Source organism: Cibotium barometz, chromosome 66 (assembly GCF_041138505.1).
Source record: "Cibotium barometz isolate CiBa-2024 chromosome 66, ASM4113850v1, whole genome shotgun sequence".
In the NCBI taxonomy this organism is placed as follows: Eukaryota; Viridiplantae; Streptophyta; class Polypodiopsida; order Cyatheales; family Cibotiaceae; genus Cibotium; species Cibotium barometz.
This window is the reverse complement of record NC_141111.1, coordinates 1995577-2067665: the sequence shown is the minus strand read 5'-3', so window position 1 is coordinate 2067665 and position 72089 is coordinate 1995577. Positions and strand designations below refer to the sequence as shown.

Sequence of the window (72089 nt, the reverse complement as noted above, 5' to 3'; positions counted from 1 at the left end):
CCTGCAGAAGTGTTCAAGGTGACTGTTTGCATGGATTCATCAATTGAATACAACGAGTCACGTATCCAAGTTCCACCAAGGATGATATCACAATCAAGGGAATCTGGGGTAACATGGAATCTAAATTCCACATCTCCACCGATTGTTTGAGTAGCATAGCTAAAGTAATGTGGAACTTCAATGTTTTGTCCATTGGCATCTCTTGCAAGACCATTGTCTTGAGGGAGGATTTTAGGTTGTCCCAATGACAACCAAGTATCTATTTTCATGATTTTTATAACTAGCTCGACGGCTAATCAACGCGCATTTGTGCTTAACATCATTGCCTGCTGTAGGGAAATCCAACCGTACTATGATAGAATCTTCAAGAGGAACCATGGATGCTTCAATTTTTGTTTCAGCTTCAGATCTCATTTCGGTCTCATATTCCCATTCACTTTCATCCTCTTTTTGGCTTTCATCTTTTTCAATAGTACCTAATGTGAACAATGGCACACTTGGTCCTCTCACAATTCTAACTAAGGTCCGTTTGGAAACTTGTGAATCCTCACAATCCTGTTCTATGGAGCTCTTGATGTCTTGGTATAACTTATGTTTAGCCTTTAAAGATGCAAGTGTCGATGCTATGATGGCTTTACCATGAGAGAAGCGCACTCCTCCAAATGAGGATTTGAGAAACTGCTTTAATTTCGTAAGGGATTCATTAAATTCCTTACATGCTTTTTCAACCGCATAATTTGTGCAATCTTTCTCTAATGACTCTTTCTGTAGAGAGTACGTCTTCCTCTTGAAAGGGAAAGCGATTCTCCTCTGGTTCTTGTATTTTGGTTATTTTTTCTAGGATTGGCATTATGAGGTTCAATCACAACTGGTGATCCTGTATGACACTCAACAATGCTAAGCATGCTCTCTTGAGCTTGCTTTTTGTGTTCCACATCTGCCATGTGATCATGATTTTCAGTTTGGGGTGGTTAGGTGGGTTCTAGTTTTTTGATTGGTCTATTTGGTGCACTTAGTGACGAATCAGAACTTGTTTCATCCTCACTAAGTGATGTACTAGAACTTGTATCATTTTTTGACTTTCGTTGGATCGTCACGTTTCATTATGTTTGCCTATGCGACGAGAACAAACTTTCTTTTTTGATTTTTTGTTCTCTATCTTACCCATGGGTTTTGTGGTTTGAGTGGTAGCATGTGAGGTGGATGCTTCCGCATCATGTGTAGCTTTTGGCTTATTTGGATTTTAGTCCTCAAGAGGCTCCTTTTCCCTGTTCTTTAATTCAACCTTGGTATCAACAGTTTGATGCCCCTTGTTTTTCTTGGGTTTAGAAGGTTTTACTTTCTCTTTTGGTTTGTGCTTTAAAGCATGTTAATCTACCCATTTCTTGGGTTTAGAAGGTTTTACTTTCTCTTTTGGTTTGTGCTTTAAAGCATGTTAATCTACCCATTTCGAAGTGTTTTCTTGTGCATTCTTTTTTATTGTTTCTCATGCCTTGGCTTGCAAGCGTGTAAGCACATTCCAGGGTACCGTGGACAATTGCCCCCCCATTTTGCACTCTTAAGATATTAAGAGTTGTATCTTGTGAGAGAGGTTGCAATGAAGCAACTCGCCTTGGGCAATCTTAGAATATTTGATCGATGCCACATCGTTCACATAGGGGTTACAAGGTATCAGTGATTGTGGGCATGGAAGCATTCTAAACTATGCAATCTGCCACCTTGTGCGGTCCACAACAATAGAAACACTGAAGTGTTTGCTTAACTGCTTCCTGAGCAGTTTCTACTCTTTGGACTGTTTCTGTTTGGTGCATGGGAGATGGAGGTTTTGAATTAATTGTAGATGAATTGGAACATTGGGATGTGTCGTGACCAAAGGTTTTGCAATATATGCAGTATATATAAAAATAGGTGCTTTGTACACACAATGGAGATTGGGATTATCGTAGTAGTGATTGCACTAGACACAAGGCATTCACTCATCACTTAGAGAGGCATTAAGGATATTTGGTTTTGGAGGAGCTCATCCTCTCCTAGAGATGTCGGTTATGACTTTTTAAGCAAGGTTGCATAGAATTCAGAAAATGACAATTTCGAGATCAATTTTTCTTTAGCCATTACTTCATTTAGTTTAGATGAGGAACATCTTGTATCGTGATCATCTTCCATCATGTTATCATCTAAACATATTGCTTCTTTACAACATTAATCAAATGTTTCCGGATTGGATACAATGATCAAGTTATGTAAGCTATTATTCTTTAAGTCCATCCATGAAACCTCTCTTTAATTGAGCATCATTTAGTTTCTCCCATGGCTCACATCGTGAGTCCAAGACTTTATCCGGAAAGGATAAAATCTCTAATGATTTCATTTTGTTTTTGCTCAATTGAATAGAGTTCTTTCACCGCACTCCACCGATCACCTTGTCTTGAAAAATCATGGATAAAGGCTATTTTCAAAGTCCTGAAGTTCATCTTGATCATTGGCATCAATGTGATGAACCATCAACTAGCCTTTCCCACTAAGCATAGGTTCAATGCATGTACCCTAGTGGGGCAGTTTGGATTTTCAAAGGCTTCGCATGTCTATTCAAACATTTTTATGAATTGAACAGGATCAATTGTTCCATCATATTTTCCCATGATTTTGAAGATCTATACGGCCGTGTTTTTGTATGGGTCACTAAGGCCGTTTGAGTGAGTGCTCTTGTGGTGGATAGGGACTCACTTAGTCCTTGGGCAACCCCCCTGCCTAGATTAGTCACTATGTCCAAGGTATGAGTATTTAGGGGGTTGAAGAGGGTTGGTATCTATAGGATTTGCGGGAACGTTAGGTAAAGGAGCAAAGTCCGGTGGGATTAAAGTGATAGGGAATGTAAAACCCGATGACATGCTTGTTGTTAACATGGCAAATGGTATTGGGAGTTGCAGTTAGGGCATGGATCTCAATGGCTCGAAGATGTCATCCATTGGGTTCAATGAGGGTGTCGTCCCACGTAGTCCCTCTATGGTCGCCATGTCTTGACGCTACCAAGGGTCCTTTAATGAGCAAGCACCTTTTTTTGTGCTTTTTTAGATTTTATAACAGCCCGTTTACAGCCTCAGGAGTTTTGGCGTTCTCTTCGTAAGGTCAAACGAGTGTCTGTTTATCCTAATTAACTTAGGCGCTACACATGTGAACGACCTCATAGAGATATTTTTTCAGAAAAAGTGTATGTTAGTAGCGTCCCAGATGGAAGAGGAGGTCTCAAAATCTATTTTCCATCATTGTTTGAAGATGAAATTTTTTTCCAAAAAGATTTTCCTTGTTTTGCAGCCCATTTTTGGTGTTCCTTTTTGAAGGTGTTCAAAAAGGAATTTGAAAAAACACGATATGAGAGAGTTGTAGTATTTTTGGAGTACTACAACTTTGTCTCTTTGAGTTTTTCGTGATTTTGTCGTTTAGACCCTCAAAAAGTAGCCCACATATGATTCATAATCGTTTTCGCACTGTTTTGGGTGATTTTTAGTGCTTTAAGCATCGTTTTTGCCTCGATTTTCGGATCAAATTTTGAGACTCTTGGGTCGGAGGCCAAAACTATGGATTTTGCCTTCGGACCCTCAAGATCAATTTCAAAAAGCTCGATGCCGATTTTCTAATGAGCACTAGAGCCCGTTCATCTCATAGGTTCATGGCTGGAAACTAATTTCACGAAAAAACTTAAATTTGATTTTTTTTTCTTTTTGCGTAAGACTTTAAGGCGTGAAACATGTGGCTCATGGATTTTATTTTTTATTTTTTTGTGTGAGACTTTAAGGCATGAAACCCTCAAGGGATGAAAGTTCAGGGCATGAAACATGTGGCTCACATATTTTTTTAAAATTATTTTTTGGGATTGGTGTGAAGTTCAATGCACTTTTTTTTTTGTGCATGAGACTTTAAGGCGTGAAACCTTTAAGGTGTGAAAGTTTAGGGCGTGAAACATGTGGCTCATGGGATTTATTTATTTTTGACTGTTTTATGATGTGAAAGTTCAAGGATTGTTTACATGTAAGCCCATGGCATATAAAATTTTATTTTTATTTTTTTCACAGTGTGAAAGTTCACGGATGATTCACGCATGTGAAACAGGTGGCTCACGTGATTATTATTTTTTTGGAGCCTAGAGGGAAATTCGAATTTCCTTGTTTGGGGGGATTTTTTTAAATTTTAAATCAAGGAGATATTGGCATTTTCCCAAAAAGACAAGTAAGAATCAAAAGAAGTCAACCCTTTTATGATACCTCCTTACACCCTTCATAAATGACCCCCAAAATAGACAATTTGACAACTCATTGACATCTTTTCATTCAATGCTCATTAGCCTTAATGAGTTATGCATAAAAAATTCTTAAGAATTAATTAAGGATTAATTCTTTCACTAATCCTTTCTCTTTTAGATTAATTAAGAGCTATAATTAACCACTAATCACTAATTAATTCACAACATTGAGCACATCATTGGATAGAGCATGGAATTGCTAAGCTATGTGCATTAACTAATATGTAAATTAATCTATAATTAGAGATTAATTAAACTCTTAATTCTAATATCTTCTCTTAATTAATCTATAATTAGAGATTAATTAAACTCTTAATTCTAATATCTTCTCTTTATGCAAAATTAAGCAAAAGAGAGCCAAATTTCTTCAATTGATAAAAAAATTTATGCAATTGGATGTTTTTATGTATCTAGATGCTCCCGAAACACCCAAAAACACTAATTTCGACCTCTTACATGATCAATTTCGACCCCAAAATACACATTTTCTAAAATTTTTACCTCTTGAACTAGATTAATTACCCTTAATGATAAAAACCAATCAATTAAGAAAGATTAGTTGATTTCAAGGGTTTGTTGATGTTTTCGAGAAATTTTTTATAGGATTAAGCTACTCCTAAAGCTTGCTAGCACTCTAATGCACACAAATCAAACAAAAAACATACAAATAAACTAAAAATTAATGATTCTAGTTCTATGTTTAACTTCCATAGCATTGTTTGATGCAATGGATGCAAACAAGGCTTAATACACTCTATGTGTGCAAGCCCTAGGGACATGAAAAACCACATTAACAACAACAAAAGCAATAATTTAAGCTAATGGTTAAGCAAAAAAGCATTCTTTACAAAACAAAAAAGAGAGCTATTTCTCACCAAATCACACACAAATCTCCATCAAATCCACATCTTTTTCATGGGAAACCATTAATCAAGACAATGGGTAATGGGTAATATGTAGATTAGAGAAAAATAATGAAAAAATCCAAGGAATGACTCCGCAGCAATAGCGCCAAAAATGTTACGGCTCACCTAACCCTCCTTGAAACACATCTAACAAGAGATTACCTGGTGAACAAAAACTATCATGAGGATCTTTCCAATGGCCGAGCTCATAACCCTTGAGGTCTCTAAGCTCTATAACCCTTGAGGTCTCTAAGCTCTATAACTCCTTGAGAAGCAATTCCACCGCATCTCCCACGAGCGTTGTCACACCGCCGCGTTACACTATGTACTCGTCCCTCCTCTCACCTCACATGACTCACACACACTCACTAGCATGCATTAGAGAGAGAGATTAGCAAGAGCAAGACTCTATTACACAATGGGAGAGTTCTTGTATTATGAGAGATATTCACTTATATACATGGCCATAAGTGTTCACACCTAATGCTCATAAGAGGCCTAATGCTATTACAATGACTACTCTCGTAATATACACATGAAGTACATCACATGGGACTTTATCTTAACTTACTACCACATGCTCTTGAAGTAGAAATCAGCATAAGTATTCTATATGACCATTATGGGCGTCCGTCCAAGTTGTAGATTTGGACACCATTGCTTCATATCTTGTATGTATGACCTTTTGGTGTATCTACCTTGACTCCTTGATATAAGATAATGGTAGTAGCTCTTGTTAACCCTAAGAATGGGTTAACATTAGTATGTACAAAGGTATGATACCTTAGCCTTACAAAAAATATTGATGCCTAAATATGAAACCATAAAAGGTATTCACATTTTCCAAAATATCCCATAGTGGTCTAACACATGTTCCACCTACGATTAACACATAATTTGCTACTCATTCATCGCCTACATCCAAAATAATATTAGTCAGTGCATATGACTGATTAAACACATTAATCTTGACCATAGCATATCAGCGCACACGGCTGATTAAACATATCAGTGCACACGGCTGATTAAACATATCAGTGCACACGGTTGATTAAACATATCAGCGCACACAGCTGATTAAACACATTAATCCTGACCGTATCATACCAGCGCACACAATTGATTAAACACATTAATCCTGGTAAATGATATAAATAAAAGGTGCATCCAAATAAATTATCTCAAAATAAAATAATGGGCATCCCCATAGAAGTTATGACTAACATTTCATGTTGCTCGGGTTGCAATTGATCTTAATTGCATGGATGGTAAGAGTAGATGAGATTTTGGTAAGAATGGAAAAACTTTTCTAGCATCCATTTGGTATCTTTAATAGAATGGTTCTTGAAAGTCACAAGATACTTAACATAAGTGTTGCTTGTGTGTGTAGTGGTGGTCTCATAGTCACAATAATAGACTGACGTACAAGATGTTCTTCTTCATCTACCAATTCAGAAGGTTGTTCTAATGTAGGATGAGATGGTAGAGGTCCTCTAAAAGGTCTCAAAAGACTAATATGAAAAGAGTTATGAATATGCCAATTAGAAGGTAGCTCCAACTTATATGCATTATCATTGATCTTTGTTTTCTTTACTATTATCTTGAAAGGTCCATAAAGTCTAGGAGCTAACTTAACTACAAGGTTGGTCTCCACAGATTTAAGTTTCCTTTTCTTAATACAAAGAAGCATAATTTCCTTCATCAAAGATGACATGTTTACATTTACGATTTTGTATTTCTCTTAAGCTTTTTGAATATTCAATTTTAATAACTGATGGAATTGGTCAAATTCTCTAACAAAAGAATCTATAACCTCTATAGAATGTGAAAGTCTAGTCGTAGGTGTAGGCAAAGCCTTACCATAAACTATCTTAAATGGTGCTTTCTTAGTGGTAGTATGAGAACAATTATCATATGCAAATACTTATCCCACTACTTAGGCTGAGATAAGACATATGGTCTAAGCAAATCAAGTATTGTGCTATTTATTACTTCGGTTTATCCATTAGCTTCAAGATGAAAAGCAGTAGAGAAATCAAGTTTTATACCAAGATTATCAAACAAAGTCGTCTAGAAATCACTATAAAACTTTATATCCCTATTAGCAACAATAATCTTTGGTAAACCATGATGTACTTGTAAACACTTGTTTAATGAAAATATGTGCAGCTTAATAAGTAGTCAATGTCTTTTTGCAAGCAATAAAGTAAGCTTATTTGCTAAATCTATCTACTATAGTCCAAATTATATCATTCTTGTTAGAAATCAAAGGAAAATTAGTGATAAAATCCACACTTATTTGTTCCCATGGTTCATTTTAGGAATAAGTAAAGGCATAAGCAAACCAAACTTCTTTCCTTTAACAACTCTTAATCTTTCGGCAAATAACATATTCATAAATAAATTTAGCAACATCTTTATGCATAGTAGGCCAAAAGAAATCTCTAGAAAGTAGATGATGCTCCTCTATTGACTAACAAAAGGTGATTGATGAGATTCTTTAATAAAAGCTTGTCTAAATGATTTAACAATGCATAAACTCTTTTGGTAGAAAAGAAAACCATCATCATTATAAGAATAATAAAAAAGAGATAACCAATCATTATCTTTGATCTTGTTATATGCATCAAATCATTTTTATATGTTCTCTTCATGTTATCAAAAGAAATACCTTCAATACTAGATATATTATTAATGGGGTAAGTCTCTTACTCAAAGCATCAACAATAATATTTTCACGTCCAAGTATATATTGAATAGCTGGCTGAAAACTTTGAATAAAAGATCCCACTTAATATGTCTATCAGATACTAAAGGTTATGAAAGAAAATGTTTAATACTTTGTTAATCAATTTTCATGATCAACTTAGAACTCATAAGATAATGTTTTTAAATTTTCAATGCGTGAACAACAACAATCAATTATTTATCATAAGATAGTTTCAATTCTCTACTTTTAAAAGCAATTGGATAATTATCTTGCATAAGCACATCACCAATACCATGTCCACTAGCATCAATTTTACTACCATAAAGAATGGTCTAAGGAAATCAGATAGTGTTAATACAAGTGCATGGGTAACTGCGTACTTAAGTGCATTAAAAAAATTTTCATGTATGTCAGTCCCCAAAGAAAAACTTTAGTCGTTTTCAATAATTCAATCAAATGATGTGCTTTGTAAGAAAACAGTTCCACAAATCCTCTATAATAAGAACATAAATCAAGAAAAGATATCCACTCATTCATGAATATCCTTTATTCTAGGTCATGATCTAATGGTCTCTATCTTTTTAGGATCGATATGAATTCCTTTTTACAGACATAATATGTCCAAGTTATTCGATATGTTTTTGAAAGAATTCACTCTATCTGGGTTGGTATAGAGTTGATTTTCTTTTTAAAGATTGAATACTATATGTATATGTTTCTTGTGCTCATCTTCGTCTTTGCTAAAAACCAAGATGTCATCAAAGAAAACAACTACAAAATTTTCATGGTTCATAAATATATGGTTCATCATGTGACTAAATGTAGCTGGTGCATTAGTAAGTCTAAAAGGCATTACTAAATACTCATATAAATGACCCGTTTGCGTGCCAAAAGCTACCTTATGGACATCTTCTTCAGCCATTCTAACTTGATAATAGCCTAATCTTGAAAAATACTTTAGCTCCTCTCAACTTATCTAAGAGATCATCCACACGTGGAATAGGATATCTATTCTTGATATTATTCTTATTTAAACCTCAGTAGTCAATACAGATGCAAAACGTTCCATTCTTCTTTTTGACGAGGAGAACAGGTACTCCGTATGTTGAACTACTAGGCCTAATAAGTTTCCTATCAAGTAGGTCCTCAATCTAAGACTAGATTTCTGTTTGCTTTAGAAAATTTACTCTATAAGGAGCCCTACAAGGTGGAATACTACTAGGGATAATATCTATCCTATGGTCTTCCAATCTAGAATTAGGCAATCTAGGAGAGGTAACTCATTCATAAAACAATCAAAAAATTGTGAAATGAATGGTTGGTGTGAGATGTCCTTGGAAATTGGTTGAGATAGAAATCTCATTAACCATGACTAGACAATTCTTTTCCACAAACTTCATATTTAATGCAGAAGTTGGTATTACAGCTCACGTAGGTCATATAAAAGGGCTACTATTGTGGTGGCAAGTCTCTTCCTTGTGGTCAGCTCATTTGGTGGAGAATAACACGGCTATATATTGGATGAGGGTACTCCAAGCTACACCTGTGGTTCAGAGTAAGGGAAAGCTACATGGCTCATTTGGTGGAGAATGACACGGCTACATATTGGAAGAGGGTACTCCCAGCTATAGCAGTGGTTCGGGGAGCAATTAGGGGAAAGCTAGTACATCACATGGCAGCCATGTGGCCATTTGTAAAGTAATTTTGGTAATATATCTTCTATTACGAAAAAAAAAGAATGCGGTTGGAACATATTGATCTCTGCTCGAAGAGTAGGTTTTAATCCAACAATGAATTTTACATTTTATATCCTTTGTTCTCGCTCATTTAAAGGCTTAGAGTTGAATGAGAACTTGCCAAAATTTGTCCACATATAGTTGTACAGTCTCTTTATTAAGTTAAAGAAGCATATCCCATTGTTGACATACTCTTTCTTTATATTCAGGTGGTAAGAAATTCTTGTTGATAAGCTTTTGAAATTCTTTCCAAGTCCTTGGTCTTTCACGCCCTTTCTTTATTGCATTCCACCATAATGATTTGTAGCACACTTGATTTTATCTTTCTCGAAAAATTCTTTCCCTTAAAAATAATCATCAAGTTGACTAATCCATGACAACAGCGTTTTTGCATTCTTTTTACCATCAAAATTTTTGAATGTAAAAACTTTACGATTGATTTTCTTTTCTTTTTGTTTCTCTTGTTCACGAAAAGTCTCTTTGATGGTACGTCTAATGTCAAAGTTATATTCAATGCTTCTTGATCATTTCTTGTTAGATAGTAATTCTTCCAATTCTATTCTCTTAGCTCGTTCTTCATTTAATTGAGCTTGAAGAGATAGAAGTTGCTTGGAAATAGAAGAGGTTGTGGGTTTGACATGATAAGGAATTGAGAAAGAAAAATAAATTAAATAAATTTGATAGTAAGCGTCGAATTCGTTGAAGTCATATGTTGTCCCAATTTGTGGAGCAAGAATCCTAACTTCAAATGTCACAAAGCCCATAAGTGGTATTTGAAGACTTTGAGATTAAATTGTTAAAGTAGCCCAGAATTGCCTTGAAATAATGTGTGTGACCAAACTGCTTGAATCCTTTGTTCCTTCTTTCTATCTTGCCTTTGTAGCTCCCCGAACTCTTTAGAATCTTGTGTGGATAAGATTATTTTTAAATTTAAAGCTTTTGAATAGGAAGCCTTTAAGCTTTCCTTTTTTTTCTTTTTTCTTTTTTCTTTTTCACAAACCTTTTAAAGCTTTTTTTTTTGGTAACCAAATGTGTGAGGGAATGTAAAAGCTTGAGGCTTTTAAAAGCTTTGATATATAAGCTTATAAGGTAAGTTATAAAGCTTATGTTATAAGATTTATAACATAAAGCTTTAGCACAAATCTTTATAGCTTAAAGCCTTAACACAAAAGCTTTAAAGCTTTTGTTTTGAAGTAAAGCTTAACGGCCAGCGCTCAGCACATAACAAAAAAGAAGAAACTCCAACGATCGATTTGGTGCAAGAAGATAAGAGAGAAAGTAATAAGGCGACCAAAGGATGTGGCGCTAACAGTGGCAAAGAGAGAGAGAGAGAGAGAGAGAGAGAGAGAGAGAGAGAGAGAGAATACGAATTAGCCATAGCGTGAGGCAACCCATTAGGCTTTAGAAGAAAAAAGTGATGGAGGGAAAAAATTAAGAGCCCTTGAATATGCAAACCCTCAAGCTTATAGGCTTACAATGAAGCTCTTGACTTGCTAATTACATCCATAGCAATAATATAAAGTATTGGGCTACCAAAACTATTTGGTATATACAAAGGTATGAGACAGCCTTACAAAAAATATTGATGCCTAAATATGAAACCATAAAAGGTGTTCACATATCTTCCAAAATATCCATAGTGGTTCATGTTCCACGTGCAATTAACACATAATCTACCACTCATTATCGCCTACATCCAAAATAATATTAGTCAGTGCACATAGCTGATTAAACACATTAATCCTGACCATATCATACCAGCGTACACAACCGATTAAACACATCAATCTTGGTAAATGATATAAATAAAAGGTGCATCTAAATAAAATATCTTGAAATAAAATAATAGGTGTCCCCATAGAGGTTATATGACTAATAACTTAGGAGCTAGTTAACCAACCACCAAATTGAAAGGTAATTGGTACCAAATGGGTTTGGAAAGCTAAGTATAATGCTGATGATTCACTTGAAAAATACAAAGCTAGGTTGGTTACACAGGGATTTGGAGGGTTTCAACTTTGTTGAAACCTTTGCTCCCATAGCTTGCATGACAAGTTTCAGGGCGGTACTTGCATTGGCTGCTCATAAATAGTGGCTAGTTTTTCACATGGATGTCAAATGAACATTTCTAACGGACATCTCAAGGAGGAGATATATGTAGCTCAACCACCAAGTTTTGAGATCCTCGGGTTAGAAAAAGTTTACAAGCTGAAGAAGGCATTATATGGGCTGAAATAGGCCCCAAGGGCATGGTATCATAGGATATACCAATTTTTCAAAAAGATAGGGTTTACTAGAAGTGCTTTTGATGATAATTTGTATGTTCTAAAAAGACTTGACAAGATTGCTTTGGTTGTTCTATATGTAGATAGCTTAAACATCACAGGAGACAATGAAGAAATGATCCAATAGACAATGGATATGCTAAGTCATGAGTTTGAGATGACAGACTTGGGTCTTATGCATTTATATTTGGGGATTAAGATCTGGCAAGATCTTCATATTACAATAGAAGTATGCGTGGGGGATTCTTATAGCATTTGGGATGACCAACTACAACCTATGTCCACCTATGGAGGTGAACATGAAGCTTTCTACAAAAGATTCTTCATCATTAGTAAACATCAAGAAGTACATGAAGCTGGTGGGGAGTCTAATTTCTCTCACTAACACTAGACTAAATACGAGCTTCACAGTTGGTGTTTTGAGCAAGTTTTCTAACAAGCAATGGGAGAGTCATTGGAAGCAAAGGAATACGAGTGCTAAGCAATGGGAGAGTCATTTTGGAAGCCAAGGAATACGAGTGCTTAGGTACATCAAAGGTACGTTTGAGTACGGTATCACTTACATTGTAGGTGACACTCTTATAGATTTACACTGGGCAAGAGATTGTGATCCTAGGAAATCAAGTTATGGAGATTGTTTTTCACTTATATCTAGTGCTTTCTCTTTTGGACCAGCAAGCAGCCTATAGTGGCGCTTTCTTATATAGAAGATAAGTACAAGGCAACTTGTTTTGTTGCTCATGAAGTAATATGGCTGAGGAGAATTTTAGTCGAAATGGGAGTTCATATTAGTGGGGCTATAGCCTTGCAATGCGACAATTAAAGTTGCATGGTTATTGCTAAGAACCCTGTTTTCATGCTCAAACAAAGTACATTAAGATTCGATATCATTATGTGCAAGAGCTAGTTGAGGATGAGATAGTGGAGCTAGACTACTATTCTACAGACGAGAACTAGACCAACATCTTTACCAAGGCTCTTGGGAAGGATCAACTCACTTGACATCTTCATCGACTTGGCGTTGGGCCAAGAACATGATTTATCTTTTAGGTAGGAATTAAGGGGAGGTGTTAGTATACACTCAATGCTGCCTCTCAGCAACATTTATGTTTGGTGCACATTCATAAAGGCCCCCATTATGAGGAGAAGCCATTGGTGGCACGTGTCTTTGGTGAGACCCCATCGGCTTAGGCACCAATGGGGTCATTAATTGTGATCGTTGATGGTTGGAGATGGTAAGAAGTTCAAGCATTAGTAGCTGGGGCTCGAGGTATAGGTTCATTATATTAGTGGGCAGTGGTCGGTTGGCTGCATTTTGAGGGTGATGATTGTATCTATGCTACATAACCACCCATGTTGTATATGTGCGCTACTACCATAATACATACAACACTATATATAGACATAGTTATCACAAGCTAAGGCATCCAATGCTTTTGAGTATCCATACCTTTACACTTAGTACTTCCTCCATCCCCAGAGTCTCTAGATTGCCATCTAAGCTTCTCTACTTGAGTGCATATGAGTGGACGTTTTGCTATCTATCTTTTCACTATGCTATACTCTTATAATTCTTAGTGAAAATTGTGTGCCACTAGCACCATCATCCAGGATTGTTGTGGCTTCCCAACCTTTGCAAACTATTGGAAGTGTTTCATTGGTATCATTATTCTTGTAATAGTCTCCCAATTCGTTCATTAGAATACTTGCTAATTTTTTGCTTGTCAAAATCTTTGATGGAGTCATCACACTAATTGTTCTCTACTAGACCATCATGTACTGCTTAGACATGTAACCATCCAGTTAAGATAGTAATCTTTGATCGATTTAAGGCAGTAACCTTCGATTGAGTTAGGGAAGTAATTGTTCTTAATAAGACTATCTTGTATTGCTCAGAGAGATTATCATCATGTTCACACTAAGCTAACTATGACGTAAAAATAGTCCAAGTCACTTTATTTCAACCTAAGCAAAATATACATGAAGTCATAAATTTCCTATATTTAGCATTAAGCACAAAGCAATGGCTGGCCACTTTACATAATCCAACAATGTTTTATAAAAGATGACTTCTGTTACAAAAAAGTAAGATGGAAAAGTGCCTTACAAAAGTAGACAAGTGAGGCCATGTTAAATTGGAGTGGTTAACATTAAGGCCATCCACTATACATTAGGTAGCCTTGGCAAAGTTGTGACTATGCCTAGGAGTGGTGCCAAAAGAGGGATGTGTATAAGCAATCCCACATGATTCAAAAGGTTATTTTAAAGCGAGCTTGTCCACCTACTCATCAATAGGTGGCTTGCCAAGCATGAGAGCAAGCTTATGGAGCAGGTGGCTAACATGGAGAGCCGGTTCAAGGAAGTTGTTGCCCTGCAATGCCTTTTTCTCTTCTATTTGTAGGAGAGGATACGACCTATTGGTAGTGGCAGTGGTGATGACAATGGCAAAGATGCTCATGCTTTGAAGCGATGTAACCCTATTGGAAGAAAGATTTGCTAGTGCAAGAATATAGGGCAAGGATTAAGCTGTTAACATTCTTTAATCTCTAGTGGTCATCATGTTGTTTAGCGTTGTGAATTTCCAAAGTGCTTAAAACAAAGTTTCAAAAACAGATATCATATGCTCATTATATGAAAGTGCTAAAATCGAATTTCTATTTTTAAAAGTATAATATCAAAGTTCAAAAACAAATTTTATATGCTCAATACCAAAGTGCTCAATCAAAATTTCATTTCTAAAAATCATACATTCTGGGTGCATTCCTTGGCTTTTGTAATTTTTGGATAGAAGCGTACTAACTCTTCACCCATATTAAATTGTGGTTTTAATACTATATATAAATAAACACACAACTATTATAATTCACGTGTTTTCAAGCAAATACATTTCTAATATCATATATCAAAGTTTCAGAAACACATTTCATATTCTCAGTAACACAGTGTTCAAATCGAAGTTCCAAAACAGATCTCATACTTAGTACCAAAGTACTCGAATCAAATTTTCATTTTTAAAATTGTATATTACCTTTCATTGAACACAAATTGTACTTTTGTTGCCCATCATTGGAATCCACACTTTACAAAGCTCTAAAATTAATTTGCTGAAACAAAACTGAGATTGTAAATTTGACATTACACACCACTGTGCTCTATTTGCTGAATTACGTTCTTATTACAAATGTAAATGATTTTGTCATATTGTATAAATATCATAAAATAAAAAATAAAAGATATATAAAATGATATAGCACTCCCACAATATTATATATATTATATTATCAGGATATATATATAGTCTAATTATTGTTATTATTATTATTTTGGTCTACAATGACAGCATTGTAGACCTTTAGGAAGAGTGCTTTCATCGAACAAAGAAGCGAATTCCTGTTTCCTGCCCTACTATCGATCAATGGCTCTTCGCCGTGTTCTGTTGCGGCTCGCCTCCGCTTCCGCTTCCGCTTCCGCGCCACTGCATCCTCTTTCAGCGGGTGCCATCTCTCATGCATCCCGCTTGATGCTGCCCCAGGTATGTAAAAAAACAATGGTAGAATTCGGTGGCATCCTTTAGTTGCCAGGAAAGCTAAGGGTTCAGGGGCCTACGATACGCCCGCAGGCGAATTTCTCCGCCAGTTTTCCCGTTCGTAGAAAAATGGTAGAAAAAAAACACAATGCATGCTGTAAGCCTAGTCCACATGTCTTGGAGACAACAAATGATAAACCTCAAAAGTCCCCGCGCACTCCACCATGCACCAGAGCTCAAGTGTGAATCGTTCACCAGGCATCTAGACTCGTAGGCTCTCCATCCAGCTTCTTAGTAGCCTGTAGATCCGTGCTTTGGGCTGCTGTTTCTCTTCTCCCAAGAGAGCATTATGCCTTGCAAACGTCAGTATTTCGATTTTATTATCTGTAACAGCTTAGATTGATTAACCATTTATGCTTCTCACATGCATCCACCAGCCTGTTGCAGAATGTGGCATGGCTCTATTTAAACTTTCTTTAGTGTTTTTATTGGAGGTTATACATTTTCTCAGGATCCAAGCCAACATGGAGGAAACAAAGGAGGCATTGGTTGAGCATGCATGACAAAACCTGTTTGGTTTTCTTGTTTTAGTGGTCAAAAACCTAAGATCCTACCTTGTTTGGATGAATAGTGGCTCTTTATTTTATCTCTCAAGTGGTTCAGACGTTGTTGCTTTGTGACTGAATCCAATGTGGCTCGTGACTGAATCCAATATCTCTGGCTCTGGATTATTTGGGGAACGAGTGGACTAGGTCCATGGTTCTTTGAAAGTAAACTGACCTGTCGATGCTTATCTTTGGCTTGAATCTGCTTCTGCTGAGTTGGAACACTCACTGCCTTGGCCTCTTTCAACCTCTTATCTTTATCACTTCAGTGGCCACATACTGTGGAAAAGTACACAAGTTTCAATGAGTGCATGTTGTTTCTTTGTGTATGTGCTCAGTCGCTTGATGAATGATTATATTGATCTTCTAATTTATTTTGAAAAATAAAAGATTCGTTTCCATGTCCTCTTTTTCTTGCACTTTCTGTTAGGCAAAAACAGAGTTTCTATCCCTTGTTCTTTTCTTTGACTAAACTTGGTAGGGTTGGATATATTCCAATCTAATGAAGCTGTGCATATTATTTGGGCTGTGTATGTCCTGACTCCTAAACGAAGGTTCTTAAATAGACAAACTCTTGCCTCTCTGGTCATGAGCACACATGGACTCATTTAAGTGTCTAAACATGTGATAAGCTTTTAAGCCACACTCAAGTATGTGTTCTTTAACAGGTTCGAGATTTCAGTGCTGGGCAAACATCCAAGGCAAAAGAAATGCCAGTCAAGGTTAGTAGTTCCGTACATTGTTATTTGGAATTGATGAAAAACAGGAACAATCTTGATTTACTTTTTTGCATTTCTACTGGTGTGCTTTCAATCCTTTGAAAGATAGAATAAGGCTTCCTTTTTGGCCTTTTTTTTTTCTTCTTAAACAACCAAATCATTGAACCAATTACTATTATTATTTTTTGCATCTGATCTTTTTCATAGGGTTTTACTTATGTTCATTAGTTGTTGCGTAAAGTAAGAAATGGACAAAACTCAAGACAAACAACTAACAGCCACGGGCTTGTGGAGGCATCTGGCTTTTGACAGTTTTGATACTTCTTTTGCTAAGTAAATTGATTATGTTAGTGCATCAATATAACCTTTCTTGTGGCTGCAAATCTTTTATACAAGTGTGTGTTTGTTGTACATAAGCAAATGAGCTGCTACTTGTTAAGTTGTGTATTGTGTATGCATGAAAGTGCCCTATTGTGCTTTGCCCTATCAGGAAGGGTCGAATTCTTTCCTTCAGTTGTGCATATATTAAACAAAACATTTTGTCTGAATATCAAATGATGCATGGATATATAGAGTTGATGGTGTCAAGCTTTGTGAGCAAATGCCAATGAGGCGTTGTACACTCAAAATTGTGGATGATAGTGCCAATATACGTGCTATGCTCTTGACCTTGATGGACTGTATCTTCTGTGACGCACCTGCATACCAAGGCGCACTCCAGTAGCCCATTGACTCAGGGAAAAGGTTGCACAGCAGTTTGGGGTCCAGCATGGGCAGTCAGGCTGACCAAGAGGATGCGCACAGGCCGTATAGGTGGGTCAGGGAGTGTATGGGCAGGTTGGTAGGCTGGGTCGGCAGGCAACAGCCTAGGGTCTTGTAAACCCAGCCCTTCACTCGATCATCAATCAATTAGATGCTTTCCCACCACAGTCAAGCAACCAAGAGAAGGTTCTAGTGGGCATTGAAAGCAGGATTGAGCAGCAGATAGCTAGCGATTAGGGAAATTAAGGCTTTCTCTTCAGCTTGGGTTACTTTTGCAATGATCACCTTCTGAGGGAGTAATTTACATCTATTTTACATACAACTTTTGCAAATATTCTTTCCATTTATACAAGATTAGAGTTGTTCCTAATGTATGAATTTGTTTGTGGAAGTCTTCTGCTGTTTATCTATCTATGTTAACACATTTATAGCCGTAGTAGTACTACAATTGGTATCAGAGACTAGGGTATCTGCAAATTTTCATTTCTAGCACTCAAATGTTGTATGCCATTGGTAGGGGTTTAGAAGAGTTCGATTTGGACATCTTTGCTTATTCTTTCTATCTTTAGCGGTGCATTTGCCCTATCAACTACTTATTTGCTATACTAATTCTTTCTATTTGCTACTTCCCTTAGTGCTAAGCTTCATTTTGGCCGAGTCTGCCTTGCGTCTCCAGAGGTTTGACAAAAACTCAGTACGAAGGGGTTTGTGTGAATATATGTGTGTGTGTGTGTGTGTGTGCGGAGTGTGTGTGTGAGAGCATTTCTTGATATAGAGTTCTACACTCACTATTGGGCACTGATGACGTTAGTGGGGATGTCGTAGTATCTAGTCCATACTATGTGTAATGGAGTTGATAGTTATATAGTCTTGTGGGTTGACTACCATGAGTATGTAACATGCACGTTCCTAAAAGGTGAATTTGGGCATGTTCTTGGATTCATCTAGGCATATATCTTACTGACCCCAAGTTTTCAGTTATCTACCATGGCTTTTGAAGACCAGATGATGATGGCTCTCCTTGAGAAAGAGGTGAATAAGTTGTCTCCCTCTGGAGTCTGAGTGGTGCGGTGAGTAGTAATTGGAGCACCATTCTCAATCTCGGGAGTGCTTTGAACATTTTTGAGAGCCGGCAAGGGAGCCGCCATATGAGCATTGTTGGTCGAAGGGTTCCGCCCATAGCATGGCTTATTGCATTCATGGTTCAACATGTTGAAGTTATAGGAATTTGTGAGAAAAAAAAACATATTCCACAATTTTTGAAAATGTAGGTCGCTGTGTACTTGTGATTGGATTTTCTATGCCGTGGATCAGCTCTGGGCTTTGTGTACCTTGCTCTTGAGGTTGGCAACTTCAAATTTTTTTGCTTTTGCCCGATTTTGAAGCAAATTTTAGATTTTAAAGTTTGGGGATATTTCAATAGGCTGCTCTAAATCTCCTTGTATCTGCAAAATACCTCGCTTTAGAGAGAAAATATAGCGGTTCAGATATAGAGAAACAGAAATGCAAATACTGTGAGAAATGGATCATGATTCAAAGCTTTTGTATTTCTTAGTGTTAGCTACACTATCGGGAAGTCTCTGGTGTGAACAGGATCCATCCACGGGCACTTCTTACCCTGACTGGATATTGGTTTTTTCCTGTGGGAACATACTCCAGTGTGTTTGCCTTTTAGGCTTAGGTCTTTTATATCCCTTGTACTTCACACATTTTATCGTTATTGAAGTATTATCACTTTCCAGCATTGTGATATCTCACTCACGTTTTTTCTCTGTTCGAGCTGTGTGTGCGTGTCTGTGTGTTTGCAGAGCTTCCCCCATCCAACATTGGTATCAGAGCTGCACGTGGCACACTTGATGTTATAGTCCTTGTACCTGCCATATGCAGTTTGTGCCTTTCGCATAGGCATCGTCCTCATGCCATTTGTTGCCTACACCTTTGTGCAAACTGTCAGGCCGTCACTACAAATACCTGCCACGTCTTAGCCCATCTAGTCTTCACTGGGTATAGCTGATTTCAAGGTGGCATCCCGGCTGTTTTTTAAAATAAATTTCTCGCTGTCTTTTCGTAGCCAACCACCCGTCACCTATCAGCATCACCATCTCGCCACCTCCAGCGCTCTCTCAGTGCCATCTTCTGGTTTGCCCGCCTCAGCCCATCTCTGTCCGGGTGGCTTTGCTCCTCAGGCCCGCCAGCCCTGGCTAGGCTCCCCCCTTGCATGCCCTTCTCAGGGCACTACTCCCGTTGTGGTGTGAGGGCATGCTGTTGGTCATCTTGCCCTTCTTTCCCCGCTGAAGATTGCAAGCGATCAAGGGCTCAGAATGCCATGTGCGTCCATCCTTCTTGCGCAACGCCGACCAGCTCCACTACATCAGGCGGGGCAACGGGAGAATCCAGGTGGCCAGCAGCGACATGCAGACTGTGTTCGGTGAGGAGGTTCTTTGTGGCTCCACATGCATCGGGATCTTTTGCACTTTCAAACATTGTGCGATCAGCGCACTTTTGAGTGTGTCCATCTGTCTGGTGCTCTCCTCATCAGTCCATTTGCTAGAGAAGACAATAAATCTTTTGCAAAGTCTAGGTACCAAAATATTTGGGGTTTCTAAAATTTCCATTAATTTGCAGAAATTAAAGTCTTCCTGTTTTCAAAAATTAGGGCGTTCTTGAAATTTCAGCAATTAGCATCAGATTGAACCCCCTCTGCACCTCTGCATTTCAAACTTCGGGATTTTTTTGATTTTGCCAAAAATCAGAGCTTCTTTCTTGGAAAATTAGGGGTTTTTGCATGCAAAGCAATAGCAAGGTGGCTTTGGCATTAAATCCAAGCATCTGAGAGCCTAGTGCTCATCTTGGCACACGTGGTGTGCATTCAAAACACCAGTTCAGCATTTAGGGTTAGCCTTTTCGTGGCATTTCAGCATGAGTGTGCAATATTCAGCAGTCCTGCTTCTTCTATCCAGTTCACTTGCAATCTTGACCACTTGCTGCAATCTCCCTCCAGAGGCAACGGGGTGAATCCGGTCCTGTCCTGATGCTTCAGTTCTTGTTTATGGTTGCAACGATTAGCCTCTACCAGATTGTGGCTCTTGTTTTGTGCCACTCCTGTACATTGGTCTCGTACACCAACTGAAGATCACGCATAATTCATTTACTTTTGGGTGGTATTACAAAGTACTCCGTTCAAATCTTGGTATCATCTTGGCATCTCAGTATCTTTTTCAGTCTTGGGCCTACACCCACTATTGGGCTCTGATGACGCTAGTGGGGATGTCGTAGTATCCAGTCCATACTATGCATGCATGCATAGTATCCAATCCATACTATGCATGATGGAGTTGATGGTTCATTGTCTTGTGGATGACTACCATGAGGTTATAAATTGCACATTCTTATAAGGTGACTTTGGGCATGTTCTTGGATTCATCTAGATATATGTACTACTTCTAGTCTCACTGGAGATTTTTTTCATCTCATGCATCTTGATCTTTATGCATCTCACAGAAGAGGAGTATATTATGTTTTTGTGTGTCAAATAAAGACTGCCATTAGCTTGTGTCAATATCAAATCAGTGGTTGGAGTCAAAGACAATTATCTTGTTCGTCACATTCTTAGCATGGCAACCCATGGCGCATTGGGAGAAGGATTCTGACCATACCATCACCTTTCAGTTTCAGATTGAGGGAAGGACTCCGGATGTGGTTCAAGTGGTAACTTATGTCCTCACTTTTGCTCGGCAAGTTCTCGTTTTGGAGGATACAGTTCAAGCTATAGGACAAGCTTCTGTTTCGAGCCTTCTTGTTCACTTCCTTTCTGCCCCTTTCCCTTTGAGGGAGGGATTTGTAAGAGAAATAGCAAAGAGAAAGTGTGTAAGTGTGGGTGCGTGTGAACACCTCTTGTATAAAGGGTGGATACTTGTAAGAGTGCTCAAATAATGGTTGTGGAACCAGTCAGTTATGGGGTCACCTCAGTGGACACATGGCAGCCTAGCATGTGACACTTGCCGTGCGCATGCATATCTATGTTATAGTGTAAAGGCTATTTAAAAGCCTCTTGTATATTAATCAAGAACAACTTAAGCAAAGATGTAGCCCTCAAAGCTTCTCGTGTTCTTAGTCTACAAGTGTGCGAATCTCATATTGATTGTCTTAATTGTTAGACATCATCTCCTTGTTGTTGGCTTTTTGTTTGGTGTCCTATTTTAGCCTCTAGGACTGACCATGTTAGCCAGAGTGGCTGGTCACCCATCACATATTTTTCCCCTATTTTATCACCATTTTTATGGTGTCTTGGATATTTATCCTAGTCTTGGACATTTATCCCCGTCGTGTGGATGCTAGTCAGCTGCCTACTTTTGGGCATATATATAGCTGGCTTGCCTCCCTCATTCTTCACTGCTTGCTTAGCATTGTTTGCTGCAGTCCCTCACATACGAGGTTTTCTCCCTGCTTGCTCGGGACATGTATTCCTTTTGATGATGATATTGAGAGCAGGTTCTCACCTGTGTTTCCTCTCTCTCTCTCTCTCTCTCTCTCTCTCTCTCGTGTTTTCACTGTCCCTCCTCTTGCTGCACATTCTATCATAGTATCAGAGTGTCGGTGATCTACAGTGTTGGATGCTCCCTCCTCTTCCTCCTAGCTGCGTTTTTTTTGCAAATGGACAGATTTGCTTTTTTTTTTTTTCTCTGAGTTGCTGCTGGTCACCTGCCTCTTCCAGGCGTCTTCTCCATTGTAGCTATTGGCCATCCTTGACAGGTTTTGATCCTTGAGATTCACTTGTTTTTTGCTCTGTTTTCAGGGCAGCAGCACCTAGACTGCTGCGTTTTTCTACAGGTGGTTTTCTATAGCAGTTTTGCTGTAGTTTTCAGATTCATCTATCCCTATAGTGCAGGCTGCCTGTTCTGTACAGGACAGCAGTCACACATGTGCTGCGTTTTCTTCTCCTACAGGTTTTCTGATGCTGTTTGGTGATCTGAGGCTTGGTGGTACCATATCTCTTCTGCTTTTTCAGATTTAGCCCGTTCTACAGTCCCTTTTACCTCTGCGTTTTTAGATTTGCAGCCATGGTTGCTGCGTTTTTCTGAACTGATCTTGCTGGTAGCTCTACCTTCACTTGGGCTTCATCCTTTGGATCCGAAGGTACCTTCTCTTCAATGTTTTTCCTCATAGGAGGTGTGGACACTGGTTGGCCTGAATTTTCAGGTTTGTAGCCTCTTGTTTGGTTGCGTTTTCTTCTCCAGATCGCTTGCAGAGGGGGTTTCTTGTTTGGATTGTGGCATTGGTGGCAGTTTGGTACTTGAGGAGGATATTGAATTTCTGATTTTAGTCAGCGTTTTCCTGATTTTGGAGCATCTATACATGTGTTTTGTTCTTGGCGTACATAGTTACCCGGTTTCTTCATGTTCCTTGAATTTTGTTGGCGGTGGAGTGCTGTTTTTTGCTGGACAGCAGTGTTTTGGTTGCATTTTGCTTCCCAAAGGAGTTTTCTACACTCAGAGGGGGCATATCTCGAGCTACTTCACTTGAGGAAGAGTATTGGGAGCTGTTTTGTATCTTTGGAGACTTTCTTCTGTGACAGGAGTTTACAGATTTTGGAGGAGAAGTGATCTTTTCAGAGATCCTAAGGAGAGTTTATTTTGTTCGAGCCTGTATTCTTTGCAGTGTTTGCAGAACAAGGAGGGTGTTTTTGCCTGTGAGGTGTGATCCTCTTGAGGACTTTGTTACTACTGTAGTTTATGTTTTTCCTTCCCTTCCTCATTGTGAGGAGTCTACCTCTGCCTCTCTTTGTGATGCTTCTGAGGATGTCCCTCCCCCTACCAGTTCCGAGGTTTGTTGTTTTGGAGGATGGATTTTTGGACCAAGTGGGATGCTTTGGATGTGTGGTTGCTAACCGTGCTTGGGGCACAGTGGTACTTCTAGAGTTTTTTGGATTTGGATCAGAATCAGGTTGGGCTTGTACCAGTTCGACGACACCTTTTTTTAGAGGGGGATGTGGAGTCCTTTCGTCTGGCGATGTCCACCTTAGTGGCGTGTACTTATGTACAGCATTGGGCAACTCATGGTACGGAGTTTGAGCAGATGGACCCCATCTTTTCTATAGAGTCTTTACATCTTGTGATGCGGACCTTTTCAGAGGATGCTTTTGTACAGCATTTGGCTACTCTTGGTATAGAGTTGGAGCAGATTGACTCTTTCTTTGGAGGGTTCTAGTGAGAAGCAGCTTGCATCTCCCAGGATTGATTATCTACAGGATTTGATCTTGGTTGGTTTTGAGGTTTTTCATATCTTCTCCAGGTTGGATACACGAAATATGACTTGGGGAGTGTACTTACACTTGGGTTTGGAACCATTATTTGGAGCAGCACGTCGCAGCCTACATGGTTGTTTTCTTCTAGAGGAGCGGTGTACGTGGCAGATTGTTTTGTTGTTTTTGTGGTTGAGTTGCTGAGGAGATTGCTTGTGGAGCTTTCTTGCTACCTGTTTCTGCAGCCTTTCATCTTTGATCGTGGACGACGTCTCTGGCTTCTTGGAGTTCACTCAGCATCCGGTGCTGAGAGGGGGTGTTAGACATCATCTCCTTGTTGCTGGCTTTCTGTTTGGTGTCCTATTTTAGCCTCTAGGACTGACCATATTAGCTAGAGGGGCTGGTCATCTCTCACATATTTTTCCCCCTGTTTTATCCCCATTTTTATGGTGTCTTGGATATTTATCCCAGTCGTGTGGATGCTAGTCGGCTGCCTAATTTTTGGGCATATATATAGTTGGCTTGCCTCCCTCATTCTTCATTGCTTGCTTGGCATTGTTTGCTGCAGTCTCTCACATATGAGGTTTTCTCCCCCCTTGGTGTGGACATGTATTCCTTTTGATGATAATATTGAGAGCAGGTTCTCACCTGTGTTTCCTCTCCATTTCTCTCTCTCCTATGTTTCCACTTTACCTTCTTCCGTTGCACATTCTATCATTAATCACTGCCTTGTATTCAGCTTCACGGCTAGAAGTGGCCATTGTAGGCTGCTTCTTGCTGAGCCATGAAAATGCATGAACCACCAAGAAGAAAACAGTTTCCACTGGTATGTCATAGCATCCTGCCTAGTCATGGTTTGTAAAAGCAATCAAGCACAGTGTAGACGAGCTGCCATAAAACAACGCAAAGTCAATGGTGCTTTTAAGGTAGCGAAAGACACATGCTTGCTAATGTTGAGGCATACGTACATAAGAATATGATTATGTCTCTAAGCAACAGCGTTTTGCTAAGGAGTATAAGGTGTAGTACATTGATGAGATAAGATATGCCATGAGACTGTAGAAAAGTTGTGAACTCATTTGATAAATATCCCCCCCCCTCCCCCCCCCCCCCCCCCCCCTCTCTTGCGATCTGCACACAAAGCAATAAGCTTATGGCCACAAGCATTTTCAGCAAAGGGTAAAAAAGCACGGAAGGATGCAAACACATCTGATTTGGCTTTCAAGCCATACACCCAAGTGAACCGAGTGTAGTTGTCATCATTTGGTGCCTTCACTAGTCTTGATCAATGTTTCACACACAGAATAGAACCAAGGTGAGAATGGGGATTTTCCACAGAAGAAAGCTGAAGCATTCATTGGCAAAGTTTGGCGTGAAAGATGGCTACAGAGCATGAAGCACGTGAATTGCAAAAAGTTTATGAACTTACAAAGATTTGCTAGATTTACTCAAAGATGAATTGCTTTCTAAGCTCAAAGATCAGAGTGGTTTGCATTAATTGCTGATGTTTGGTCTCAAAATGCCACTCTTCAAGAGTGGACTTCTCTCACATGGTTGTTCCAAAATTGTGGGAGACGTTTTATTTATAGACCTCAAAAAAGTGGGCTAATTGTGTTGATATGCGTTCACACTTGTCACTTCCTCCCCCCTTCAAAGAGCCTCGCCTCAGGCTCATATCCTCTTTTGTCTCTTTATTTATTAGGGCTCACAACATGGGCTGATTCTTCTATGAAGCCCTAATCACGTGTGACATGGGCTGATTCTTCTATTAAGCCCTAATCACGTGTGACATACCCTAACTCATAGTTGGTTCGAAACAGCTCAGCATTGAATAACTTTAAGATGGTAGGGGTTGCTACATTTTCCAAGCACTAGCTCAAATGCTGATGTTGTCTGTTTGTCTGTCACCAGTTGGAATGTCTGCATGGTTATTTTTAGGTTTGGTATGCTTGTGTGTGTATCTTTCACGTTCTGAAAGGAGGACTCTGATGAAACCTTCTCTTTTTTATGATTCTGATGGGTCAATGCTTCAAATCAGGTACCCATCACTGTGCATGGTGTAGCAGGGAAGTATGCAGCAGCTCTGTATGTAGTAGCTGTACAAGCTAAAGCGTTGGAACCAATATATGAGGAATTTAATGAAATTTTGAAGGCAGCTGAGAAGAGTCCAACCTTTGCAGAATTTCTGAAGGACATGTCAATGTCAAATAAAGATAAGGTCAAAGCAGTGCGAGGCCTATTTGAGGAGTTAGGATTCTCAGAAATTTCGGTTAACTTTATGGGTATTGCCCTTTGCTTATCAAAAAGATTATATTTCACCTTTCTTTCTGTTTGGCTTCTGTCGGAAAATGCTTAGTTTCAACAGCAATACTATTTTTGCCTTTTTTTTGGGTGCTCATTCTTTCTTAAGTGGTAAGCAGTTCTGAAGAAACTGTCTGTGTGTGGAAGTGTGATGTTATGCATTATGATATGCCTTAGCTCAGAATGGCCTTGAGCTTGGTTGATAAATATTCATGAGCACAGATGTTTAAGGTCATCAGCTCAAACTGGTGAGTATTTATGCCCAGATACTTCTCCAAATCTAAAACACTTCTGCATATCTTATTAGGAATTTCTAACGGATGTAGCAATATGTCTTTTCTCAATTATTTATTTTTACTGACATGGCTTTGTTTGGCCAAAAAGTAACATTTGAATAAAAGCATAGGTTCTTTGCGTGGAACACTAAGTCATTTGTAAAGAATCTTCTTTGGAACTTTGCCATACCTTGGAACACAAACCTTTCTATTATAGAACAACAATCTGTTATGTATTGAATACATATTATTATCTCCCCCCCTTTTGTATCAGCTCTATTCACAACAGCATGATCTCTCTAAAGCCTTTCAAATGGTTCTAAGTAGCGATTCTTTCAAAGTCCTGTAAGAGATATAAATACTTGTATTGATATTGGCAAAAATCAAAGCATTCACCTCCCATATCGAGTAAGAGTATCAGCCTAAGTGTCTATGGATTCTCATATGTATAGACATGCTTTCTCTAAGTTTCTGAAACAGGACACTCCCATTTTTCTAAGAGAAAGTTACCAAAGTAAAAGAGAAGTCTAGAAGTAGACTGTTGTAGAAAGGGCAACGCTTCCTAAACCTCTAATCGTGGATTTTCTAATAGGCTCATGATTTTTATCAGTGAATCCGCGCAGCTGAGTGGAGATTATGTTTGGCTCCCAGCGTGGTGTGTTTTCACTATCTAATACCCTCATTTTCTCAGACTATACAGGGTACCATGGTTTTTATTCAAAGACAACATGTAAGTAGGATTCTTAAACATGACTGGAATAAGTCCAAGTAAGGAAATTGTATCCTATTTTATAACGAGCTGGAGCTCCCCCCCTGCGTGCACCTGCCCTCCTGAGCCTTCGCTTCTCCCCCTGCCTCCTCACCAGTTGCGTTATCCTCCCTCACCGTCTCTGTGCCCTAGCCTCCTGCTGCTGCCCCCAGCCCTCACGCCGCTGCCCTCTGCCTCTGCACTTGTCGCCTTCTCTGTCTGCTGCCCCCTCACCTCCTGCTGCTGTCCCCAGCCCTTGCACTACTGCCCTCTGCCTTTGTGCTGCCCCCCTGCCTCCATCCTCCTATGCACACCCCACCCACCTTCTCTATCCTCCTTGTGCCCCTGCATTTTGGTAACTAATGGAAGGATCTTTTGTTGGAAAAAAAAAAGACTAAGTAAGAATGATTCCTCTTCTTTAATGCAGAATGTTTTATTGATAAAGTATCATTTCTCAATGGCTGAAAATAGGATGTGTAAGACCTATTCTTTTGTAAACAACTTGATTTGAGGACACAAGCTTGAATTAATAGTTGCAATCTGGTCCTTGTACAGAAAAGGTTTTCCATGTCTTCTATTTTAAACAAGTTATTTTCCCCTTTGTTAGGTGTTCCAGTTTTAAAGTTCAGGCTGGAGTCGCATTGTCAATGCCCTAAATTTTTGTGAGTAGAGTTACTGTCAGAACGTGAGTTTTTCCTTGTGTGTGGGTAATAATATTAGAAATCAGACCTATGACCTTGAAAGAATGATTGGCACACTTTGCAGGAGAGATTGCTGATGACTGAGCATTATATAACATGCCATGTGACCACATGTTGTGATGGTAAAATGTGTGACGGCAAAGCTGAAGTTGTGGGACCACATGGAGAGTGTGCTGCTTTGCTAGTCATAAGTCTCTTGCAGCCAGCTCTGATACCCTATGTGGGTAAATAAGATCGATTGAATTTAAGAAAGACACTTGCTTAGAGATCTCGTGACTTCCAATATAGCTTGTAGACGTCTAGCAGTTCAAACCAGTAAGGCAGCTATGCTGGCACAGCTCTCAAGCTATGTTTTGGCATTATAAGGTGCTTTTATTGTGATAGAAGAACAGAGGCAAAAGTGATTGATTCTTGCCTCTAGTTTGGTAGCCATCGCCTACGCATGCTCTTCATAAAACATTTGAGTTCTTAAGCATGCATCAGCAAAGGTCTTATTTCATGCGTCTCTCGCATGTTTTCTGATTTGTAAGCTTGGATATGTTTGATTGTTTTGGAGGTTTGGATGTATTCCAATGTCCTGTTTCTCAGAATTTTCTAAACAAACTGGAAGGCTTCATGGGGTATTGGAAACATTAGATAAAGTGTACTTGATGCTTATGTTTGTATAATCAAGGCAAGGTCTCAAACTTTTCCTCACAAGTATCTTCGTTTTATTTTCAGCTCTTTTAGCTGAAAATGGCAGACTTCATGGGCTTCAAGAAATTATGAACTCTTTCTCAGAGCTGGTGTTGGCTTACAAAAAACAAGTGAAAGCAATGGTCACGACTGTTGTTGTAAGTACCTGTTACCTTGCGATGCGCTTTGCAATTTGAGCATCCAGCTTAAAATTTGTCATCTTGAGTACCTTCCCTGCTTTATGTTACTGTGGCATCTGGGCATTAGCACCTGCTGTAGCGTGCCCCTTATCCTTTATGCCTTGCATGTTAAAGCGTTAGATGCTATTACTGTCGTATGTCATTCTGAAATCCCTAAAATGAGCCTCTGACAGACGTGACCTTTTCACTTTAGGAGTAAGATGGTTGGCCTTACATCCCATACAACAAAAGGCCAGGCCATCAAGGGACATGCCCAGCAGATATAGACTATCCTAATCAAGCCGGAGCATGATGCAATTTTTCTGCTCAGTTCCTTACCTATTGGGTGTTGTAGATGTTATCCAGTATATCTACCTTGAATAAAGCCATGTTGACTCTTGGCTATAGTTTCTTGTAGGAGAGGAGAGATTCTGATGGCCACCACCTTGGCAAGGATTTTGTATAAGACATACAACATTGTTATAGGTCTCCAGTGAGAAATTCTATGACAAGCCACTTGTTTGAGGACTAATTTGATCAAGCCTTCTTTGATCCTTGCTCAAGTTCCGCTGATTTAAATGCTTTATTGATGATGAAAGTTACATGCTTTTTAAGAAGATGCCAATATTCTAGGAAGAACTCTACAGACAGTCCATCCCATCCTGGGGTCTTGTCTTTCCCCATATGCAGCATTCATCTTGGACGGATCACTCAATCCATTAAACCTGCCCAGGAGAAACGGTTTTAGGGACAAGCTCTAGCAACCAACTCTCTACCCCTTTTGCATTGAAGAGCTCTAAAGAAGTCTTCATCCAGGAAGATCCTTTTCAAAACTTCACAAGCAAATGTGATAACTAGGGCATCATAATTTCTGTTTTGTTGTCTCAAATTTATTACCAGCGAAAAGGCCAACCATGTTACCTTCCTTAGATCGATGTCCCTGAGTAAAGGACACTTTTCTGCTCCTTGTTGCTTGAATTTCAGTGTTTAAAGAAAGCACTGCCCATCAGCTTGAATTCAAAGCAGGAAAATACTATGATTTCTCTTCTGTTATTGCAATTGAACAATTTTTCTTCTCTCTTTTTCAAAAGTTGCTCAATGCATACTTTTTCCCCTCTGTTGACCTTTTTTTAGCAGGAGTATGCGAGCATCTTGCTAACATAAATACCTGTAGTTTTCAGATATGTACAATCCCTTGTGAAGGCAATATTTTCATTTGTTATGGGATTAATGATGCCTTTCTGTGCTTGTGTTTGTCTTTCTTGACATTTATATACATATCAGTGATTCTGATCTGTAAACCGCGTTTATAAGCATCTTTTGGTTTGCTAGGAACTGAAGCCAAAAGAGATGGAAGATTTGAAAAAGTCCCTCAAGAGATTTGTCCAACCTGATCATACTATCTTGCTGGATCAGAAGGTCAGATCTTTTGTCATTTCAAGATTTTGCCAAGTAATCTTTGTTACAGGCCTTGCATTTAGGAAGGTCATATTCACATTAAAATCTCTTCTGAGCCCTGTGAAGAATCATTGCGTTCTCATTGTCCACGTGTAGCAATTGTTCAGAATACAGTTGTGACTGAACCATCTCTTTAGTTGGGTTAATCATTTATTTTGTCTGTAAGTTTTGTTTTTCCCCAGTTGAATGCGTGTACTTTCTTTCAGTAATAAGCAAGCTGTAAATGTGCGCCTAAACTGCATTTGCACAATGCATATCAACTACCGTCCCTCCAAAATCCTTTTACACCTGCAGAAAAAAGCTGCACCTATTACCAATAAGTATTCGTCTTCAAGGGTACATGACGAACTTGTTGCTTCCTGCATTTTGGACCGAGCAGCCTTTGAAGTTTTCTCATACAGAGATACAATGACAATCCATGGAAGGATCCTGGCTAGAGTTGGATGCATAATTGGAATGTTTTATAGTTCCAAAAATGAACTAGCTTATTTTGGGAAATCAAGAGCCAGACCAAGAAGACTCTGCAACCAAGGCAGTAGCTAAGGTGTTTTTTTCTGACGTTGGTTCACTGCTACTTTGAGTGAAAGTTTGTTATTCTTCTCCAAGAAAATGCTTTTACCGTTCTCGTCGTTAAAAAGAAAAGCTCTTCAGGTCTTACTTCTTATTGTCTTTAAGGCGATTCACCAGGTGAATCTTATCGTGCGAGAGAGAATAAATGACTGCATATGCCAGTGTATTCAAGGGAATGAGGGTGAAGGTGGGCATCTACAATATGCATTGCTCATGCCTTTATTGAGTTGGAGTAGTAGAAGTTCAAACCTGATCAGTTTTGTTGGCCTGTGATCTGGTTACTCGGATGGCTAAGTGCTCACATTAAAGATTTGTCATTTTTCAAGCAATCAGTTACTACTCATAGCTAAATTAGGAGTCGATTTCTTGAGTTAGGACCTCCAGAATTGTGCTTCTAGGACCACAATATATTTCAGCTTAGGAACGCTGCTGTACACTGTGTCTTACACTAATGAAGTGTCAAAGTGTCTCGTTGAGAACTCCATTCACCCTTTCAGCCTCTACATCAGTTACAGATGACAGGCTTGGTTGAGCACAGGGGTTGTTAGGCGTCGGAGGCGTTTGGTAACGAGGCGGGTATGGTACGTGCCTCGAAAGACTCGTATTTCTTAGAGACGTTAGAGGTGTGTTAGAGGCGTCTGTTTTATATATATATAGTGATAGATAGATAGATTATTAGAGAGAGAGAGAGAGAGAGAGAGAGAGAGAGAGAGAGAGAGAGAGAGAGAGGGTGTCACCTGGGTGTGTATGAGAGAGAGAGAGAGAGTGTGTGTGAGAGGGGTTGCCTTGAGCAAGGTTTAAGCCTTAAGGAAGGGAGAAATGAAATGAAATGAAATGATATATTAACGTCTTCAAAAGGCCAAAATGACCTATGAGACCAAAAAGGTTACAACAATTGGTGGATCTGATACAATGTCTGTGTAAGGAAAGCTAAAAACAACTAAACAACTAACTGAAACTGAAACAACTATGAGGAAAAGTACGGTACTAGGAGCTCCTAATGGATAACATCTGGGAGGAAAACTCCAGCAACAAAGGTAAGCATCATACACATCACTATCCAAAGATGTCTCTCATCGGTCGATGGCGGATATCCTCAATGTCCTCCATGGTGAGTACTCTGACTGGACGTCTCCCATGCCGTGCTAGTATGGTCCTGATCCTCTGTTGTAGTCTCCGCCGGTGTCAGGATGGGCCTCTCATCTTGGGGCGCTTGGAGAGAGAGTGTGTATGAGAGAGGGAGGGACTCGAGAGAGAGAGCGAGTCTTGAGAGCTTAGAGGGGCCCTTATAGCCCCCGTCTAGAGACCCAAACGGGCAGAAACAGGCAAATCCCAAACGGTCAGAAACGGGCACGATAAAAATATAAAATCAACTATGCCCAGATGCCTCAAACGAAGCCTCGAACGCCTCTAACAATTAGAGGCGCGCCTCGTAACAACTATGGTTGAGCAACAAGTGAGCTTGAGCTGCTTTATTGCAAGGAATGGAATGAGTGCTAGGGATAATATGGGAGAGGTAAGCTTTGATAAAGGCTGATGGCTTTTGCCAAGATTTTATATTGTCAATTTCCTCTATGTTATCAGGGTAGCCATGAATGAAATCATGGTAATGCTTCCCCATCCTTCCTTAAGGACTTGCAAGGGATATAGAAGTCCAGGAGCAAGACCACGATTGTCGATGTTTGTTGGTAGGAAAGAAAAGAAGTAGCCACCTTAGACATCCTGCTTCATTTGAGATCAATATTTTGTTAGAAGAAATTGTGGATATGTCCTTTTGGACTTTTCCTAATAAGCATTCTTTGGTTAGCTGTGGTTTTGAGGAACACAAATTTTGTCTTGATAATATAGGAGATCATCCACAAAAGTTTAGGACATGCAAACTTTTGTTTAGAGCTTGCTAATAACGTTTCTGTGCTTTGGACTTTAAAGACCCAGAAAAGTATAGAGACAATTCATTCTCATTCATCTTCTTTAGGCTTGCCAATTTTTTGAAAGTTCGAGGCGGATTCTTGGATTCACCTTGTCCTCCTTGGAATAGTGAGGAATGTCCAGCTTCACCTTAATGACAGTCCTTGGACTCTCTACCAGGGCTCTGGCCACCAATAGTCTGCTAGTTGGTTTGGTCATTCCCATGAATTTCTTCTGGCAGTTCGTCCATGATTCCATCTTTTCTTTTTATAGACTTTTCCCAAGTCTTTGCCTTGGGTCTCTTCATCAGTTGCCATTTCTCTCTATTAGTCTCGTCTTTGCCTTCACTTTTTCATGTGTGTCCTTTTTCACATTTTGTTTCTTGCTCCATTTTCTTCATAGTCTCGTCGTCGTCTTCTTTTTAGTGTTCGTTCCCTCATCTGTCTCCTTTCTTCTTCCACTTCTCTTTCCTTTCTTAGCTTTCTCTTGGGGCTGTTGGTCCTCTAGTGGGCTTTCCAGTGATGTGATATCGAATGTAGCAATCTTTTCTCCCCAATTATTGCTTTAGTAGTCTTATGACAAGTTCGGCAAAATTTTCCCCAAGAGGATTGCCAAATGTGGGCGGTGGGAAGTTTCTCTTGGTTGACCGGTCTTTGTGTTGACCTCAATGACACACATGGGGATAAGTTCCTGCAAGCGACGACCTTGGGTAAAAGGATCGCCAACTAGCTTGCAGCTATCATGTAGGAATGTAAGTTTCGGATAAAGTGATTGGTGGAGAGTGACTAGAGAGTGGTGATTGGTTAGTTATTCCACACAGTACTGAGAGTTGCTATGAGGGCTTGCAGGTTGCGTGCTTACCCATAGAAACACCCAAGTAGGAACTAATGAATTGACCCAATACACATAAACAACAATATTTGAAAAACATCTTTCAGTACAATATTTCTTCCATTCAAGGCCAATATTCAATTGTGAATGTAATCCAGCATGGAGGGTAGGTAGCATAGAGCACCACTAAATGGCATGGTGGACAAGATATGTGAACAAGGTGGGCAAAACTCCTTAGCATGTGTTAGGTCTGAGTCGCTTAACTAGATACATTTCCAAGTCGTTCGAAGAGTGGTTGATGCATATGAATCGGAGAATAGCCACATCCTCAAGAGGACATATTGTTTGGTGGGTGGCCGCACTTGTATAATTCCGATAGTGACACAATGACTTGTGACTGACAATCGATTTGGTTACAACACAATTGCAATAGAGAGATACAAATGGCTATGATTGTGACAAATAGCTTCGAATGACAACATTCTCTGTCATGTGCATGTGAGCGCAACATTTCTACATCCCTAACTAGGCCTTAGGCTAGTGTTAATCGGGGGTTAAGATAACCTAGGGTTATGGGGATGTGCTAACCCAAGGGTAGGGTTAGGGGCTAATAGGACCTACTTAAGGGCTAAGGGCTAGCAAGGATGAGGTCTAGGTTGGCCTAGGCCCTAGAATCAATAAGAAGCTAATTATGGCTAAGGGCATGATAATAAAAGCAATGGGCCAAATATACCGTGTTTATTACTATAGAAGTGAGTTTGGGCTAACTTATGAGGATTATGAGGTATCCATGCAATGGAGAGAGGTCTATCAAGGCGTGCAGGACCTCACTGCCAGAGTAGTTGCAAGTAGGGAGGTGGTCGGGTGGTGTAGGATGCTAGGGCGTGTTGTTGGGGCTTGGCTGACTCACATCAATCTGACATCAGGCTCGGGGGTGGTTTCAGAAAGGAGCCTATGGTTGGTTGCTAGCTTGCTAGCCACAATCTATCGTGGTCATCGATCTCAGATTCCATTTGGGTTATTCTAACCCTATTAGGGTTTCAGGAATGCGGTCCTTACACACATGGACATACTTTCTTGTTGCGGCAAGTATCTTAGCAAGATAAGAGGGATGATGTGGTCTATTTGGGGCTGTTTTGGTAGCCTTAATGGTGCCTGGATGTACCCAGGACATGGGCCCATGAATAGGACACCTTTAGGGCATGGTTTGGACACAAAATTTAACTTTTTGGACATTGTATTATGGGCTGAAAAGGGGAAACCGACTTCAACATGACTACCTCAATTGCATCCTATAAAAGAAGGCATTAGACACTTTAGTTAACATCCATATGCCAGAGTTTGCAAGACTAGAAGCAAGGCAACAAGGGCACATTTGTGGATCACGAGGAGCTCTTCTCTTGTGCATTAGCAACAAGTGAAGGACAAGAAGGGTTTTAGTATGCATCATAGGATAGCATGCACGAATTGGAGCTATCAGTGTACATACTTATGTTGTGCATACTAACCTTATGGGTTGACTACCATGAGTATATAACATGCACGTTCCTAAAAGGTGAATTTGGGCGTGTTCTTGGATTCATCTAGGTATATAATTCAATCGTATTAGCGGACATGCAGATTTCACATTGTGAAGTTTTCGTCAGTTGTGGCTAGTTGATATTGTGCTAATTCTTTCTATCGTTAGCGGTGCATTTGCCGTGTCAACTACTTACTTGCTGTACTAATTCTTTCTATTTGCTGCTTTCCCTTAGTGCTAGGCTTCATTATGGCTAGGTCTGCCCTGCATCTCCGGAGGTTTGACAGAAACTCAGTACGAAGGGCTTTGTGTGAATATATGCTCTTATGTGTGTGTGTGTGTGTGTGTGGAGTGCGTGTGTGAGAGCATATCTTGATAGAGAGTTCTACACCCACTATTGGGGATGTCGTAGTATCTAGTCCATACCATGCATGATGGAGTTGATAGTTATATAGTCTTGTGGGTTGACTACCATGAGTATATAACATGCACGTTTCTAAAAGGTGAATTTGGGCATGTTCCTAGATTCATCTAGGTATATATATACTTATGTTGTGCAATATATAGTAGATTAGGGTTATATCTTGTCTTTTGTGTTTGCTAAACTTAGGATTAGCGTTAATCTCTTTTGCTTAGCGTTGATCACAATCATGCTTCCGCAATGGAAAGAGAAAGTTCATCAATAAGAAAGTTTAGGTTGCAGGGAGTCTAGGAATCCTATATAAGTCTAGGGTTGTAAGGTTTGTGGGTTGATTAGGGATGGGATTAAGAACATGAAGGGGAGTATGTTAACCACATTGGTTAACATTGGGTGTTGACGCTATGTAACATGCCGAAGCTTCGGGGGAGATCGGTAACTTCAATGCTCAAAAAAAACAGCACACTTGTTGCGACAATATTAACGCACAGAACTGAATGTAAATGTGCATAAAAATAGAGAGAGAGAGAGAGAGAGAGAGAGAGAGAGAGGGGAGAGAGAGAGGGAGAAGAGGACACAGTATTGGGTCCCGAATACCCTCTGTAGGGCCCCACCACGAATGGTGTATCTGCTTTTATTAGAATGATGCAAAACTGAAATAAAAGACTGAACTTGAACATTCTTGGCTGAGATAGATCTCTGCCCTTGACCTTCAATCCTGCACCCCTTCTGCGTTAGCTTGTCCTTGGCTGTCCTGGCCCTTTGATCAGCTTCAGCACTTGGTGAATTATGAGATGAATGGACTGAAATATGCAATGGGTATTTATACCCCTCTAGGAAGCTAGTCGGCTGGAATAAAACCAGTCAGCTGACTGAAAAATACCCCACGACCTGTAAATCAGCATTAAATGCTAGAAAAGCCTGCGCATCACACCAATAGGCTGCTGGCCATCAGGCGTCTCTGTTTCTGGCTGCTGGGCAGCTTGTGTGGGCTGCCCCACACCTGGCCTACAGTCCTCTAGGGCTGTGTACCCTGTTGGCTGCCTGTCCAGGAGCCATAGGGCTGTGCTACATCCCTTCCATGGCTATCCCATGGCTGGTGGGCACAGCCAAGGCCTTCCTGGCCCCTATGGGGGGGTTCTACACCTCCCCCATGCCCATATCTGTCCTTGGGGTAGCCCTATGGGCTGGCCCCTTTCCTATATGCAAACCATAACTGCCTACAGAGTGATCTGGCATCCAGTATCATACCAGATACATAGAACCACTGACATCATTCTAGAGGGAGACTCACAGCACAGACTGGCACTGTTTCCTGTGTAGGACAATGCACACCTGACCTCGGACGACTGGAATGGGACCTTGGATGGCTCGTCCCGGACTGGGCTCACATGGGACCAGTTTTCCACCCCAAGTCCTGCACCTTCTGTACAGATATGTCTCTGTGGCATTCAAGTGCGGGATGCACGTGACATCCCCTTCTTCTTAACTTGACGGAAGTTGTGTTGGGTTTTATGTTGTGTATGCACCCAGAGGAGTGCTAGTGATCATCAGTAGATTACTGGGGCACTTTTTACTTCAGTTAGTGGAGGTTTTTTCCCCCAGTTTAGCTTAGGTTCACTTATAAGCAGTTTATAAGTGTTTTGGTCCACCCGGCACATTTTATGGCCGGACATGTGAACACATCTCTTTAGGTCACTTATTATGTGGCTATTGTATTTCATTTGGTATCAGAGCTAAGTTGGCCTGCCATTGCCCAGCTTGTACACAATCGCCTTTTGTTTTTGTCCGTACTGCACTACCCGTACAGCCTCGCCAGCAACAGCTTCGCCTGCAGCTGCCGTACCTGTTCGCCGCCGTCTTCAGGAGTACTGAAGCATTCCGTACAGGTACCTGTCCGTACACTGTGCGCCGTCTACAGTACCTGTCAGCGCCGACTGTACCTGTCAGCGTCGAGTGCACCTGTCAGCGCCCGTTGTTGCTCCGTACATCTGTGCCTGCTCCGTACCTGTCAGCGCCGACTGTCACCTGCGTGCGCCAACTGTACAAGTCAGCGCCGATTGTACCTGAACACAGTCGACACAGCTCTGGTCGACTTTTTTCAATACGGTACTCTGGTTGCCCTGCTCCGTACAGTCCTCTGTACACACCTGCGCACAGTGTTATGTACCTGACCAGTACCTGCTTACACTCGACTGTTTCTGTACCCGTACTGTACCTACCTGCAGAGTACCTGTTCGCACTGTTCAGTACAGTGCTCCGTCTGAGTACATCCGCTGTACTTCAACTGTACCTGCAGTCTGCTCCGTACAGTAAACTGTACCTGCACAGTACAACAGTCAAGTCATTCACATTGCAGTCAACTTGTACCTGTTAACATCACACTGTGGTAAGCATTACAAGTTTTGAGTATTGGGTATTTTTATTTTCTCTGTGAAAATCTACAGGCACTACAGGCAGACTTTCTTGCAAAGAAGTCTATAGGCTTTTTGCACAGTTTTGGGTGCAATAAATTTGGGCATTTTTGGGGCATTTTGGCATTGTGTACGCCATTTTTGCTGCTCTACTCAGTCATTGGTGCATTGAGCTGCACATTCAGAGGATTGAGAGTGCAAGCATATTTGGGTGAACTGTATTCAGTGGAGTACAGTTGTTTTCAGGGTTCTTGCTATTGGGTTTTTTGATACACAGGTACAACATTGTGCATAGGCATAATGGCAAATCAACAGCAGAGTGATGTATTCACATATTTATCTAAGGAAGACAAATTGGATGGCACGAACTACTCCTTGTGGAGTTTTATGCTGAAAAATTTGCTTGTGGCAAAAGGTCTTTGGGATTTTGTTAGTGGTGATGAACCACGTCCAGGTCCATTGGCTCCAGAGACTCCTCCCCAAGGGGGTGCTCGTGGACGAGGACAACAGGTACAAGCTCCAGGGCAGCCATTGCCTGTTCAAAGAACAAATGCTCAGAAGACATGGGATGCCAGGGATGCACAAGCTTTGTCACTCATTGCATTGTCAGTACAGAGGTCTATTATACCTCATATTCGTTCAGCTGGCTCTTCCCAGAATGCATGGGTAACTTTGGAGCAGATGTATGCTGCTCGTAATGAGGCTCGGATCTCATTTTTGAAAAGAGAGCTGGAAAATCAGAAAATGAATGAAGGAGATGATATGTCTAGCCACTTAAACAAGCTGCAGGATTTGAGAGAGCAACTCATCAATGTGGATGAGATTATTCCTGAGACACAGCTTGTGTCCACCATCTTGCACTCTTTGCCAAGATCTTACTTGGCTTTTCATACCTCTTTGAACCTCAGCATGAGGAATGCTGTTGAACCCCTTAAGTATCAGGAACTTGTTGCTCTCTTGCTACAAGAAGAGCAAATGAGGAAGAATATGAATATGAACACAAGTGCTGAACAAGCATTTACTACAGGTCAAAAGGGGAAAGGAAAAACTCAGCCAAAGAGTTCCAATCAGAATTCAGGTGATGGTGGTTCTTCTCAGGATACCAAGAAAGGTGATGGACAGCCCAAGAAGAAGGGCAAATGTCATTACTGTAAGAAGCCAGGTCACTACATCACTGAATTTAGGAAGAGGATTGCCAAAGAGAAGGCAAAGGAAGCTGGGATGTCTGTTAATGATGCTTCTAAAGCTCCTCTAGAGACTGCTTCTTTTGTTGAGGACAGGGATTACCGTTTTTATACATGCAGCTATGATGCCTCTTGGTCTTCACAGGCACTCAGTATGACAGAGCATGCATGTACTTGGTATTTTGATATTGGTGCCTCAAAGCATATCACATCTCGCAGGGATTTGTTTTGTCATGTTGGCCCTGTCTCTGTTGGCAAAACTGTTCAGTGTGCCAACAATGCTTTATATCCAGTTCGTGGCATTGGGGAGATTCAGCTCACAGCCATTGATGGCTCCATTCTCCGCCTTACAGATGCCTTATATGTACCAGGGATAAAGAAGAATTTGTTGTCCATTTCTTCTTTAGCACATTGTGGTATGCAAGTCCACTTTGATGATGATAAATGCATGGTCAGAGACAAAGCTAATGCTTTGACCTTGATGCTTACTGGTACATTATGTCATGGACTTTATCAGTTCGATGCATTTCAGCCAGTGGATCAGTCTGCTTATAATGCATTCACTCTTACTCCAGCTATGGTTGATGCGGAGTTATGGCATGCTCGCATGGGGCATGTAAATTTTGGTAGTCTTATGCTTATGCAGCGACATAACATGTTTACAGATCTACCTCTCATGGAGAAGCCTCCAGATCACATTTGTGAAGGATGTATTTTGGGAAAAATGCATAGGTTTTCTTTCCCACGTGATCAGGCTCTACGAGCAACTGCAAAGTTGCAGCTTATTCACAGTGATCTTTGTGGTCCCATGCAGACGAAGTCATTAGGTGGTTGCTTCTATTTTGCAACATTTATTGATGACTTCTCTCGTATATGTTGGGTCTATCCTTTGACACAGAAATCACAGGTATATGATGCATTTTTGGCCTTTGTAGCACTTGCTGAGACAGAGTCAGGATGCAAGGTTAAGACTCTCCGTTCTGACCGAGGGGGGGAATATATGTCACACATGCTGAATTCCTTTCTTGGGAGTAGAGGTATAAAACATCAGTATACTACTCCTTATACTCCATAGCAGAATGGGGTTGCAGAAAGGAAGAATCGGTCACTCATGGAGATGGCCAGATGTATGCTAAAGGCAAAAAGGCTACCACATTGGTGTGTGCTTGTTATATTTTGAATCGATGTCCCACAAAGGCATTGGTTTCCATTACTCCTTTTGAGGCTTGGCATGGCCGTAAGCCTTCTGTATCACATTTTCGTATCTTTGGGTGTCTTGCATATGCACACATACCCAAAGAGTTGAGGAGGAAGTTGGATGATAAAGCCACAAAATGCATTCTTGTTGGGTATAGCTGTGAGAGCAAGGGCTACCGGTTATATGACCCACTATCCAGGAAGATATTCACTAGTCGGGATGTGATTTTTGATGAAAAATCAGAAATATCCATGGCTGGTTATGATGCAAATCAGGCTGAAAATGATGTGTTTGAAGGTCTACTACCTATGGAGTTTCATTCCACAGTTGGTGATCCAACTCATGAGGGTACAGGACAGCCAACAAATAATGAAGGTGGTGCAGAAATTCAGCAGCAAATTGAGCCAGAAGCTGAACCAAATATGGGGCAGCAGGCACCACAGGTTAGACACATACCTAGATGGTATTTGAGGACATTACAGGACAGCCATTTAGAGGGTCCTCTTGCTGGTCGTACTCGTAGGGAGACACGGACCAATGAGCATGCACACATCATGGATTTGAATCTGGTTATGGCAGCCAGTTTATAGGATGATGATGAGCCTGATTCATTTGTGGATGCACGAGATAATGTGCATTGGAACAAAGCCATGCAGGATGAGCTTGATTCTATTAAAAGGAATCAAACATGGGATTTGGTTGATCTGCCCAAAGGCAAGAAAGCAATTGGTACTAAATGGGTCTATAAGTTGAAAAGACATGCAGATGGATCCATTGACATGCAGTCTCTCAGTTGAGCAGATTCATGCACAGCCCGCGGTTGTCACATTGGCAAGCTGTGAAGCGTGTATTCCGTTATTTGCAGGGTACCTTGTCTCTTGGATTGCTTTATCCTGAGGGGGGTGACATGCAGTTATACGCTTACAGTGATTCAGATTGGGCTGGTGATTTTGATACCAGACATTCCACTAGTGGAAATTGTTTCTTTCTTGGCTCTTCATGCATTTCTTGGCTAAGTAAGAAACAGACCTCAGTGGCCACTTCGTCTTGTGAGGCAGAGTATAGAGTAGCCTACACTACTACTGTTGAGTGTGTTTGGCTGCGTCGTCTCATGACTGATATGGATATTTCAGTGGAGGAGCCTACACCTATCTATACTGATAGTCAGAGTGCCATTGCTGTGGCCAGGAATCCGGTGTTTCATGCTCGCACGAAACACATTGAGATTCACTATCATTTTGTTCGGGAGAGACTCTAGGCAGGAGATATCAGTCTGATCTACTGTCCTACAGATCAGAATGTGGCAGACATCTTCACCAAGGCATTACCACGTCCGAAATTTGAAGCATTCCGCACTGCTTTGAATTTGTTTCCTTTTGGTGGATGATGTACAGTGATCACATATCACTCCAGGGGGGTTTGTTGGGTTTTATGCTGTGTATGCATCCAGAGGAGTGCTAGTGATCATCAGTAGATTACTGGGGCACTTTTTACTTCAGTTAGTGGAGGTTTTTTCCCCAGTTTAGCTTAGGTTCACTTATAAGCAGTTTATAAGTGTTTTGGTCCACCCGGCACATTTTATGGCCGGACATGTGAACACATCTCTTTAGGTCACTTATTATGTGGCTATTGTATTTCAAGCTGCATAGCCTCCAAATAATTTGTCAATAACACCGGATAGTCATCGAAAAACTCTTTGTCAAGCCATACCGCTTCGTGGGTCCCTCGGTCTTGAAACTTCGTGAGGAACTGTCTTTGTCCTCGGCCTGAGCCATGCTTGAAACGATGCAAAAGGATCCATTCTGGAACCATAATTTCAGCTTCATCAATGATATCTAAAAAAACATTTTAATAAACTTTAAAAAAACTTCTCTATCTCTCTCTCTCTCTCTCTCTCTCTCACACACACACACACACACACACACACATAATACTCTCTCTCTTTCTCTCTCTCTCTCTCTCTCTCTCACACACACACACACACACACACACACACACACACACATATGATGCTTTCACTCTCTCTCTCTTTCTCTCTCTCACACACACACACACATGATACTTTCACTCTCTCTCTCGTTCTAAGAACCACCTCAGGGCAATAGTGGTGCCTTCCCATAGGATCCATCTTTTGGACAGTTTCCGAACATGCAACATGCTTTTGGTGCTAACTCATAGAGTTCCTTCTTCAGACAGCCATCTATTCCTCAGCAGTCTATGCATCCAGGCTATTTTGGTGGTGGCTCTGTGTTCCAATCCATGACTGGGGGTTACCCTCAGGGAGGCATGGGTATGCCAGGGACTTTTGGAGCTAATTTTCAGCTTGGTATGCAAGGGAATATGTATGGTGGAATGCAGTCCGGAATGCAAGGAAACATGTTTGGGGGCATGCAACCTGGAATGCAAAGAAATATGTATGGGGGCATGTAGCCCGGTATGCATAATGGTAAGTTTGGAAACATGGCTGGAATGTATGGCATGCCAGGTGTGGGAATCGGTAATGTTGACCCTATGATGGGCATGAATGCTGGGGGTAGCAATCTTGTGAAGCCACTTCCCTACGATAATCCAACGCCTATGGGTAAGACAAAGGATTATAAGGAAGGGGGAGCTGCTGTGAAATTCGACACATTCAGTGGGGCCAAAGATAAGCCAAAGGCACTTACCTTTTTACAGCAGTTTGATGTTGCTTTTTTTGGTGGTGATTACATGGAGTCCTCTAAGGTGAGAAAAGCTGCGACTTTTCTCAAAGGCAATGCATTGTAGTGGTGGTCTACTCTTCTTTTGTAGGGCATAGCACCATCTACTTGGGTACAGTTTAAACAGGTGTTCTCTTCCGTATGGCTCACATCTACTTTTGAGGTCGATGTAATGACAGCATGGCACAAGTTGGATGCATCGAAGTGTGAAAATCTTGAAGATTATAATAAGAAGTTTTGAAAAGCTTTACTCCCAGTTGCCTTTGTCTGAGCAGGTGGAGAAGTATTGTTGTGGGCTAAGGAAGTGCGTGACTATTGCATAAAGACTCGAGTAACAAATATGTCACAGATGATAGAGAATGCTATGACGGCAAATGCATTACTCACTGGAGTCTCATTTGGATTTAAAGGCAGTAAGAACTCAAGCAAGAAATCTGAAAAGTCAGGGCATGCTTCGCGTGATGCAAAAGGGTCTACAGAGAAGCGTTATAAGAAGTTGCCAATGCCCAAGAGAACTCCTGAGGAGAGATAGGCTTTGATGGATGCTCGGAAATGTTTTTACTGTACAGAGGAAGGACATGTCTTTTAATTGTCCTAAGAGAAAGTCCTAAAAGGACTCAAAGGGGAGCCCAAGTCAAAGAAACCAAAACCTTCTGCAGGGTTAGTTCCTGATCTTGTTGGGGAACAGCCAGGTGGTGAAGAGACTGAGTTGTGCAGGGCATGGGGCAAAGTGAGAGATCAAAATGCCTTGATATTCTTTGACACAGGTGCTAGAGCCAACTTTATTTCACCGGATTTGGCTGGCCGATTGGGGATCCGTGCAGAGGAGATGGGGCCTTTATATGAGGCTAACATGGCTTGTCCTGGGTATGCAGAACCCGTCACTTCTATTATTGGGAAGCTCCGGCTTCATTTGCAGGGTTATGTGGATAGCGGAGAATTTTTCATCATGCCACTTGATGGATGTGATGTTTTGTTGGGTATGCCATGGTGCCACAAAGTACATGTGGTGGTGGATACATACAATAGGAAGATCACTTTGACTCATAGAGGGAAAGAACATGTTTTGGATGTAAAGCTAAAAGGGGAATCTGTTCCTATTGTATCAGCTTCGGCAATAACATGTTTTCATCAGTAATGAAAAAGCATCTTTCCGCGTACTTGATTTATGTAAAGGATGCAAAAGATGATGAGTCTAAGTCTAATTTTTCTACGTTAGATAAGGACAGGACTGATTTCTTATGTGAGTTCCAAGATTGTTTTTCGGAGTCATTGCCAGGAGAACTTCCTCTGGAAAGGCCAGAAGATCATGCCATTGATCTAATTCCGGGCAGTACTCCACCAGATAGACCGCCGTACCGTGTTAGTGCAGCCCAACAAGAAGAAATTATGAGTCAGGTATAGGAGCTGTTGAATAAAGGGTTGATACAACCTAGCTCATCACCCTTTTGCTCACCTGTACTCTTAGTGCAAAAGAAAGATGGTTCTTGGCGCATGTGTATTGATTACAGGGCGCTGAACAAGAATACCATCAAGAATCGATTCCCTATTTTGAGGATCGATGACATTTTGGACCGCTTACAGGGCTCCACAGTCTTTAGTCGGATTGACTTGAAAAGTGGGTATCATCAGATACGTATTAGACCCGAGGATGTGCATAAGACAGCATTCCGAACCACTTTTGGGTTGTATGAGTTCTTGGTTATGTCCTTTGGTTTGACAAATGCACCTGCCACATTTAACAGAATGATGGACAGGATTTTTCGGCCTCATAGAGCGTTTGTGGGCACATTCTTTGATGATATGATTGTGCATTCACAAACTGAGGAGGAGCATAGAAGGCATTTGGCCATTGTGTTTGCAGAACTCCGGAACCATAGGCTGGTTATTAATGGCAAGAAGAGTGAGTTCTTCTTGCAAGAGATACACTTCTTGGGGCATATTGTGTCTAAGCATGGAGTCCGTATGAATCCATCGAAGGTGGAAGCAATTCTTAATTGGTCAGATTTGAGGACCGTGCATGATGTACGCAGCTTTTTGGGATTGTGTTCCTATTACAGGCGGTACATACGGTATTTCGCTGAAATTGCTTAGCTCCTTCATGCCTTAACAAAGAAGGCAACTCCGTTTAGATGGGCTGATCAGGAAATTACAGCCTTTAAAAAGCTTAAAGAAAAGCTTACTTCGGATCCAGTATTGGTACTACCGGACCTCCGAAAGGCTTTTGTTGTCCAGTGTGATGCATGTGGAAACAGCATTGGGGCAGTTCTCATGCAGGAAGGACATGTGATGGCCTATGAGAGTCGAATATTGCAGGATGCCGAGAAGCATTTACAGGTTTATGAGAAAGAGATGTTGGCTATAATTCATGCTCTTTCTACACGGAAACACTATTTGCTTGGGGCTGATTTCACTGTGCAGACAGATCATCAGACTTTGCGTTATTTCCTCACGCAAACTAAGCTTTCTGAAAAGCATATGCGATGGGCTAACTTTTTGTCTATGTTCCACTTCCAGATTGTGCATGTGGAAGGCAAAAAGAATGTTGTGGCCGATGCTTTGTTACGCAAGCCACAGGTCTCAGCAGTTTCACTTGCTTATCATCATGAGCTTGATGAAATGAAAGAGCAGTATGCCCATGCTGAGGACTTTGAAAGATTGTATGATCAGATGTCTGAGGGTCAGCGGCATGATCATTATACTCTTAGAGATGGGTTTTTGTTGATGCATGGTAAATTGTGTGTTACCAGGCAATTGCGACTCAAGGTTATGATTGAAAGTCATGCCCCACCGTATGCAGGTCATAGAGGTATTGACGCCATGGTAAAAGCAATGGAGACTTTCTTTTATTGGCTAACCTTGAGACGAGATGTTGATGCTTTTGTTAGGCAATGCATCGTATGTCAGAAGGTAAAGTTTGACCGTCAAAAGACACCAAGGTTACTACAGCCTTTACCTATTCCAGATAGACCATGGGAGAGCATTGCCATGAAGGCTAGTACGGCTGCTGACACAGGCAGCAGTTGCATGTACAGAATTGTATGGATAGGTACAGCAGAGTACTACAGTACTGTACGGACTGGTACAGTGGAGTACTGCTGACCTGTACGGACAGGTACAGTTCTGTTCAGTCCTGAACAATAACAGGCGGCGCATCTCCAGTAAAACAGGCGGTGCTTTATCAGAGCATAGTTGGTGCATTAGTGAGGTGGTTGCAGGGAGGAGAGTACAGACAGTCATTGTCAAGTACAGACTGGTACGATCAATCCCACGGGTGCAGAACCACGCATTGAATTGGTAAGCTCTGAACTTGTCCATCTTTCTTTCTTTCCACTGGCTTATGTCCGCTGCAGAGTTGTGTCATCTGGCCCCTTGTGAGAGGAGGGGTATGGCAGTTTGAAAAGGGTGGAAACAGAGATTGGACAGTGGATGTATATTTGAACTGAGTTGTGGAACCATGTTCATGGAATATGCCAGATGTGTGCTCAAGGCTGCCCTGCTGAATGGTCTTGGTTGATCAGAGGGAAGCACAGTGTGTTGCTTTTGTGGGACACAGATCTGTGTGTGAATCCTCTGTGCTAAGAGGTCTTGAGGGCTGCCAGATTGGACATACAGGTTTATTCTCCTGGCTGGCTTTGTTGTACTCAGTTTTACATCTCATTGAATTTGAATAAAGAAATACCGAAAGGGGCGCCAAGCTTTGGGGCCAACAGGTGTCGATTTCATTTCAGTTTTGGGGCATTCTAGCTCCAGTTAATTTTGTTATTTATTTGGACTACAAGTGGAAGGGTGACTGCTAGTCTACCGCACTTTGGTTTCTACCAGAGGCCGGTTTCATTGGCCTTGTTTTGCAGGTTTCGGGTCTTGTTTCAAGATTGCTCTACGAGGAGACTTTGGGGGTTTGACATAGGCTGCACGCAGTGTACACAATTGTTTTCACTTTACTATATTTTTGATTTGTACTATTTAACTTAGAAAAAGACTGGTATTTCTACCCACCTTGTATGGTTTTGTATCATATGTGCACCGTAGGTGTAAGGAAAGAATTGGTGAAGACTAGGTGTGCTACCTTTTTTTCTCAATAGAAAAAATATTTCTACCCACCTTGTATGGTTTTGTATCATATGTGCACCATATGTGTAAGGAAAGAATTGATCAAGACTAGGTGCGCTACCTTTTTTTCTTAATAGAAAAAATACTAAGTAGAATTATGCTACAATAGCAAGCATTGTGCATGGAGGCGGCGGGCAGGCTGCATGGACAAGTGTATCGTGTACTATGGTTTGGCATGTGCTGCACCTCTTTCTACCACTCAGAATATCTTTGCCCAGAACATAAGGCAATCCTCTTTTTGAGCTCTGGCGAGTCTTTACGTCATAACCCTCAAGATTTCCATGAAATTGCCTGGTGCTGAGCAGAGGGTAATTATCACAGTTTCATCGTGACATGGAGAGTTTTCGTGGTTCTAGGGGCTGCTCCTGTTTGTTTCTATGTTTTCTGTATTCATTTTCTTTGCAATGAAAACTCTTATGTGCCCATTTGCCTTCATCCCGAGCTGTGTGAGAGAGAGAGAGAGAGAGAGAGAGAGTGTGAGAGTTGTCCACCTGTGCAGATTGATAAGCGGATTATGGGAGGCTTGGTGGTTGACATTGGAGAGAAGCATATCGACCTTTCTATTGCAACAAAGCTTAAAAATATGGAGAGAATTCTCCTTGAGCCGCTACCCTAAACAATCCTGTCAGTGAGGTGGAATTGTCACTGACTGATTTGCTTTTAAAACGTTGTTAGTAGACAGAAGCATAACAATGTGAGATGAAATAAAACCAGGATTATTGCGATGTATGTGCTGTTCTTTGCTGTTTTATTTTTAACAAGCGTTCCTGCAATCATAGTGGACATCCCTAGGAAGTGTGGATGTTTTAAAAAATAGTTTACTTTTTTTAATAGGGTTTCTTTCATCACGTTTTAAAAACTTTTCAGATGATTCACTTTTAAGACTTAAAGCGAACTGATTAGTTGGTTGTAATTAAGTGAGGTGAAGCACTGATTTGGTAACGGAAGATTTAGTTTTTGTCTAAAATATGATTGGGTGCTTCTCACTAAGACAGGAGTTGAGTTGTCCTGTTTGAGCTGTTTGGGGATTTAGAAAAATCATGATTGTCATTTCGGATAATTTCTGAACAATGCTAGGGAAGTGTTGAGCAGCTGTTTGTTTCCGCTGTAACATTTTTGAAATTTTGGTGCATCACTTCATACTGATGGTAATGAGAAGAAAGGCTGGGAATGATGGTAAGTGTGAAGCACACGGCATTTGTGTGTGTGTGTGTGTGTGGAAACTGTCCAGCTTGTTGCATTTTTAGGAAGTGGGCTTGTCATTTGCCAGATGCTTTATAAGAACGTTTAATCCTCTCAATCTAATGGTTGTGTACTTCATAACAGAATCGATCATCTCAGTTAAAGTTCAGTGTTGGTGTGAAGAAATTAGGATTAAAAACTGAATATTGTAAGTTTGAAGTAGTGATTAGGATTTAAGATATTGTACATTAACACCTGTACTTATGTAGTAATCACAATCACCACCTAGCCTCTGCTTGTGTGTGTGTACCAAACTTGAAGCCTTACCGATATGGTATGATTTAGTTGGAGCTTGGTCTACATAGTAACGTTGCTGCCATCTTTTAAGTTTTTTTATTTTCTTTTGGTCATCATATGCAATGTTGAGTTTGTTCTTGCAAAGAATAGTCGTCACGCACCTTTTCTATTCGCAAATACACATACATTTTATGAATGGTTTAATTATTAACATCCACCAAAATTTTATTAGTTTGTACACTTGTAATTGTCTTATCTTGATGCAACCATGTCTTGCTTTTGGAACAAAGAACTTGAGATTTATGTCGAGAAAGGATTAGGGGGTGTAGAAATGAATTACGATCGACATCTTGACATGCTTGAAATGTAAGAAAGAGATTAACACAAATGACAAAGCTAATGATAAAAAAGGAGCATGATGAGGAGGCAAGAGGTTTACTAAAATGCTCATATATGTGATAATCCATTAGAGACAGTGTCTTTTTACAGGCTTGAGTACGTTTCCATTAATCATTAATTCATGGTCCACAAGATTATTAAGTTCTTCCTAATCTTTCTTGGATGTGAGCACTATCTCCTTTGAAGTGAGCACTCTTGTTATTTCTCTTCTACCTTGTTTTAGGTGCCTACTTTTGGCTTGCACATGGGTCGATATTCTTTTATATTTGGGCTTTCTTTGAACCTTTAAACCATAGTCTGACTTCTGCAACTCATACAATTCGAGGGCTCTCTTCTAGACTTTTGGTCAGTTGCTAGAGTGGTCTATCACAAGTGCAATATTGGCTTAGAGTTTGTAGTTTTACACAAGGGTAGGGATTCATGAGTGTGAAGACACAGGTAAGAGGGGTGTCCTCTTTCATCAATTGGAAGAGTCATTCTCATGATTGGTCTCTTTCATGAGAAGCCCCTTTATTTGGCTTTTCTTTGGTCATGATGTTCGCTTGAGTATTGTTTGGAGTCTTCTTCTTACTCCAGCAGGCTCTGATTGTGGCTTGGGTTGCCTACGCGTTGGAGCTAGTTTAGGATCTAAACCACCTTGCTTTTAGGCTTGAAAACCCATCCATGCACGTAAAATAATGCTGCATCAAAGTGTTAAGTGGTGCAGCTAGTAGCTCTGCAATTTAAACACTTGCAAGAGTTCTCTTATCTTTTATAAGAGCTTTAGCAAGTTGATAGTGGTGTTCTCTTATCTTTTGTAATTCATTTATGAATTAATGCAAAGTATTTGCTCTATTCTCTTGTGTGTAATTAGCTCCACAATTTCTCTTTCACTCAAGGAGCTTTTAAGCTTGTAACGACAAAGGAGAGCTTCCTGGTTGGAGCAGAGTCTCATCTCAGCTTGAGAGAGAGAATTGAGAGTGGTATAGGTCAATTTTGAAGAACCCACTTTGCTGTTAGCAATCTACTTGCGGAAAAGCACTTGATAGTGCTAAGCTAATTTTGCAGCAAATTACAATGGAGAGGATTTCCACAAACAGCGTGACGCGCTGGAGAGTAGTGATCAGGATGCTACAAAGAACTATGCTATATGGAAGATCAGGATGGAGTCACTCTTATGATCTATGATCTTTGGGAAATCGTCATGGGTGAAATTTGGCTTTCTTTACCGGAAAATCAGCAAGCCGTCCATAACAAGAAGGAGATTGGTCCTTCACGCCATCAAATTAAATGATTTGCTGAAGGAGATTAAAGATGCTTCTAGCGCACGAGAAGCATGGGAGTTGCTGCAAAATAATGACTCCATTTACAGGTACAAATAATGTTAGTTACACCAGCAATGATAGCGGTTGTGCTATTGAAGGTGTTGGGACTATCCCAATTGCAATGAGCATGGGTAGAAATGCTCAGATGCACAAAGTTTTGTATGTACCTTCTCTCACAAAGAATCTGCTAAGTGTTGGACAGATGATAGAGAAAGGTTAGAAGGTTGAATTTGATGAAGATACATGTCTCATCAAAGACAAGAAGAAGAAATTTTCCGTAGTTGCAAAGGGAGTAAAGCAGGGAAAGCTTTACAGGCTTGTTGCCTCAGTTTCCTCTTCAAAACATGCAATGAATGCAAGGGAGAGCACAAAGATGCCTCTTTCCGAATTGTGGCATAAGAGATTGGGTCATGTTGGGCTCAGCTTTTTGATGGATATCATGCAGAAAAGGGGTGTAGTACAGGGATTGCCTCATAGTATACAAAAAGCAGGGAAGCTTTGTAAAGCATGCGCTATGGCTAAGTCGCACATGAAGGAGTTTCACAGGTCTTCTTCCAAGCCTACTACACTACTGCAACTTATTCATTTGGATGTGCATACTACGAAGTCCACAAGCATAGGTGGTTGTAGTCACTTTGTGACTTTTATAGTAGATACTGCTGGGTCTACTTCATGAAGCAAAAAGTGGAAGTGTTTGAGAAGTTAAAGCATTTCAAGGCTATGGCAGAGAACCAGTTGGGCAAGAAGATCGAAGTTTTGAGGTCGGATAATGGAGGGGAGTATATTTCTGATTTGTTTTGGGATTTTTGTGACTCCCATGGCATTAGGAGGCAATTCACATGTCCAAGAACACCTCAGAAAAATGGAGTTGCGGAGAGGAGAAATATGACACTAGTGGAGTGTGCAAAAGCCATGCTGGTGGAGAAGTCACTTCCCAATTGTTATTGGGCTGAAGTGATTAAAGCCCCAGGTTCATCACTTGAAGATCTTTGGATGTACATGCGTTGCTCGAAGATGGAGACAAAGCATCAGTGAAGTCAAGAAAAAGCATTTTCTTGGCTACATTGAGGTAAGCAAAGGGTAAAGACTTTATGGCCCTAAAGTGAGAGAGATTTTGGTTAGCATGTTTCATGAAGGTCAAAACATCAAGGTCAATGATGATGGTTCATTGGTTGAAAGTCATGAACACTCAAATCAGGTTCATGTTGAAGACAAGCTGCAAGGCGTGGTGATTGAGGAGTTGTTCAGAAGTATGGCATAGAATATGAAGAAACTTTTTCTCTCGTAGAGAAGATGACAACCTTCAGATCGTTGGTCTCTATGGCTACTTCCTAGAATTGGAATATGTATCAGATGGATGTCAAGAATGTTTTCTTGAATGGCTTCCTAGATGAGGAAGTGTACACGTCTCAGCCTGATGGGATCAAGGCTCGTGGCAAAGAGCATTTGGTACGCAGGTTGAAGAAAAGCCTTTATGGGCTCAAGCAAACACCCATAAGTTAGTATTCAAGGCTGAATGCATACTTGTTGAAGCTTGGTTTCAAGAGGAGTGAGTATGATCACACTCTCTACTTCAAGCGTGATGGTGCAGACATCACTTTTATTCTACTCTATGTAGATGATCTGGTGCTTGCAGGGAGCAATCAAAAGCTCATGGATAATTTAAAGAGAGCTTTGAATTCAGAATTTGAGATGGAAGGACTTGGGTCTCCTTCATTACATATTGGGAATTGAAGTGTGGAGAAGCAAAGACTCCACTTTCCTCTCTTAGCAGAAGTATGTAACTTCTTTGTTGAAGAAGTTTAACATGGACAATTGCAGGTCTGTAACGACAATTATAATTTACATGTAATACCTCTGCAGGTCTGTTTAACGACAATTGCAATTTAGATGTATAATACCTCTCTTTTATGGTCTTATATGTATAATACCTCTCTTTTACCTTTCTTTTTTCGCTCGGGCTTTAGCTTCCTATTGGGCTCATCTTAGTCTTCTGTTTTCTCTTTTCTTCAGCCTTGTGAATGGCTTGAAGTTGTTCATGGGTGGTTGCAAGATGAGGTTATCTAGTTTTGTTTAGTGGACACCCTTGGGTTTAGCCTGAAAATAGGTATTTTTTAAAGAAGAATAGCCAATCTCTCCTAGTTAGTCAATGAGTTTCACTTCAAGGTCTTCTAATGAAACATCATATGCAAAGTTGGGTAACTAAAACTATAATCTGATCGAATATCCAATAATTGCAAAGTCCCTTGTCTTTGGGAACTAAAATTGTATATAGGCCTTGTCGGAAGTTTGGATAGGTATACTAAATGTGAGTAAATTGTCTATAACTTTTACATTATTACTCATATGATGTTCCCACTTTGCATATTACAAATCCACATAACATAGAGCTTAACTTGATTTATCGAGTAATTTTTGTTGCGTTCTACTATTTTTTATATTTTTTAAAAGGCATTAGAATTGTTAAAAAATATACTATTTTGTACTCCCACCATAACTACTATTTAAAATGCTCAACTTATATGGATCTGGTGATGATTAGATTGGAGAAAATTAGTAGAATATGGATCTAAGGTAAAATTATAAATCTAACGGTTGGATTTTTATAGATTTACTTTGAAAAATTTGTTATGACTGTTAGAGGCTTGATGCACCCAAAAGTAAATGCCGTGGCACTGATACCAATGCAAAGAGAATCCATGGCTTTGATACTAATACAAGATAGGACTCATGCAGTGAAAAGAATCCATGGCGCTGATATCAATGCAAAGAAGAGAATCCATGGCTCTAATACCAATGCAAGAAAGGAAACATGACCAAGCTGAGATATTGGGATGAATCTACTCCTCAAGGCATGGAGTAGGCATAGGTGTAGATCACCATCCTAAGGCAATGGCTACACAGGACATGGAGTAGTCATGGGTGTAGGTTACCATTCCAAGGCAATAGCCAAGAAGGCCAATTGTAATTTAATTCTAAAAAATTAAATATTGAATCTTTAAATATAAAAACTCTAGGGATCAATATACTTGTTACCATGAATTTATTAAAAAAAAAGGGCTTAATTTGAGTATGGGAAGGTCCATTTTCAATTCTCCCAAGTGAAAATTTTCATATTGTGTCCACTCTCTCCTTTTCAAGTCTGAAACCAATCCTAGTTAGGTTTGGAAATCTAGGCTTGGTTATCTTCAAAAACTAGATATCATGCCATGTGTAAGGCTTGGGTAGGCACAAATCCTATATGTGCATGCCACTTTATGTCCACATCAGCTTCGAGAGGATTCACATAAGCACCATGCCACCTCTACTCTCCATGTCAACACGGTCAACCTAGTTCACTTTCCACCTCATCATCCTAGTTATCATTAATGTCATATCTTCTTGTCACCTTTGCATGCCATCTTGCACTTGATGACATGGCATGCCACATCATGGAATTACCACATCAGTCATAATACTGCATGTTAAGAAAATGTCTCGTGACATGCATACATGTGACACGAGGCATTTTCACCTTCTCATTTTTTTCAAAAACATATTTTTTAAAAAGTTAATTTTGTATATTTTTAATATTTTCTAAAAAATAAAAATAAAATATAGAATTTTAAAGAATAAAAAACATATAACTTATTAATATAAAAAAATTAAAACTACTAATTTTAAAGGATTATATTTTTAAAATTAGATAAATAATATTATTTTTAAAGTCCATGTTATTTAATTTAAAAAATTTAATTTTCAAAATTTAACATTTCTTGAAAATATTTTATGTGTAGGAAAAACCTTTGAATAAAATTTGAAAAAAATACATTATGAAAGAAAATGCAGTTATATAATTATAAAACAAAAGATCAATTTTAAGATATATTTTTATATCTAGTAATAATAAACATTTAGATTTATAAATATTTTTTATTAATAATATTAATTTTTAAGTGGATACTAGTTTTCTTTTTATCTTTATGTTTATCTTAATTATCCAATCAATCATAGATAGGAAATCTAATGAGATTTGGAGTGGATAACCTATTTTTCTTATATAAACACACATCTCTAGTACTATCCCATCACTGAGCCTGCATAATTTTTTCTCTTAGCTTCCTTTTGAGAATGGGTTCTCAAAGTCGTAGGAGTCAGAAACGTGATAGGATTAGACTTTCCTCATCCACCAAGTTCAAGAGGAGGAGAGGAAAAGGGTCGCTCGTGAGAGAAAGAGAGGGTGGAGAGCACGTCAACTAGCAACACCTTCCGTTGGGTGGCGATGATCCAAGCCTTGCTCCTTCTCTTTCACTTCCTCTCCCTCTGCCCCCCCACTATCCCTTAGTTTAGATAATCCACATGAACCACCTTCCGTTGGGTGGCGATGATCCAAGCCTTGCTCCTTCTCTTTCACTTCCTCTGCCCTCTTCCCCCCCACTATCCCTTAGTTTAGATAATCCACATGAACCAGCCCTTTCTAAGTCCCCTTCTCTTCCATAAGAATCCATCCCCCCTCCTTTGGGCACCCATAGTGTGGATAGGAAAGAACTATCAAAGTCAGGGGTGCATCATCGTGCCCATGCAATCTTCCAATTCTATTTCAAAAACCTCACGCCTTCATCACATGCATGCGTGCTTGATGCTTTGATCGATCTGCCCAACATGGCCAACTGCAGGAGGGCGCTTTCTGACATTGGAGGTCGAAGAGAGAGGAGAGCTGGCATGGCGGTGCTACAAAGTGTCTGTCATTCTATACAGTTAACAAGAAGAGGAACTCTCTAGACGCTTTGGCTGCTTGATGGGGGGCTATTGTGGCAGCCATAAGTAGCTCCCAAATGAAGGGTAAGGTGAGTGCCACATCTTGCATCCTTTCCATAGCACCTCATGCACGTAGAGTTGGGTCTATTAGACAGCAAAGTTTAGATGCTAATGAGGTTAGTGCTTTTGTGGGCAAGTAGTGGTCATATAGCTAGGCATGATCGCCTACTAGATGAAACCACTAGAGCCTTGATAGAAAGGTTTTCGGAGGAAAATTGTCGTACCTCCCAGTTTTCAAGAAAGCTTTGAGTAAGAGTGTGACAAGAGGAGTGTTCATTGAGCACGGTGCTTGCTTTCTTGAAATGACCCAAACAGAGTTGTATTCTTAGTTTGTGGCATCATATCCAGACCTTGAAATTGGGCAAAGGTCATTTGAGGGGTGTAAGCCGCCTTGGTTTGTGAGGTACTCACGATAGCGTGACACATGTTGTTGTTGCTATCATGTTGAGTTTTAACTTTTTTATAATGTGTTCAATTCTTTTAGTGGGTATAGAGAGTTGCCTCGCAGTCCTCTTGATTTTATTCACTTTCTTTTGTGTGCACGCGAGCGACGGAGGATGCCCATTTCCATATGATGCCTTGTGTGGATAGTAATTGCACATCATGTGGTTCACTTTTGCACATCTACAGATAGTAGATCTTGATGCAAGTGACCAAGAGATAGTGCCATGGCGATGTTATGAGTATGTGACACACCAGCTCTAGAGTGGTGGGCAGTCCAGGAAGTTGCATCTCGTGGACAAACATACACCACGTTGTCAGTTCACAGCCACATTTAGGGAGCAGACCTACCCCTATATATGGCACAGTCATTGTGCCAAGTGGCAAGATCGTCAGTTCCGAGCATGCTTGGCAGAGTTTCCTATTGGTGTGGTCATCTCTATGGTTGATTTTGCAGAGTTCTACACCTTCACACCTTTTCAGGAGATACAATGTGAGTATTACTTCTTGGAGCAGGTAATGGTTATATTTCATTATATTTGTTTCTGTTTGAGTTATATTACTTAATTGATTACATTGTGTCATAACCGTCACTCTTCCTTATCTCACTAGGTTGCTATTATGGTCCACATTAGCTATTGACATGTAGAGGCACATGTAGATGGGATAGCGAGTACCCTCGAGGCCCATGTCATGATTCGAGAGTATCATTTCTATATCAGTGATGATCGTTCACATGATGCACATTTTGTGCAACACTGTTTTCGTCTCCATCACATTTTTTTATGAGATTGTGGGGTCACATGTGGCTAGTGATGGGTTTGGTTAGATGGCTGTGGCACACAGTTCAAGTGGTCTCACGAAATTTTCATGGGCTCTACAGGTAGTACTTATAGTTCTCTTAGATTCGTAATTAATCTAAGTTCACTAAAACATCTTAAAGAAAACAATAACTAAGACTTGTTTTTATGGGTTTATAGGTGGCATATGCAGTCTAGTATCCTAGTGATTTGGTCATTCTTTGAGACTCGTCTCACGGGAAGGGAGAGCATGATGGTGCGGGCGCGTGTGTGAAACATGCTCTGAGAGACATCATCAACTGCGGGGCGGCAGGATGCTGAGCGGTTCAGAGATGTGTGCCACATGGTCGAGTGGTGCTTCCAACATTTGTGTGGGAGTGCAGCATCATCCTATCCCAAACGTGATACTCAGATTGTCTGGTGATTTTTTCGGCATATGGATGGTGGCATGATTGACTGTAGAGGGCACCATGATTGTGACACACAGTACCTGGCACCTTGGGCTTACATTCCATTAGGTGCACGTGCATGGCAGTCTCCATGATTTACACACGACGGTTTGCATGCTTTTGTGGAGCATGTATACATGGCGATTGGTCAAATTATGCCTCGAGATGATGGGCAGATGCATGGATACAAACAGTCCTCTCCCCTGAGCATCCTTCCCATCTAGTGTTGTCTGATGAGCACATCTAGTGTTGCACGATGACCCACCCCCCACATGCTCGCAAAGTTTGGTCACCATCGGAGCATGTTTGGGTAAGATGGTACGGGAAGAGTGGGATTTTCCATGGCCTCGCGAGTACTAAGAGACTTGAATAATGCGCACACGATGCGAAATTCCTGATCCAAACATGCTCGGATGGTGACCAAAATTTGCAAGCATGTGGGGGTGGGTCCCCTCCATATGCTCGCAAAATTTGGTCACCATTGCAGCATGTTTGGGTACGATGACATGGAGAAGAGCGGGATTTTCCATGGCTCCTCGAACACTAAGAGACTTGAAAAATCAGCACATGGCACTAATTTCTAATCCAAACATGCTCCGATGGTGACCAAACTTTGTGAGCACGTGGGCATGTTTGGATTAGCAATTAGCGCCATGTGATGATTTTTTAAGTCTCTTAGTGTTCGAGGGGCCATGGAAAATCTTGCTCTTTCCCATGTCATCATACCCAAACATGCTCCAATGGTGACCAAACTTTACAAGCATATTCCTCCCACATGCTCGCAAAGTTTGGTCAGCATCATCAGAGCATGTTTGGGTGTGATAGCATGGGGAAGAGCGGGATTTTCCATGGCATCTCAAGCACTAAAAGAATTGAAAAATCCGCACATGGCGCTAATTGCTAATAAAAAATTGCTCCGATGGTGATCAAACTTTGTGATCATATGGAGGTGGATCCCCTCCACATGCTCGCAAAGTTTGGTAAGTATCAGAGTATATTTGAGTATAATGGCATGCGAAAGAGCGAGATTTTCCATGGTCTCTCAAGCACTAAGAGACTTAAAAAATTTGGACTGGGCACTAATTGCTAATCCAAACATGATCCGATGGGTGACCAAACTTAACGAGCATGTGGGAGTGGGTCCTCCTAACATGCTTGCAAAGTTTGGTCACCATTGGAGCATGTTTGGGTATGATGGCATATGGAAGATCGAGATTTTTCATGGCCTCTTGAGCACTAAGAGACTTGAAAAATATTCAGACGGCACTAATTGCTAATCCAAACATGCTCTGATGCTGACCAGACTTTGCGAGCACATGGGGGTGGTTCTCCCCCACATGCTTTCAAAGTTTGGTCACCATTAGAGCATGTTTGGATATGATGGCATGGAGAAGAGCGGGATTTTCCATGGCCTCTCGAATACTAACAGACTTGAAAAATTTACAATGGACATTAATTTCTAATCCAAACATGCTCCGATGGTGACCAAACTCTGTGAGCATGTGGGAGTGGGTCCCCCCCACATGCTTGCAAAGTTTGGGAGCATGTGGGAGTGGGTCCCCCGGTGTTTGGGTACAATGACATGGGAAAAAGCAAGATTTTCCATGGTCTCTCGAGCACTAAGAGACTTGAAAAATCTGCACACGGTGGTAATTGCTAATCTAAAAATGCTCACAAAGTTTGGTCACCATCCGAGCATGTTTGGGTACGATGGCATTGGGAAGATCGAGATTTTTCATTGCCTCTCGAGCACTAAGAGACTTGAAAAATCCGCACTGGGCCCTAATTGCCATCGTACCCAAACATGCTTTGATGGTGACTAGACTTTGCGAGAATTTAGGGGTGGGTCTTTTCCACATGGTCGCTAAGTTTTGTCACCATATCAAGCATGTTTGGGTACGATGGCATGGGGAAGAGCAGGATTTTTCATGGCCTCTCGAGCACTAAGAGACTTGAAAAATTCGCATTGGGCGTTCATTGCTAATCCAAACATGCTCACACTGGGTGCTAATTGCTAACCTAAATATGTTTCGATGGCTGACAAAACTTTACGAGCATGTGGGGGTAGGTCCCCCCACATGATCGCAAGGTTTGAACACCATCAGAGCACGATGGCATGGGGAAGAGCAAGATTTTCCATGGCCTCTCAAGGACTAAGAGACTTTCAAGATCTGCACACGACAGAAATTGCTAATTTAAACATGCTCCGATATTGACTAAACTTTGCGAGCATGTGGGGGTGGGTTCACCCCACTTGCTCAGTAAGTTTGGTCACCATTGGAGCATGTTTGGGTATGATGGCATGGGGAAGAGCTAGATTTTTCATGGTCTCTCGAGTACTAAGCGACTTGAAAAATTTGCACACGGTGCTAATTGCTAATCTAAACATGCTCTGATGTTGACGAAACATTGCAAGCATGGGAGGGGTCTCCTCCACATGCTCGCAAAGTTTGGTCACCATCGGAGCATGTTTGCGTATGATGGCATGGGGAAGAGCGGGACTTTCTATCACCTCTCGAGCACTAAGAGACGTGTCAAATCTGCACTGGGCGCTAATTGCTAATCCAAACATGCTCCTATCGGGTGACCAAACTTTGCAAGCATCTGGGAGTGGGTCCCCCCACACGCTCGCAAAGTTTGGTCACCTTTGAGGCATGTTTGGGTACGATTGCATGGGGAGGAGCGGGATTTTCCATGGCCTCTCGAGTGCTAAGAGACTTGCAAAATCCGCACATGGCACAAATTGCTAATCCAAACATTCTCCGATGTGTTGACCAAACTTTGCGAGCATGTGGAGGTGGGTCCCCCCTACATTCTCGCAAAGTTTGGTCACCATCGGAGCATGTTTGGGTATGACGGCATGGGGAAGACCGAGATTTTCCATGGCCTCTTGAGCACTGAGAGACTTTAAAAATCCACATTGGGTGCTAATTGCTAATCCAAACATACTCCGATGCTGAACAAACTTTGTAAGCATGCGGGGGTGGGTCCACTCCACATGCTCACAAAGTTTGGTCACCATCGGAGCATGTTTGGGTATGATGGCATGAGGAAGAGCGAGATTTTTTATGGCTTCTACAGCACTAAGAGACTTGCAAAATTCGCACATGGCACAAATTGCTAATCCAAATATATGCTCTGATATTGACCAAACTTTGTGAGCATGTGGGAGTGGGTCCCCTCCATATGCTCGCAACATTTGGTCAGCACATTGGAGCATGTTTGAGTACGATGGCATGGGGAAGAGTGGGATTTTCCATGGCCTCTCGAGCACTAAGAGACTTGAAAAATCCATGGGGAAGAGTGGGATTTTCCATGGCCTCTCGAGCACTAAGAGACTTGAAAAATCCACACTCTAACAATGCTCCGATGCTGCCCAAACTTTGTGAGCATGTGGGGGTGGGTCCTTCCACATACTGGCAAAGTCTGGTCACCATCGAAGCATGTTTGGGTACGATGGCATGGGGGAGAGTAGGATTTTCCATGGCCTCTCGAGCACTAAGAGACTTGAAAAATCCGCACACAGCACAAAACCTAATCCAAACATGCTCTGATACTGACTAAACTTTGCGAGCATGTGGGGGTGGGTTCCCCCTACAAGCTCGCAAAGTTTGGTCACTATCGGAGCATGTTTGGGTTTGATGGCATGGGGAAGAGCGGAATTTCCATGGCCTCTTGAGCAGTAAGAGTCTTGAAAAATCCGCACACGGTACTAATTGCTAATCCAAACATGCTTTGATGCTAACCAAACTATGCGAGCATGTGGGGGTGGGTCTCCCCCACATGCTCGCAAAGTTTGGTCACCCCATCAGAGCATGTTTGGGAATGATGGCTTAGGGAAGAGCGAGATTTTCCATGGCCTCTGAGCACTAAGAGACTTGAAGAATCCGCCACACTAGGCACTAATTGCTAATCCAAACATGCTCCGATGATGCTGACCAAACTTCGCGAGGATGTGGGAGATGGTCTCCCTAACATCGAAGAATGTTTGGGTATGATGGTGGCATGGGGATTTTCAACAAACAATATGATAGCCAAAGTGTTAAAAAAATCCAAAAACCATGAACATCAACTAAAATTCAACGATCCTCAATAATGAAAAATCTCATAATGATATAAACATCAACTAAGTACATCAGAATGCGAGCTAACCCAGCTACTCTGGGTTTCACCACTAACTCAATAGATCAAGGTATAATGAAAATGAGTCCCAACTAGTCTGAGGTTAGTCATTGCCAATAAATCTAAGTACAATGTAAGTGAGCTAACCCAGCTTGTCTAAGTTAGTCACTATCAAACGGGAACCCAATCAAAATCGTCATCTTTGACTGCTGCTGGTTGACATGCACGTTGAGGGGCTGCTATGCCGGCTACGAGGATCGTTGAATATCTGCGGTGAGGTCTACCTCAAAGGTAGGATCATAAGCTTGTGCTGGTGTACTCAGGAGCTCATGAGCCCCATAAGCTGCTACAGCCCTCTCCCTCTCTCTATGTGTCGTGCTAATGCAAGCGTCTCTATCTGTAAACCCAAAATCTGTAATTTGTAATATCGTGCCTACCATTCTGCACGTGTAAAGGACACGTTGTTCATGTGAGAAGAAGTAGCACTGCTACCAGCACCATCACCCCGGACGAGCACCACCCACATACTCGTGCTGTGAGCCAGCTCTCTTGAAGGACTCTCTGATATCCATCAAACTCGTGTGCACTCCACTCAATCTTTGGAGGCACCTCAGGGTCTTGATCTCTATCATCGGCGGCATCGAGTCCTAAGTAAGTTACCTGATGTAAAATTAAGTGGCATGCCAATCCTAGCATCGACTCGAGCAAAGCATGGGTGAAGATCGTCAATGCTGAGAACTCTGTATGTCGCTAGGTCGACTCATGCTCCGGTAAGAGGGACATGCCAAGAAGCATACTAGCTCTTGGGGTGATGCAGGACAAATGGAAAAAATGTCCACATCTCAGAGCATATCCACTTGTACTATTTATGTCCTCGGTCGTCTCGAAAAACCTCCATTAACATGCCGTGGATATAAAGGCGAGTAAGGGACTGTCACATCAGAAGACCTGCGGAACTCCCAAACATGCAGGATCAACTGCTCTGCCATGTGCTGTGCAATCCTCTCCATAATCATGTGCTGCTTTGCCTCAACTCTAGCACTCTCTACCTTAGTCCGGGCCTACTCAAAAAGTAAAGCATACGAATAATTGATTAGTATCTCTCATTAGGTGTATTACTTAAAGAAATTTATAACTTTAGACCTTAATTATAACTCTTTTACATACAAGAGAGACCTACCTGGTGGATGTCAGACTCTCTCGCATGGCGCGCCTGTGTCAAACTTGGAGGCAATGATCTCATCCCTTCGTAGCCTTCATGATATTGTTTATGTAGATGAGTGGATAGCACACCATCGCATTGCTCCAGTATCACATGGCCTGACATATCATCAGGTATGTGAGCTTGGTCTGATTAGGGATGGAGCCTCTACTGAGACCTTTTCCTTGATAGCCATGGGATGCGGCTTGGGGCGGGGAATCCCCTTACTATTTCGCGATGTTCGCATCCTTGGCGGCACATATCTATAGTCGATATGTTGCCGCATATGAGAAGATGCCGAACAATTACCAAATTCCCATATACTTTGCAAAGAATTTATATGCAGAGTTTGTCTTAGGGGAGCAAGTGGACAACACTAGCCATTGGCCCGGCAGCCTTCTAAAGAAAGGTAGGTTCATAGGATTACTGCATGGAGTTATAAAGGATAAAGTGGAGCCTAAGGACCCAAATTCCTATGCTGAAGCAGTCAGATTGGCAACAAAACAGTGGAAGAAAAGAGCGCGGAGGCAGGAGGTGGCACGTAAAGAAAGGGAGTCAAATCTTTCAGGCGATATAAACATGGTGCTGGTCGAGGTTGTCTCTAGGACTACGTTTGTGCCTTTGTCTATGGTCGAGGCATTAGGCGCCTTAGTGGGTATTGACGTACAGAGTACCACACGCATTCCATAAGCAAAAACTAGCCTTAATCTCAACGCCAATCTTGAGAGAACCAAAGTGGGATATGATCTTCCATGTGCATATTGATACATGTACCTATGCCATAGGATGCATATTAGCTCAACCAAGGGAAAAGAACATGAACTTTCCTATCTACTATGCTACTAGTAGACAATTCAATGAACCTGAAAAAAACTAACAACCATTGTGAGAGGAATATCAAGCAGAGAAGTTTTACCACCTTTATAAATTTATATTATATGTTAATCATAAAGCCTTACTTTATTTGGTGAACAAACCGTGTATGATGGGGTGGCATCACTAGGTGGTTGTTGCTTCTTCTTAAGTTTGATTTCATTATCTCAATAAGAAAAGGGTCAATAACTCACGTAAGAGCTAACCATATGTCAAGAATCTTGAGCGAAGAGCAAACAAGGGGAGTTGAGGATAATCTCCCCAATGCTCCTCTATTCCAAATTACCTTATGCCAGGATGGAGTTATGAAATTGCTCAGTTCTTGACCCACATATTCCCATAGGAGGAGTCAATGTCCTTAAAAATAAAGAGTCAATTGATCAAGACCATATCCCCATACATGCTCATCTTGGAAAACCTTTAAAAAAGAAAAGGATAATGTCTTAAGACTATGTTATTATGTTTGTAAGGATGAGGGGCATCCATCCACCCACTTTTCACCCATGCACCCGATCATTTTTGTTATCTAGGTCCTACCACACTGTGAAACATATAAAAATAGGTTCTTTAATTATTTCCCATCACTGATTTATTAAGATAGTTCTTCCAAAATAGTTGAAAACAAATGAATCTTCAAACACAGTCATAACATTATCACTTGCTCATTACATTATTCACGTGCTCCCAACCCTCGCACCAACATGGGCGACATGTTTCCTGCGGTAGCAATTATTCATGGAGGGGTCTAGAACTCCAAACATCACTCACACGCTTGGTGAGAACTACTAAGTGGGTCCCCAGTTCCATCATCCTCGGCGTGGCGGTCGGTGACATTTAAAACTCAGAGCCTCCACTGAGTCCCACCTACCCCCTTGAGGGGTGTGCCCCTTAGTTGGCTTTTATTTGCACCACTTGCCCTCGCACCCAGAAGCAAGCAGCTCATCCACCTAGATGGGTCCACCAACTCCGAGCGTCTAGTGGGTTGTTCCCCCAAAGCGGGAGGATAGCTTTAGGGTGGACCGGCGACAACTGATCGATTGGTAATAACCAATCAAACAAGAGAAAATACAATTCCATAACATTCATAGTAAACAAGAGAAAACAGTCTTTTCAACTTGAGATTGCGATAAGACATTCTTTATTAAAGCATTTGCCATTGTTATATCTATCCATCCAACACTTTCTCCCTGATGAAATGATAATGGATCTCTATGTGTTTGGTCCTCGCATGATAGACCGCATTGCTTGCCAACTGTATGCTACTCATGTTGTCACAATGTATGACAACTTTCTCATCACATTACTGTCCAAATCTTTGAGTAGCTTTTTCGGCCATACCACCTCACATGCAGCCATAGCTACTCCTCTATACTCTACTTTTGTGCTAGATAAAGCAATTGTGGGTTGCGTTTTGCTACTCCAACTCACCACGGCACTTCTCAATGATGTGAAAGCATAGCCACTACTAGATCTTCTATCATAAGAACTACCTGCCCAATCTGCGTTTGTATATCTATGAACATTCATAGCTTTTCCCTACTCATAAAGGAGTCCATAATGTAGTGTAGCTTTTACATATCTCAAGATTCTTCTCACTGCATCCAAATGTGGTTTCCTTGGGCTTTGCATAAATTGACTCACAAGCCCAACTGCATAGCATAAATTCGATCTAGGGATAGTCATGTATATCAAACTACCAACCATCTTTCTGTACATTGTCACATCCTCAATCTCTTCACCACAATCATCCCTTAGCTTCACATTTTGCTCCAATGGTGTGCTCATTGGCTTACAACCTGTCATGCCATACTTTGCTAGCATATTCAATGGATACTACCTTTGAACCAACTAAATGCCTTTCTTTGTTTTCACCACTTCAAATTCCAAGAAAGTATCTCAATTCTCCCAAGTATTTCATGTCAAATTCACCACATAATGAAGCTTCCACATCAGCACTATCCTTGCTTAATCACCTATCACAATCAAGTCATCTACATAGAGATGAAAATCACCACAATACCATGTGCTGTCTTCTTTGCATATAGTGATGAATTTGATGTTGCCACATGAAAATGAATGCTAATGAGCACGTGGTACTTGCTTCAGTCCATACAAGGCCTTCTTCAACTTACATACATGTGTAGGGTATTTGGGATGCACATAGCCTTTTGGCTGCTCCTCCATGAACACTTCTTCTTGCAATTCACCATTTAGAAATGCATTCTTTACATCCATTTGATGTAGCCAATGCAATTACAAATCTCACTATTCCCATCTTAGCACGGGGCTAAATGTTTCATCATAATCCAAACTATGTGTCTATGCATATCCCTTTGTAACCAGCCTTGCTTTATGCCTTTCTATTGATCCATTCGACTTACATTTCACTTTATACACCCATTTGCAACCAATGAAATTCCTTCCACTTGGTAATGCAACCAAATCCCATGCGTCATTGTGTGCCAAGGCAGCCATTTCTTTTTTCATTGCTTTCTCGCATACATGCTTTCTAATAGCTTCTCCAAGACATGATAGTTCCACATGCTTTATCATTGATGTCATGTATGCATAATGCATTGCATACCCATCATATGTCAACCTCTCCAGTGGTGGTGGATACCTAATCGTTTGTGACCTTTGTTGAGATATGTAATCATGGTGTTGTGTGTATATGGAAAAGCACCCTAGAAGTGCAAGATATTGTGGTAAGATAAGAATGCCACATGTGATATTGTATGGTGTGTGAGTACTGACCAAAAGAGTGGAAAAGGGAGTGCCACATGGATGATGATGTGTAAAGTGGGATAAGGCTAGAAGGCCTATATCATTGTATGGTTCATTGTGATATACAATAGAAAACTTGTGTTGAGTGTGCAATCTCTCTCTCTCTCTCTCTCTCTCTCTCTCTCTCTCTCTCTCTCTTATCATGGAGTTTTTAGTCTAGTATAACCCACCTTAATCTTATGCTTAATCTTGTGTCTATCACCATGATCAATCCCATATTAGGATTGTAAACATGGTATCAGACCTTGGGTGGGCTCTTGGTCATGGTGAATATTTATGTATAGTTTTTTTGGTTATGTGTTCATTTGATTAAGCATTATTTTCAGTTTATTTTATGAAAAAAAATTAGCACACTCATTGTCATTAGTATTGCATTTGGAGAGAGATTATGTTGGTGTGAGTAGAGACGCTTGAAGCTGCCATGGAAGCTGAAAATGGAGATTTTCAGCAAGTATGAAGGCTATGGAGTCTTCGGTGTGTCAACAAGGAAGCTGCCAAGAAGTTTGTGGAGGTAACTTGTGGAGTTTTTGTCTCATAATTTTAGCATTTTTGTCTCATAATTTTAGTGTTTGGGCATGGAATAATGCTCTATGAAAGGGTTGCTATATGTAAGGGATTAGAAAATTTTATGGCTTTTCCATTTGGGAAAAGAGCATAAGAAAATGCATTTGACAGCCTGATCATCCAATTTTCTACGTTGTTGCACAAGCACTAAAGCATAGGCCAAGCAACCGAAGACACGCAAGTGACCAATAGAAGGCTTCCTGCCATGCCAAGCTTCGTATGGAGTAATAGACTGCAAGGCCTTAGTGGGACACCTATTGAGTACATATGCAGCGCACATGACAGCCTCAAGCCAAAACGCATGTGGCAAAGCTTGGCTCTTGACCATACATCGTGCCATCTCCATAAGTGACCTGTTTTTCCTCTCAGCAACACCATTTTGCTGAGGGGTATACGGCACTGTACATTGGTGTTTTATCCCACGACTAGCCAGAAATGCATCAAACTCTTTAGACAAGTACTCCCCCCCTCGATCAGAACGGAGAGTGCCCACAGTACAATTGGATACATTTTCAACCATAAGAAAAAACTGTTTGAAGCACAAAAACACTTCGGACTTTGCCTTCAGTGGATATACCCATGCATGCCTTGAGTAATCATCAATAAAAGTCACGAAGTACAAGTGTTTACCAAATGACGGAGTTTGCATAGGCCCACATACATCACTATGTACAAGTTGCAATTTGTGAGTGGCCCGCACAGAACCATCCTTTGGAAACGCAGAACGCTGCATTTTACCCAAAATACAGCCTTCACAAACATGTTTCAATGGTGCCTCAAGAGGGGGCAATGAAGCAACCATATCAAATTTCTGCAAACGCACCAAACTAGCAAAGTTCAGATGACCAAAACGAGCATGCCATAGTTTTGCATCTGAAACTGCCTTTTCATCAAAAACTGCATTTGCTGAATCTTCCACACACTTGTCATAAGAATTGAGCCTATACAGCCCACGAAACAAGGTGCCAGATGCAATAATCGTATCACCAGAAATCAAATCATGACAGTACATCTGTCATCCATAAATTTGACTACAAATCCAAGTCTAGCAAGCGCGCAGAGACAGACAATAGATTCTTCTTTATCCCTGGCACATACAAAGCATCTGAAAGTGTGAAAGCGCTGCCATTTATAGCAGTAAGCATAATTTTACCAACGCCCTTCACTAGGTAAGAAGCATTATTGGCACATGTGACAATATTCCCATTAGAGACAGCCTTAAGACAAGTGAACATATCACGATATGAGGTAATGTGCTTTGTAGCACCACTGTCAAAATACCATACATTAGAGTCAACAGAAACTGCCAAACATGCATCATGTACAGATGGGTCATACTGGCAATACACACTAAACGCCCATTCTGTATCCTGCACAACATTTGCAGAATCTGCACTTGTAGAAGCATCCGCTATTGTGGCTGCATTTGACTCTTTCTTCTTTGCCTCTTTAGCCTTTAGCTTAGGGCAATTCTTAATGACATGATCATTTGCCTTACAATAGTTGCACCTGGTCTTTTCTTGCCTTTATCAAGAGCCTTCTTAGACTTATTGTTGCTACCTGGAAGGAGAAGAAGTTGCAGACCTACTAATAGGAGAAGAAACAGTGGAAGGGACTGCCTTACCACTTCTTCTCTGGGCAGCAATAAATGCTTGATCAACTGCACGCTGCTTAGCCCTGTTTTGCCTGGACTGTGCTTCTTGCAAGAGCTTGTTGACTAAAGTATCATACTTGACAGCATCAAGTCTGTCCTCAGTAAGAAGTCTCCACGTGGAAGCAAAAGTCTGATATGTCTCAGGTAAAGCATCAAGAATAATCTGCACAAGAGAATGATCAGAAATAATCTCACCTGTAGAAATCAACTGTTCTTTGAGATCTTTAATCTCAGCAAGAAAAACATTCATGTCATCATCTTCCTGCATAATCTTCAATTCTAGCTCTTTACGCGGGTAAGAGATTTTTGCCTTGTTACGACCTGCATACAAACCAGCTAGAATATCCCAAGCCTGTTTTGTTGTTTAGCTGAACGAATATGTGGGGTGATGTTACGTTTGACAGAAAGTGCAATCAAGGCATGAGCCTGCGCATCATTACCATCCCAACGAGCTTGTTCAGCGGTGGGTAAAACAGCAGCAACAGTAGAGCTGCTAGAACCTGCAACATCCTCAACAGATCCTACATCCACAGAACCTGGACGTACATCCATACCCTGCACAATGTTCCACACTCCTTTTGCAACCAAAACATGCTGCATCATGTATGCCCAAAGTGGGTAGTTGCTGTCTCCATCTAGTTTGTCTTCAGCAGACAACATGCGAAATACATCATTGCTGTTATCAACCATGGCCACTGACTGAAACTGATGCAAAAGCTACCTGTAATGAAGCAAAGGCTAAACAGAAAACAACTCGTGCTATGTAGCACGGTCCACAATAGAATACGTATGTCTGTTTTGCAGAAAACTGCGCTGTCGAGATTTCTGCACAAAATGACGAACACTTGTGCAGAACTTGAAATGCAAAAACGGAACCCGAAACGACCTCAGATGCGATTTCTGAGAACGCAAGGCCCTACGGGTTGATTTACAGAGTATAGGGACCTGCAAAGTGCTCATGAAAGCTCACCTCAATTGGAGAACGTGAGTCAGAGGGTGCTGGCGGCGTAGCCCTGGGAGCCGATGCCTGCTTTGATACCAATTGTTGGAATTAGGTTACCGAACACTTTGAAAGGTGCCCTTACCCAAGCCAAGCCATTGGTAAAATAAGCAAAGAGTGGTCAAGCCAATAAGATATCCCATCTTGAATCTAATCCAAGGGGATGCTTCCAAAGTAGTTTCTAGCCAAATCCTTGTAATAACACTATTCGTTAGCACCCCAACAACTTTGTCCCCCTACACATGCTATTTTTACCATGGAGTCCTATAAGAACCAAAGGTGTTTTTATTGCATGAAACTGGCCACTTTAGAGCTGAATGCCCCAAACTTGCAAGACCCTCTTCTAATCCTGGTACTATTCCACAAGGTGGCCGAGAAAACCAAGGTTGTGGGGCCTTAACTGCCGCTGCTAAGCTAGATGAGGTGGTGGTGGTCAAAGTGGTAGAGGCTGTGGACCGGTTGCTCACACCACTTGTGCCATGATTGGTGAACCAACTTTAGAGATGGAAGAAGAAGAGTAAGCCACCATCCATGCAACTATGGAACATCAAGGGACCAACCAATAGTTTTATGTTATCCAAGCCTTGGCTACTTTTTAAGGTAGACCTTTTCAGCTCTTGATCGATTGTGGCAGTACACATTCATTTCTCTCTTCCAAATGCTTGTGGAAATTATAGTTAAGTTAGAAACTGGCCCAAAAAATGATGGTAAAGTTAGCCAGTGTGAAAGTGGAAGTATCGCATCACTATTTGGGAGATCTTGAATTTGAATTGGGTGGTGAATTAACCTCTGGCCACTTCAGAGTCTTGCCACTAGGAATTTATGATGGAATCCTTGGGATGGATTGGTTAGTTGCAAAAAGTGCCAACATTCATTGTGCAGAGGCAAACATCAATTTTAAGAGTAGCAAGGCCAAGTAGTGTTAGCCTAGGGAAAAATGGGTAAACCTAAATCTCAGTTAGCCAAAGTTGATTGTCTTCTTAAGGGAGTGCACAAGGGCCAACAAATCTTTCTTGTTGTCAAACTCAATGAGGTAGAGGAATCTAGTTCACAATCAAGACCTCTTGGCTCCAAGAATTCTCTGATGTAGTCCTTGATGAAGTTAACTATGCCACCCATTACTTGGAACTCCTAGCAATTGATCATTGTCTCAAGTTATGGAGACACTGCCTCCTAGGTGCGAGTTCCAACTTGTAACCGACCACAAGAGCTTAAAGTGGATCTTCACCTAGCCCAATCTCAACATGAGGCAAAGGGGATGGATTGAAATCCTATGAGAATTTGATTTTAATATCAAATTCTGCCATAGGAAGGATAATGTTGTAGAGCAGATATACTCATCCACAAGCCCTTTCTAAGTGTAATCTCTATGCCCTCAGCCACAAGGCAAGTCCTTTCTAAGTGCAATCTCTATGCCAAATAACCCTATCCTATAAAAGGTAAAACATGCCTCACTTCATGACCTTGATTACCAAAAGTTGGTGAACTTAGTTTAGAAGGAAGGACCCATATGAAAGGAGAGGGCCTTGATGAGGGATTACACTACTATTGAGATAAGTGTCTCTACTTTATGCTAGGTTATGTATCTCTAAAGATCTTACTCTAAATAAGATGATCCTGCATGAAGCTCATGATAGCTCTGTAGAGCAGGACACTAGGCTATCCGAAAACTCTGAATTCCTTAAGGAGAAGCTACTTTTGGCCATAAATGAAGAGAGATGCCCTTAAACATGTTAGGCAATTCCTTTTTGGTCAAAGAATTAAAGAAGCTGAGAGAATTAAAATGCCCAGAAAACTTCAACCTTTGGGCATTCCTCAGATGAAGTGGGAGCGCATCAGTATGGATTTTGTTACAAATCTTCTCACATTACAAGGAGGGTATGATTCCATTCTGGTAGTTGTGGATATGCTTACCAAGTAGCCCATATCATCCCAGTAAAGAAAACATTTGAATCTTTTGATATTTCCCGCCTATTCATTAAGGAGATCTTTAGGCTTCATGGATTGCCAAAGAGAATAGTCAATGATCGGGACTTTGACTTCACTTCAAAGATTTGGACATCCCTATTTTAAGCTATCAGAATGTAGCTTTGTTTTAGTACATCTTACCATCCAAAAATAGGTGGCCACACTGAGAGAGTTAATTAGGTTATAGAAGACATCCTTAGAGCTTATTGTGGGCATGAACCGCGGAAGTGGATTCAATACCTTCCTATGGTGGAGTTTGCTTACAATACATGTTATCAACAAAGCATAGGCATATCACCATTCAAAGATCTTTATGGTTAGGGTTGCTTGTCCCCTTTTAACTCCTCTAATCCCATCTTAAAGGTTGATGCTTCTAGGAAGATGCTTGAGGAAATCGAAGAGCAAACTAAAGCCATCTGTAAGGACATTAAGTCTACTTAGGATCGGCAAAAGCACTATGCAGATATCAAGAGATCTAAAAAAACCTTTAGAGAAGGAGACAAGGTCTTTCTACTACAAGTACTAGCGAAGAAGCAAAGTTCTTTGTCCCTTGGCAGGTATAAAAATCTCAACCCTAGATATTGTGAACCTTACGAAATCATCAGGTGTCTAGGTAAACATACCTATAAACTTCGACTTCCATATCATCTCAAGGTCCATGATGTATTTCATGTAAGCCTATCAAAACCTTATATGCCTAGTTTTGATCACATTCTTGATGATGCCTAGTTTTGATCACATTCTTGATGATGAACAAGTTGTAATGCCAACTCAAGCTGTCCTTGAGTTGCAACCAGATAAGATCTTAGACACCAAGGAAATAACCCTTCGAAATAAAATCCTCAGAGAACACTTGGTACAATGGAAAGATTAGCCTAAAGAGTGCAAATTGGGAATCTACAATCTTAAAATATTACCCAAAGTTTATGTTGAGATGAGGACATATTGATTTTTTTAGAGGGAAGAATTTAACATACCAATTGTAAATATAGCACATTAAGCACAAAATGGAATATCCATTGCAAGTATAGTTCAAACAATTCATTATGGTTGTATTTAGTTGTTATTTGTTATCCCTAGGAGGACAATGTTATTTTGAGGCTATTATAAATTAAGCACTTTTTAGGAAATGAGAAAGCTAAATTCAAAAATGAAATCTTAAGCGTGATAATACCCTGGGTAGGGCTTTTTTCGTGATTGAAAAATGAGTAACCAAAGTGGCCTAAATCGACCCGCAAAGTTTTAAAATCTTGCAGCTTGAGGCCAAAATTAGC

At 40.8% G+C, this 72089-nt stretch overlaps 1 protein-coding gene across 1 annotated transcript; it reads left to right on the top strand.

Annotated features, from left to right (window-relative positions):
* The first annotated feature begins 15263 nt into the window (after positions 1–15263).
* Positions 15264–47754, top strand: ATP5 (delta subunit of Mt ATP synthase). The gene is made up of 6 exons (XM_086797567.1): positions 15264–15468; positions 16736–16789; positions 25828–26071; positions 28535–28647; positions 30001–30087; positions 47480–47754. The coding sequence occupies exons 1-6, from the start codon at positions 15352–15354 to the stop codon at positions 47594–47596; spliced, it is 732 nt and encodes a 243-aa protein (XP_086653693.1). The 5' UTR covers positions 15264–15351; the 3' UTR covers positions 47597–47754.
* The last annotated feature ends 24335 nt before the right edge of the window (positions 47755–72089 follow it).

What these genes read in the sequence shown, in the direction of transcription:
- ATP5 (XM_086797567.1), top strand. Translation starts at nt 15,352, where the DNA reads ATGGCTCTTCGCCGTGTTCTGTTGCGGCTCGCCTCCGCTTCCGCTTCC. An exon ending in CAAAAGAAATGCCAGTCAAG is followed by an intron (nt 16,790 to 25,827) that starts GTTAGTAGTTCC and finishes GCTTCAAATCAG; the next exon opens with GTACCCATCACTGTGCATGG. An exon ending in CAATGGTCACGACTGTTGTT is followed by an intron (nt 28,648 to 30,000) that starts GTAAGTACCTGT and finishes TTGGTTTGCTAG; the next exon opens with GAACTGAAGCCAAAAGAGAT.